This window comes from Gadus macrocephalus, chromosome 6 (assembly GCF_031168955.1).
Source record: "Gadus macrocephalus chromosome 6, ASM3116895v1".
NCBI classification, from domain to species: domain Eukaryota; kingdom Metazoa; phylum Chordata; class Actinopteri; order Gadiformes; family Gadidae; genus Gadus; species Gadus macrocephalus.
The window spans coordinates 200,730-272,324 of NC_082387.1; the positions used below are offsets into that span (position 1 = coordinate 200,730).

The following is a 71,595-nucleotide window of genomic DNA, read 5'->3' on the forward strand; positions in this document are numbered from 1 at the left end:
CGTGGAGGGGTTCGCTAAGCTGGCAGGCCCCCTGCATAAGTTGGTGGCAGAGCATGCAGGTACCCGGTCCAAGCGAGGCTCTGGGCGGGATTTGGGCTCTGCATGGACACCCCAGTGTGAGCAAAGCTTCGAAGCTTTGAAGGCGAAGTTGGTCTCGGCCCCAGTGCTGGCCTATGCAGATTTTGCACGCCCGTTTATCTTGGAAATCGATGCAAGTCACAGTGGCCTGGGAGCTGTCCTTTCACAGGAGACTGACGATGGTGTTCGGCCAGTGGCGTACGCAAGCAGAGGGCTTCGACCCACGGAGCGCAACATGGAAAATTACAGTTCAATGAAACTGGAGTTCCTTGCACTCAAGTGGGCGATGGGAGAGAAGTTCCGGGAGTATTTGTTGGGGCATAAATGTGTGGTCTTCACGGACAACAACCCGTTGAGTTACCTGAATTCTGCCAAGTTGGGGGCCGTAGAACAGCGGTGGGCCTCCCAATTGGCTGTCTTTGATTTCGAGATCAGGTATCGTTCGGGACGCGTCAATAGGAATGCTGATGCCCTCTCCCGGCAGTATCTGTCAGGGTCCAGTCTGGCTGAACGGGTGCTACCTGGCACTTCGATCCCACTGCTCCCCCAGTCAGCTTCAGTCTCGGCTCCAGTGGTACCTGCAGCCCAGGCCGCGGTGTCTGTCTTCCGGGGCCATTCTCCATCTGACCTTCGTTCCTTACAGGAGGCAGATTCTCTCTTGGGTGACAACTTTCTGCGCTTTTGGCGGAGGCGGGTTAAACCGACTCAAGAGGAGAGGCAACAACTCCCTGCCTTAGCTTTGACGCTCCTGAGAGAATGGGACCGCTTGGTCGAACAAGGTGGTGTACTGTACCGCCAGACTTTCCGTTCAGATGGGGGGGAAGGGTGTTTCCAGCTTGTTCTGCCTGCTGTCCATAAGAAGGAGACCCTGACCCAGTTGCATCAAGACCATGGTCACCAAGGTATCGAGCGCACCACAGAACTGGTACGACAGCGCTGTTACTGGCCGAGAATGTCTGCTGACATCAAGGAGTGGGTCCAGACCTGCGAACGCTGCCAAGTTGCCAAAGATTCAGGGTCAGTGCCCCACAGCTTTATGGGTCACGTGCTAGCGTCCCGGCCGAACGAGATTGTCGCCATCGACTTTACATTGCTAGAACCATCACAGAACGGGTTGGAGAACGTTTTAGTGATGACCGATGTGTTTAGTAAATACACTGTGGCAGTCCCAACCCGGGACCAGCGTGCTGTGACGGTTGCCCAGGTCTTGCTGACCGAATGGTTTTTCCAGGTCGGCGTTCCAAGCCGCATTCACTCCGACCAGGGTCGGAGCTTTGAGAGTTCCCTGATCCACCAGCTCTGTCGCTTGTACGAGGTTGACAAATCGCGAACCACTCCTTACCATCCAGCCGGCAACGGACAGGTCGAACGCTTTAATCGGACGCTCCATGACTTATTGCGAACCTTGCCAGTCTCCCGGAAGCGGGATTGGGTTTCTTGTCTTCCTCATGTGTTGTTTTGTTATAACACTACGCCACATCAAAGTACAGGGGAGTCACCTTTCTTCCTGATGTTTGGTCGAGAGCCCAGGCTCCCTGTGGACTTTCTTTTGGGCCGGGTCCAGGACCCTGAGCCAGGGGACGTACAGAACTGGATGACCGAGCATCAGGCAAGGCTCAGAGTGGCATTTGAGAATGCTCGTGGTAGGTTGTTGTTGGCCGCTGCAGGTCAACGGAAGGAACGACATGATCGGCATGTTCGAGAGGCCCCTTTGCAGGTGGGCTGGCTGGTCTATCTCCGAGACCTTGGTGTCAGGGGTCGACACAAGCTTCACGACAAGTGGAGCCCAGTGCTCTACCAGGTGCTGAAAGCCCCATCCGGCAGTGGAGCAGTTTACACCATTGCCCCTGCTGAGGAGCTCCACAAGGCTCGGCAGGTGCATCGGAATATGCTGAAGGCTCAGGTTGTGTCCAGTGCATGCCCTCCCAGGGTGCTTCCTCCACCCGCTCCGACGGCGCCCATAGGTTTCCCTGACTCACCTGAAGATGGGGAACTATGGCTGCTGGCCCGTGACAGTTCTGCACCTTCCGCCATTGAGGCACTAGCTCGATCTTGCCCTACGGGACCTGTTACTATGACTCCAGCAGGCGCTGGGCCTGACCCAGGTCCAGGCCCAAGTGCGGAGCCAGAGCGTGTTCATTCTGTGGCTCCGCCCTCTAGTGGTCAGCCTAGCTCTTCTCAGCCAACTCGGCGTCGTACTGGCCGTTCCACCGCCGGTCAACATTCCAACCTTCATCGTCTTCCCCAACCGGTGGGCATCAGGGGTAATGGGGTACTTGAATTTGCAGGTCCTGTGGTAAATGCTGTTCTGTTTAGGCCTTGGTCCTAGGTGGTTTGGTTAACAAATAGTCTGCCGTCGGGGCGACGACGCAGAGAGTGGGGGTGGAATGTGGCAGGTTGAGTGTTGCTCCTCCTCCACGTCTGTTAGTTGTTGGTTTGTTGTCGGTTCGTGTGGCGTGCTTCAGTCACTTGAGGGTGAGTAGGCATGACGCTACTTTCCTGCAACTTTATGATGACAAGCAGGTGCCCAGTGATCGCGAGTGTTTTTGTAACTTTCCAGCGTTGTGGCCGTGTTGTTCGGGGGCGGCATTGTGAAGAGTGAGGGGAGTGTGGCATCCGCTCTGTACTGTTGCCGCAGCCGGTGATCAGTTTCGGGGGCGTAAAGCTCTCTTCGTTCGGGTAAGCGTGCTCTTTTGTTAACCTGCTGGTTGTGTTAGCTTTGTGCTTAGCCGTCTGCTCTCTGTCCTGCTGTAGCTGTTGGAGCCGCAGCGGTGCTTTTGCTTTTCTTCCTCCTCCTGTGCTCTGGTGAAGCTGCCCTGCACGGCTCTGTGACGTAGCCTACACCTGGCGATCCCAAACGTAAACCATCCACGGCCTCCGGTCCTGGGGCGGCCGCTCTGTCTTCGCCAGCCGCTCCGTCTTCGCCAGCCGCTCCGTCTTCTCCATCCACTCCGTCGTCTTCATCATCTTCGGCTGCTCCGACACGTTGCCTTTTTCCACACAGTCCGATGTGGCGGTTGCATTCCCACGCAGCGCTAAGTTTTCAGTCCCACCACAACTCTTATCGATTTGGTTAATTGTCTGCTTTTCCTTTCATCTTTTTGTGTTTGTGTTCTTTAGTTTATTTGTTTGGGTTAAATCCTATACGTACATATATTTTTGTGTTGCGTTTTGTTGACCCATTTGGGGTTAAGCATATCAATATTTTCTTATTATTTCTGATCTATTGCTTTGGGGTTCAACTGATTATTTTCTGTTTAGTTTAACATAGCTGTTGGGTTTGTGTATGTGTGTGTTTTATTATAGTCCTCTGTTTTAAATGATTGTCGTAACAACCTGAGTGTCTCGCCACAACAGTAGTGTAATTTTGTGTTTCTTTCTTGTGTTTCCAGGACAGGAGCTGGTGTAGCGGGCGGCAGGCTTTGATTTGGTTTGTAGTGGTTCTTTTGTGGTTTTGAGTTGATTTAGTCTGACCGCCTCGCTACAGCCTAGTTCTGTGCCTGTTGTATTTATTTCTACTTTGGGGTTTTGACTTGACACTTCAGTGGTTGTTGAGATCCCTGAGCTCTTTTAATTCTGCTTACCGTAGATAAATAAAATTATATATTTTGTAAGTCCGTCTCTCGTCCTTTATACAAAACGTGCAACGAATCTGTGTGACCTCTGGTTGGCCAAAGTACAGGGCCAAGGTTGTATTTCCTGGGGTGCAATTCCCCAGGTGGCGTTGTCGAGCAACTTTCCCCCCCCTTCTCTCCATTCCGCCACATTTGCAAGTATGGTGAAGAAAAACCTTGTTTTCAAAAAATTTCCTAATTCTCCTCAATACCTCCCCCCTTGCGCAATGGTCAAAACCATGCGCATTAAATGATAAGCAAATCTAAGAACGCCGTTGGTGCAACCAACGTTGAAACGTCTAACCTTAAGCATCAGCAAACTGAAACCAATCTTTTGGGAAGGGAAATCGAAACCAGTATGTCCAAATCCAAAGCCCAATATGGGTGGGTTTACCATCAGCCGCCTGAAACCACGCTGTTCCAAAGTCATGCACTAAACCGAAAAAACATACATGCGTTAGTGGCCTTCTATACCACAAAGGTAAAATAAAATAAAACGCGACATGCCCCGTTCCAAGACCACCTCTGCTGCCAGAGCTGACATATCTGACTCCTGTTCCTCCTCCACCCTACACCCCACCCGGCACTCCCCATGATTGTTGCAGCTCGTCACTTCATGTTCAAGTGAGCCAGTGCCCACAGCGACTCTGCCAAGTAATCGTGACTGTGCCTGCCTTAGGTCGTCCCGGGCTTCAAGGTGGGATCTTACCCGTCGTTGGCTAACCAGCCTTCCATACTGGCTTATTGCAGGATGCCGTACCTGGGATACGATCAATCCCCACCTATGTGGTGGTATAGATCGCAAGGTGGAGGGATGGAGACAGAGTCTTCAGCCGCATCTGCCTTATGCAGCCATATGTGTGCGTAATGAATACACATCAGGGCAACTATAAAACAAAAGATAATTTATCAGAGTTAACATTTTTAAAGTGTTGCAGCAGCATTAGTGGCATTTGAAGGTAAACCCACTACTTCCGAATCCAATTTGACAACATAGCATGTATGACTCCTTCCCAGCAGATGTGGCGTCAATCCACCTATTGTCCTGAACTAGGGAGATGTGAAAGAAAACAAAAATCACAATATTAAAACTTGCATTTTCAATATTGGGCAACTTACTTCTGTCTTAACCGTTACTTAAAATCAAAATTCTCTTCATAATCCTACCCAATTGCCCTTCACTATCTATTTAAATTGGACGACCTAATTAAACCTTTTAGTCTACCTATTGCTTGCATTTAGTGTTTTCCATATTTTGATTCACTACTATACCAAACCCAAACCCTCTATGTTGATCTTAACTAGTTTATTCAACACTGAATTGATACATTGTTGCTATTTACTAATTAACCATATTGTTTTATCTGAAGTATGCTTGTGTATCCCCTTGTGTACTCCATCACTCTGAGTAGGAGAGGATTCTCCCCTACCTCGGCAGCCCTGACACACACACGAGAACAGGCTCACACACACATCCTTTCTTATTTTATTTTGCTTATTTATTTTAAATGACATTTGTCATTGTGGATAACCTAAATTAGAAATTTGGATAACTTTTGATCATACTTATTTGGTCTAATTTTTAAATATTGCGATTGTTTTTTCTAAATTATAAGATCACTTTTAATAAATTGTCTATTACTTATCATAATCTCTAAGGAAATATTTTATTTGTGTTGTTATCCTGGCACCTAGACCTCGTCAGGTCCAAGCACCAAAATAACATCCACCTATCCACGCAGAGTCCATGGGTTGGGTCCGCTCCTCTTTTGATGAGTCACTTTACCCTGGCGCCATTGAACCCATTGACTCCTGTGGAGTGGTGTGCAGACAATTTTTAACGCTAATTGCTCATGTTTTGATTTCTAGATAATTATTCCTGAATCCTGTGATCACCATGTAACTTGCTCAGGGACATATCAACACTCGGCTAGGAGGAGCTGGTCCAGCAGGGGGCGGTGTAGTTGGGGAAGGGTAGGGTTGGAGTTGTCCAGCAGGGGGCGGTGTAGTTGGGGAAGGGTAGGGTTGGAGTGGTCCAGTAGGGGGCGGTGTAGTTGGGGAAGGGTAGGGTTGGAGTGGTCCAGCAGGGGGCGGTGTAGTTGGGGAAGGGAGTGGTTGGAGTGGTCCAGTAGGGGGCGGTGTAGTTGGGGAAGGGTAGGGTTCAAGGAAAGCCCAAATTTGGCGGAGGGGGAGGTGTGGCTTGGGACTGAGTGAGAGAACTCAAAAAATGGCGGCCGTGATGCTATAACTCTGTGTGGCCTGTCTAACACATGAGAGCGGATGAGAGACTAGGGGGTAGCTCTTGTCACTCTTGGAGGAGGAGAACGAGAAAAAAGGAGGAAAAAAAAACAGGGGGGGGGGGGGGGGGGGGGGGGGGGCAAAAAACAACAACAGGGCCTAGAGACGTTATTCAATACATCCAGATATTCCTCATAGCTGTTGGGAAAAATAACCTGATGAGCACATCACATGGCAGGCACATTAATATATAGTCGACTCTTGCTCTAAACCCAACGAACACATGACACAAACATGATAATATATAGTCAGGTCAAGGCCGGAGCTGAAGGCCCCATCTCCCAGGCAGGCAGATGGTGGACACTCAGACAATGCACCAGTCATCCTCAAGAACGGGAAAGCCACATTAATTTATCACACAGGAGACACCTCGAAGCTCTCCCCCACTAGAAGGAACACATGCAGATACTAGGGGCCTGAGAGCCACATTAAATTATCACACACGAGACACTTCGGGGGGGGCACTCCCCCGTTTTAATTTATCACACCAGAGACACGAGGAACTCTCCCCATTACGAAGCTCTCTCAGGGCCTGGGAGCCAAAACACACAGAACCGCACACACCTCAAACGCACACACCTCATCGAGAGGAGGATACAGCATAAGACTGCATCACACAGGGACTCTTCACCTTCTTCTGAAGCAGACCTTCCACGGAGGCGAAGCTCCAGACGAACCATCAGCGCTGATTAGGGACTTAGACATATTCGATTTCTCACGCTTTATGACTCTGTATAACCGTTGCCACTTTACTTAATAAATCCAAGGTCCTCGTGCCGATAGACTTTATTACCTCTCCGTCTCATTTTATCTGGTCCAGTAGCTAGACAGACCGTTTTTCCCAACATAGCCAATAGTCGTTATCCATTCTTATTGATTAATCTGCTTCAACAGACTAAACCGTCAACCAACGCGGCAAAGAGATATTGTTTAGTATCGTTAGTTTATCTATCGCGACAGGTCCAGCAGTAATTCAAAGAAACACAGTAAAAGAGATATCATTTATCATTGTCAATTTATCTATTTCCGCAGGTCAAGCCATAGACCAAAGCAATACGGCAGAGAGACATTATTCATTATTATCGATTTATCTATTCCTACCTTTACCCGTTTCAACGGGCAAAGATAGAGCGGACCACGCACACACACCCACTGATTCACTCACGCAAACGTACACACCCAAACGCACGTTGACGCATACTCGCTGACACGCACGTACACACTGATGTACACACACATGCACACACTCACACAAACGCACGTATACGGTCTCACTCACTTTCTCTGTACGGTGTTAGTGTGTCTCTCTGTACTGCCTTAATGGTGTGGGTCAACAGATGGGGGTGAAATGTGTTCTCTCTCTCTCATTCTTCCTCCCCCTCTTGGGGTCAGGCTGCACTTAGGACCGTTAACAGATAAGCCTGGAATGCAACATCCTGAACTATCCATCATGGAACAAGGCCTAATAACTATCTCTCACACACAAAAAGATCCTTCTGTCCCTTCATTCACAAATAACTTTTCACTTTATGATATATAACTTAATACTGCTCCACCTTTCCAAATTTCTATATACACAAAACTACGAAGCTGACCACCAAAATTGGTACAGGCCTCGTCAGGCCGAACCAAAACACCCTCACAGGTTCTAACTTCCATACAATTCTAGGGAGGGGAACTACAACATGAGGTGGAGTAGAGGACTTCAAATATGGTGGACGGGGACCTCAAATGGGAGGACTACACATATGGGAAAGGGGATTACACTCTGGGCCTGAAAACCATACAGAGTCCCTTCTCGTGGTCCTGAAACAACCGTTCATTGTTAGAAAAACACGCACTCTATCGCTACCTCCAACTGTCTAGAGGGAAAATGGTCCCTCTCGATCGTCCTCCGACTTTAGCTCTCCTTGCTATCTCTCCTTGCTATCTCTCTCGCTCCCTCTCACACAAACGCACATTCACACTGACTTCACACACGGCTCCTCTCATTCTGTCTCCCGCAGACGCACACACAGAATCGCTCACAGCCTTTCTCTCTCTCTTTCTGACACACATGCACAGGGAGTCTGGACAGAGATATATGCCCAGCCGCTCACACCTTACTAGTGAGGGGCAACAGGTGTCTACTATTCCCGTCCGCTGTGGTCAATGCAATTATCCGTCTGCGACCGCACTCACAATCATCAGACACGGCAAAATAGTGTTGAGCATAACAAAGCAAGCAAGCGTTGCACACATAGCCGGGTTATCATTGATTTATTTATTTCTATATTTAGCCGGTTCACACATACGCTCGCTCTCTTTCTTTCTCTCTCTCTGGGCCTCTTACACACACACACAGCCACTCTGTCTCTCTCTCTCACGTGCATACACACACTGTCTCTCTGGTCGTGAAGGTGGGGGTGAGAGGTCTCTGCTATCCCTAGTCTGCGTCAGTTCAGGTGTCTGTCCGTCAGTCCCCGCATATGCAATGAATATATGGCCAAGAAATCGTTGTGCTTCTTCGGGCACCTCAGATTCACTTATCAAGGGCGGCGAGCCTTAGGCCTCGAGGGTGTTCTTTCACCACGCAACGAGCCTAGTTTATCTTATTCTCTCTGTGTGTCACTCATGCCCCAGGCATACCGTTTCCTCTGCAAAGGGACTCTAACCCTGATAAAGGACTCTAACCTTCTTACCACATAGAATTATTTAATACACAAACAAAGAAGGGGACTCTAACCTTCTTAAGACACCGGTGGGGACCCTAACCCTCTTTAAGACGCCGGTGGGGACCCTAACCCTCTTTAAGACGCCGGTGGGGACCCTAACCCTCTTTAAGACGCCGGTGGGGACCCTAACCCTCTTTAAGACGCCGGTGGGGACCCTAACCCTCTTTAAAACGCCGGTGGGGACCCCAACCCTCTTTAAAACGCCGGTGGGGACCCTAACCCTCTTTAAAACGCTGGTGGATTTATTACACATCCATTACTTGGCCATCGGTAGTCTTGTATCACTATGCCCGATTCTTATAGGCCCTATGGTCTCGTGGGTATTCCTTCACCATGCAACGAGCCGATATTCGATGTGTCACGCGTTCAGGGTCAATCGGGTTTATGGGGAAATGCTGGGGTGCAGTCCTATTCGTCCCCACGAGATATCCCGTAGCGAACCGCTCTCACAGTCTCACCTCCTAATGTGGTTCCTATATAACTATGCAGAGTTTGGATTTTATCAACAGGTTCTGCCTACCTTTTGTTGGGCCCGAGGTGAGACTGCAGGAATCGGTCCGGTGCTCCGGGGTCCCGAGGTCGTGCCGCTCTCCGTCTCTCGTTTCCCAGTTGCGGTTCAATTCAGAAAAAATCACGTCGGGGTCACCAATTTGAGGGGAAAAACGGTCTGTCTAGTTACTGGACCAGATGAAATGAGACGGAGAGGTAATAAAGTCTGTCGGCACGAGGACCTTGGATTTATTAAGTAAAGTGGCAACGGTTATACAGAGTCATAAAGCGTGAGAGATCGAATATGTCTAAGTCCCTAATCAGCGCTGATGGTTCGTCCAGAGCTTCGCCTCCGTGGAAGGTCTGCTTCAGAAGAAGATCAAGAGTCCCTGTGTGATACAGTTTTATGCTGTATCCTCCTCTCGATGAGGTGTGTGCGTTTGAGGTGTGTGTGGTTCTGTGTGTTTTTGCTTGACCTTGGCTCCCAGGCCCTGATATATGCATGTGTATCCCTTGTGTTCCTCCTAACGGGGGAGAGCTTCGAAGTGTCTCCTGTGTGATAAATTAATGTGGCTCTCCCGTTCTTGAGGATGACTGGTGTATTGTCTGAGTGTCTACCATTTGCCTGGGAAATGGGGCCTTCGGCTCTGGCCTTGACCTGACTATATTATCATGTTTGTGTTATGTGTTAAGACTTGACTATATTGTAATGTGACTGCCATGTGATGTGCTCATCAGGCTAGGGTAAGAGTTAGCTATATTTGTAATGTACATGTGATGTACTCAGCAGGTTATTTTGCCCAACAGGAGTAAGCGCTACAAAGCAGTGCTGGGGGACTTGCCGGACCCAGATGTCCTGAAAGTTGCTGAGGCTTACCAAGACTTCACAGCAGACATTGCTCCACTGATAACCACCATGGCAATAACCAAGGATGTCCCCCTTGTTCAGTCAGCATTTGGACCTTGTTGGGCAAAATAACCTGCTGAGCACATCACATGTACATTATAAATATAGCTAACTCCCACCCTAGCTTGAGGAGCACAACACATGGCAGTCACGTTACAATATAGTCCATTTTTAACACATAACACACACATGAGAACATGGTCAGGTGAAGGCCAGAACCAAGGCCCCATCTCTCCTCCCGGCAAATGGTAAACACTCAGACAATGCACCGTTTCATCCTCAGAACGGGAGGGCCACAAGCAGGAGACTCTGTGAGACTCTCCCCCGTCAGGAAGAACACAAGAAGATATACATGCATACACTAGAGCCTGGGAGGCAAGGTCAACCAAAGACACACAGAACCATACACATCTCAAACGCACACACCTCATCGAGAGGAAGATACAGCATAAGAGTGTATCACACAGGAACTCAGCCCTTCTTCTGCAGCAGACCTTCCACGGAGGTGAAGCTCTGGACGAACCATCAGCGCTGATTAGGGACTTAGACATATTCGATCTCTCACGCTTTATGACTCTGTATAACCGTTGCCACTTTACTTAATAAATCCAAGGTCCTCGTGCCGATAGACTTTATTACCTCTCCGTCTCATTTCATCTGGTCCAGTAACTAGACAGACCGTTTTTCCCAACAACCTGTCCAGGAAGGTAGCCCCATCTCTTACCAGCATCCAGTACCAATTAGTCGGGTAATAGTCTGCCACCAAGACAGCCCCCCTCCACCACCTCTGCCATTAGAAGGCTATAGGCTGGATCCCTCCACCTGTAATTTTGTGTGCACTCATGAACAGCATCTCCAGTTAATGTCACTTGCCATTACCTTGGATATGGCAAGGAAGATAGAGATGGCTACAAGGGACCAGAGCAACAGTGTGGAGTGGCACCAAGTCAGGAAGCCGAGGCTCACTTCCTCTCGATTTAGGGAGGTGTGCCATGTGAGAGGGGACAGTTCTTCTCAGAACCTAGCAGAGAGAATGGAAAGGTGGGGTTCAGACAGCGCTAATGAAAAGGGGGCTGGCATTGGAGCCTGTGGCCATCCAAGAATACACCAGGACGAAAAATGTCAACTACTGGCCATGTGGCTTTGTCATACACCCAGATGCTCCTTGGCTAGAATCCTCTCCAGATGGTCTTGTATTTGATCCAACTGAGAGCCCACCATTTGGACTGATATAAATCAAGTGCCCTAATTCCAGAAGCTATGTGGACTGCAAGTACCTAAAGATGCAGAGTGGCACATTAAAATTAAAGCCCAGCCACAGCTACTACTGGCAAGTCCAGGGGCAGTTATTACCAGTGACGTGCGGTGAAGTCAGTAAGTGGGTAGGCACTGAGATTTTTGTGTCCCACTCCGCCCCTGCATAAATAAAAAAAAATCAAATCAGGATGACATATCGTCTATTACTCTCACTCTCCCACACGCACGCACACACACATCATCAGAATACAACCACTGTATCCTTAATTATTGCACAGCGGCCAATTATGTTTGTCAGTCAGCAACAATGAGAACATGAAGGCAAATGGCTTGCAGTCGACATTAATTCAACCACACTTATCAATTCAAAATTAAGCCCAAAATAGTTTCTGACTCACCTATCGGTAGATAAAATCCATCCGCCGCTCTTTCCTCGTGAAGGCGTCGATCACAGCGTTGTAAAAGACCTCTTTACGGGCCTTCAGTTGGCACAGTCTCTGGCTCTCGATGGACAGAATGGCCAGGGCTGAAAGACGTGCTTGTCCGGTCCGGTTCCGACTGTACGTCTTGATGCGTTTCAGTGTGGAAAATACTTTTGCCAGTAGCTCATTTTTGCTAGTAAAGTTGAGTTTAGAGAAATTTCTTAGCTCTAAAATATCGGTAGATGTCGCTGCTGTCATTTTAACTTTTTGAGTTTCGCGGGGATTACGTGTAGCCGGTGTAATGACGTCAGCTGCGCAAATGTCCAGTAATATCACGATTTCGATTGGTCCATGTTTGATACGTAGCGTAGATGATTACTGGCATAACATATTTACGTACAAAGGCACAGCAGAGTTGTGCCTTTCGGCGTAGATGTTAAAGAATACAGGATCGAAGTGCGCATGCGCCACATTAGTTTTTCGTTGCCGTTCATAATGAATGGACAGTAAAGGCACTGCTTATTCTACCGTTTTTTTGTATTTGATGTTGCGTAACTGATACAATTGTCATCGTAACGTCTCGGTACAAATACAAATACAAGTTTATTAAATAAAATTATTTAATAAACATTTTTACGTTTGAATTTTGTCAGGGTAGGCAGTGCCTACCTTGCCTACCCTGACTGCACGTCACTGGTTATTACTCACCGGGATGCAATGGTGTGATTTTATTGTTCTGGCTGAGGAGGACATTCTTGTTCAGCGCATCTACAGGGATGCTGCGGTGGCAGGGGTTATAAGGGAGAAGGGGGATTATTTCTTTTTTCACTTTTACCTCGGTAAAAACAGTGGTTGACTCTTTCCCCTTTTTCCATCCACTTTGCTTTTCGATTTATAGTATAAAATGTTAGTTCTCTCATATATTAGTTAATACTCTTGGTTTTTGTTTGTTCGTCTAGTATATTCTGGGCATCGTCTTGTTTCCCCAGAATGTTGTAAATATTTCAATATTATATTTGCTTGATTAAATTTTGCCTTCTCCATGTATATCTTTGTAGCTTGGAATTTTTTATCCGCCATATAATCGACTAAACCTTTCTCATCCATTACTGTTCTAATCTTTATGTGCTCGTGGGTGATACGAGATGTCAATGATTGTGTGTGTTTGTTTATTTCTCACCTGCATTATTTCCTTATTAAATTATACATTTTCTTATGTCATTTCCAGTGTGTTTTAATTTATGTTTTAAGTCAGTAAAACCCAAAATGTAGTGTAAAGACCACAATGACAATTTGTTAAGGGTCAAGACACATCTTTAATTTACTGTTGACTTGCCCACGCCTTTACTAGCGGCCCATTCTGGTAATTGACCAGGAAGCAGGCCACACTGAACAACTCCTCAATGTTCCCACATACAGAGAGAGGTATTTCCTTATCAAAGAGTTTGTTTTCTTTAATCCTCCTTATGCACCTCTCCACATGAACTCTTAGACGTGCAATTGACTGTGTCTGCCTGACATCCTCTCTACTCATTTGCTTTTTGCGAGAGAGAAAAGCAGGTCGGTACACCTTACACCCAGCAAGGTTGTCAACCAAGAAGCCTTTGTCCACCATGATTGCCATGTCTGGCTGCAGCAGCTTCGCAATTCCAGAACGTTTGAAGATCTCCCAATCACTCATGGATCCCGCATACAGCCCTGACACAAACGTAATGGCACCATGGGGAGCCATGCCAATCATTGCCTTGAATGTTGTGTGTGACTTGTAGCTGGAAAACACTTCACTCTGCAGGAGAAGAGAGGAGGGCGTTTGGCAGAAGATCTCTGTGCAATCAAGCACCACCTGTGTGTCAGCAAACGCAGAAAACTCAGGTGGTAGGTGAGCTCTGACAACATCAGATGGGATACACAGACGCTGGCTTCCCAGCAGGAAGTACAGGAAGTGTGTCCAAGTGGACACAATCCGACTGGCAGTGCTGCGGTGGATACTGAACCTCTCTGCAAGGTCCCTGAGATGTAAACCGGCTGACAGATGCATCAGGAAGAGCAGCAGCTCGTCAATAGGTGGAAGTTTCTGTTGAAAAAAATAAAAGTGTTTGTAACCTTGCAGACTAACATTTTAAATACTTATTGTTATTATTAAAGAGTTTAATCAGAAGACTATTATAGAATTACAATTTTAGTGTTACATAGGCTACAACTCTTCTAGCCTACATACCGTTGTTTGGTGAGAGACTGTGTTGCTGCTGCTGGCAGATGCCGTCGTTTTGGCGCTGGTAATCCTCACCATCTTGCTGTTCACGGCAGGCTCCACCAATCTCCAAAATGCCATGAAATGCGAGTGGGAAGCAAACCTGGTGTAGAAACGAATGTCCGCGTCCGATCCTACCAGACGCTCTATCCCAAAGCGCTGCCGTAGCTGTAGCACCTCGACCTGGTGTTGCAACTCTCTTATTTGAAGACGCATGGCTTCGTTCTCCTCAGTCAACACACTTGCCCTCTCCCCTGTTTCTGGAATCACACAGTAATCGTGATCAGGTGCCACTGTCACAACTTCAATCTCGGAGTCAGATCCTGAATCCGGGATATCCATATCTGGCCGCGGACGCCGATCCCAAACACTGGGTCTGGGTACAGGTCGTTCATACCCATTCCATTCAAAGAGAACAGGAAATGTTCCCTTTTGTAACCTTCTCAATCCACTTGAAGTCACAATGATATCTGTTGCATTAAAATGCCTACTACAGACCCGGGTGTTTTTGGTAGGTTTGAAGTCATCTCTCCGGATCGTTCTCATCCACTCAGCCCTCAGCGCGGAGTCAACAGGGAATGAATGGAAGCTAATTTCCTTATTGAATTTGGATGAGTTTGAACACTCAACAAAATAGCGCTGAATTTCTAACCTTTTGATAGGCAAGTCGCCGTTCTTTAACTCGAAACACACTCATACTGCTCTTCAAAACCAACTTGCCGGGGTTTTGACGCTCTGTCAAACGCTGGACCGGAAGCTTACCAACCCACACCGGAATACGGAAGTAAAAACCGTTGGACACTCCTGCACCTAGCCTATTGACATTGCCAAGTGTAAATATTAGTTTTTTGGTAGAATGCCATTATCCAAATACAGAATGAGAAATTCTAAATGTTCCTGTGTGAATGCTTTCTATAATAGGTTGATCTGGTTGGACAAATATTGAATAATCACAGACACACGTATTCATTTTTTACATCATTTTACTTCATAAGAGACACTTGACAGACAAAATCAAATTGCCTGTGTCATTAATCCAGAAAATCAGGCGAGCATAGCAGTGCAAATAAGTTGCATCTGTAGTGCAAATTGGCAAATAAATAAATAATTCAAGTAAATTTAGGAATTCACAAAAGTAGTGCAAATAAGTTGCATCTGTAGTGCAAATTGGCAAATAAATAAATAATTCAAGTAAACTTAAGAGGAATTCACAAAAGTAGTGCAAATAAGCTGCATCTGTAGTGCAAATTGGCAAATAAATAAATAATTCAAGTAAATTTAAGAGGAATTCACAAAAGTAGTGCAAATAAGCTGCATCTGTAGTGCAAATTGGCAAATAAATAAATAATTCAAGTAAATTTAAGAGGAATTCACAAAAGTAGTGGAAATAAGCTGCATCTGTAGTGCAAATTGGCAAATAAATAATTCAAGTAAACTTAAGAGGAATTCACAAAAGTAGTGCAAATAAGCTGCATCGGTAGTGCAAATTGGCAAATAAATAAATAATTCAAGTAAATTTAAGAGGAATTCACAAAAGTAGTGCAAATAAGTTGCATCTGTCGTGCAAATTGGCAAATAATTCAAGTAAACTTAAGAGGAATTCACAAAAGTAGTGCAAATAAGCTGCATCTGTAGTGCAAATTGGCAAATAAATAAATAATTCAAGTAAACTTAAGAGGAATTCACAAAAGTAGTGCAAATAAGCTGCCTGTGCGGGGAGAAGTCACTTTCAAGTAAAAAAAACACTTCAAGAGCCCTTAACTCAAGTCTACCTATATATATATTACCCATTTTAAAACTCTTGGTACTCGCTCAGGGTAACATTTCAAACTAAAAATCCAAGTCCCCAAAATACAATAACGATTGGCAAAAAAAAGCACAATTTAAACTTTTTATATTAGTATCCCTAATCTTCGTTAAGGGCTTGGGTATATGAAAACTGACCATGCATGCCCTCAACAGGTGTGTGGGTTAAATCAGTAAGGTTGACGGTGCTGAGTGGCACTGCATTGGGTGGTCTGTTGTCAGCCGACGAGTTGGATGGGAATGAGTGCTGAATTTGGGAAATAGGAGTGCGTGTGTAGTGGGTCTGTGTACTTTGCGGCCAATGGATTTTCGTTTTGAAATGAGAACCAAAATCGGGAAACAAGCTGTTTCCCGATTACCATATAGAGATAGGAAAACAAAAATCCGAAAATGACCCATTTTCCGAATTTTGTTTTGATAATAGAAAACGGTAAAACGACCAGTTATCTGATTTTCTTTGATGTGCTTAAACATGGACATCGGGAATTAAAATACTGCGTGGAAATCTTCTTCCTCAATTTTGCGAAGATTTTTGTGTTGTGACCCAGAAGCTATCAGTAGTTGGCGGTGTATTTAATTTGGAGCCAAGCTATCAGTAGTTGGCGGTGTATTTAATTTGGAGCCAAGCTATCAGTAGTTGGCGGTGTATTTAATTTGGAGCCAGACAACCTTGAGACGCACCTCAAAATGGCATTGCACGAATATGCAGGTTTTATTTCAGAACACCGAAATAATGGAATGTCCTGTGGGGATATCGCCACTGCGTTATGCACCCAGTTTGGAACTACACGGGGGTTTTCCGAGAGGAATGTGCGGAGGTGGTGTGCTGAGCAGGGGCTTGTCAGGGACTTCTGCCCTGATAGTCAACTTGGAGTTGAAGTCGCTGAAGGTATTCTCGAGGTAGGTTTTTTTTTATCATCCACCTTTCACGATTACCGCTTTTGTTAAACATACAAAGGAATGCTACTCTTACATAAAAAGCTGACCACAGTTATATGCAAAGTCGGGCATCTGACTGGGGCTAATGCAATTTTTGGATTTAATTCATAAACACGTTGGTTGTTAATCAACAGAAAATATTTCTGTATTTTTAAAAAATGCACGTCTTAATAACATTATTATCAAATGTAACATTTAGTATAAAATTTACATTTAAACTAAGATGATTTATTATTTATAATTAAATATATATATTTAAGCAATATAGTAGGCTGCGAGTGGGGTAGGTAAGGGATATTCCCACGGGTGGTGTTCGGCCGTAGGTAACAGCAGGTAACAATATCCCTTACCCACTCGCACGAGTACTATATTGCTTTCATAAAACAATTTTATATTCAACCAATTAACATTTCAACACGAAGTTATTGATTTAAAAAATGTTAATTTCACCATTGTTTCTCCGCAACAAAAAATAGTTCCAGTCAACGTCTTGGTTTGGAATTACAAGAACTAACAGTTATCATCAACGCGCTTTAGAATGTTTCATCGCAGAGTGATTTATTATTAGCTGTGAAAGTCCGAGTTGGGATGTCCTGGGATATTCCAACTCATGGAACGTCTCTCGTCCAATCAGAAACAGCTTAATAACTCGATAGAACCCAATTGTTTTATAATATGTATATATATTATGTATGCTAAACATCATACCTACAAATGATGACTGGATATCTATCCGCAAAAGGGATAAAGCTTCTGAAGGCAGAGTGGGCAATGTGTTGAGAAGTATTCATCAACCCTACCACATTGCAAGACAGCAGGTAAGGTCAAATAGCATTGTGTTTTCTACATTTCAATAGAACATACGTGTTGAGATTCTAATCATACGAATGAAAGATTATTGAGTTTTTATTATAATGTAATTCTTATATTTTAGGGTGCCCGGAATCTGAACCCCATACCCTACAAGGCAGAATACATGGGTCACAAGCTGCATGTAGATCAGAATGAGAAGCTTGTTATGTTTGGAGTGACTCATGTTATGGCTATCGATGGTTTCAGCAAGAAGGTGGTCGGTCACTCCACCATGCCAATAAAGAACAACATCGTGATTTATGAGGAAGTGTACCGGTAAATTAACTTCACAGACTTTGTAAGGTGGAACCTAAAGTTGTCTCCTTAGGAGGACCCAGACTTGAACAAGTACATTAAAAAAGGTTAAAACCTAGATTTGTAATATGGAAATAATTAATTTGGAAAAAACAAAAAACTTTTTCCCTCTTCCAGTTTCTTAGTTCATTTTCCAGTTTTACTATTATTGATATCATTCCAATTTTGACCAAAAAAATTTAATTGTCACTTTAGCTGGCCATGGCTAAGAGACTGATGCTGTTTATGTATATTTTATGTTTGTCGGTGATTTATCTTCAGGCCTGCTGTTCTTTCCTATGGACTATGGGACCAGGTCAGAGTTGACTGTGGGAAAGAATTCTATCTGGCTTTATTCATCCAGGAAAAACTGGCAGAACATCGACACAATACTCAAAGGCAGCCCTACCTTCAGACACCTTCGACAAGGGTAAAAAAAATGTGTTGTTAAAAATGAATCCTGGTTTCTTGCCATTGAGGCGTATTTCTAATGACTTGAGGGCAGGCAGACTGACACTATCCTTATAACCTGCACAGAACCATGTGATAGAGAGAATGTGGTCGGAGGTGAATGCTCGAGTCAACTACCCTTTGAAGACAGCTCTGGTACAGCTGGTGGACCAGGAGGAACTGGACATGGAGGACAACACATCCAGGTATTGTGTGTCAAACCTGACATGCCAGCTGTCTAGGATTGGCATCACAAATGTCGTACAGGCATGGAATGGACACAGGATCCCAGGTATGATTAATTTCCTTTTATTGGCTGTATTACAGGCATAACTTGCTAATAAAGCAGTGTAAATTAATTTTGATGTTCTATTGTAGAGTTCAATCTGAAATGGATTCACAAATGTGTAGCTCAAATTGCAACACTGCAAATCCAGTACTTACTGTAGAGGGGCAGATTAAATTAGTAAAACATGTTACCTCTCCTGGAACCGTCACCTTATCGTGGTGGAGAGGTTTGCGTGTCCCTGTGAACCTGAGAGCTGTGTTGTCTGGAGCCTTGTGCTCCTGGTAGGGTCTCTCATGGCAGAGTGGTCTCAGGTGAGGGGCCAGACTAAGAATGGTTCAAAAAACTCCAATGAATAACGGAAAAAGAGGAGATGTGACCCGGCCCGGAGGAAGCCCGGGGCCCCCGTCTGGAGCCAGGCCCAGACGGAGGGCTCGATGGCGAGCGCCTGGTGGCCGGGTTTGCCACGGAGCCCGGTCGGGCACAGCCCGAACAAACTACGTGGCACCCCCCCTCTCTTCATCCCATGGGCCCACCACCTGTGGGAAGACCCGTTGGGGTCGGGTGCGCAGCCACATGGGTGGCAGCGAAGGTCAGGGGTCTCGACGGACCAGACCCGGGCGGCAGAAGCTGGCTCTGGGGACGTGGAACGTCACCTCGCTGTGGGGAAAGGAACCGGAGCTTGTGAGGGAGGTGGAGCGCTATCAGTTAGATCTGGTGGGGCTTACCTCCACGCACAGTCTCAGCTCTGGTACCGTACTCCTGGATAAGGGTTGGACTCTATTCTTCTCCGGAGTTGCCGAGGGCGTGAGGCGCCGGGCAGGTGTGGGGATACTCATAAATCCCCGGCTGAGCGCCGCGGTGTTGGAGTTTACCCCGGTAGACGAGAGGGTCGCCTCCCTGCGCCTAAGGGTTGTAGGGGGGAAAACTCTGACTGTTGTTTGTGCGTATGCACCAAACAGCAGCTCAGAGTACTCAGCCTTCTTGGAGACCCTGAATGGAGTCCTGTATGGGGCTCCAGTAGGGGACTCCGTAGTTCTGCTGGGAGACTTTAACGCCCACGTGGGCAACGATGGAGACACCTGGAGAGGCGTGGTGGGGAGGAACGGCCTCCCTGATCTAAACCCGAGCGGTCGTTTGTTATTGGACTTCTGTGCTAGTCATGGATTATCCATAACAAACACCATGTTCGAACATAAGGGTGCTCATAAGTGTACCTGGTACCAGAGTACCCTAGGCCGAAGATCGATAATCGATTTCGTGATCGTGTCATCTGATCTGAGGCCGCATGTTTTGGACACTCGGGTAAAGAGAGGGGCGGAACTGTCAACCGACCACCATCGGTTGTGAGTTGGATCAGGGAATGGGGGAAATTTCCGGATAGACCTGGTAAGCCCAAACGAGTAGTGCGGGTGAACTGGGAACGTCTGGAGGAGGCCCCCGTCCTAGGTATCTTCAACTCACACCTCCGGCGGAGCTTTTCTGGCATTCCTGTGGAGGTTGGGGGCATTGAGCCGGAGTGGGCGGTGTTCAAAGCCTCCATTGCTGAAGCTGCGGTGGCTAGCTGTGGCCTCAGGGTCTTAGGCTCCTCAAGGGGCGGTAACCCTCGGACACCGTGGTGGACACCGGTGGTCAGGGAAGCCGTCCGACTGAAGAAGGAGGCCTTCCGGGATATGATATCCTGGAGGACTCCTGACTCGGTTGCAGGGTACCGACAGGCTCGAAGGGCTGCAGCGGCTGCCGTGTCGGAGGCTAAGCAGCGGGTGTGGGAGAAGTTCGGAGAGGCCATGGAGAAGGACTTTCGGTCGGCACCAAAGTGTTTCTGGAAGACTATCCGGCACCTCAGGAGGGGGAAACGGGGAACCGTCCAAGCTGTGTACAGTAAGGATGGGACTCTGTTGACCTCAACTGAGGAGGTCGTCGGACGTTGGAAGGAACACTTTGAGGAACTCCTGAATCCGAATAACACGCCCTCTATGTTGGAGGCAGAGCTCGAGGTTGATGGTGTTTCGTCGTGAATTTCCCTGGTGGAGGTCACTGAGGTAGTCAAACATCTCCGCAGTGGCAAAGCCCCAGGGATTGATGAGATCCAGCCAGAAATGCTAAAGGCTCTGGGTGTTGAGGGGCTGTCATGGTTGACACGCCTATTCAACATCGCGTGGGAGTCGGGTACAGTGCCAAAGGAGTGGCAAACCGGGGTGGTGGTTCCCCTGTTCAAAAAGGGGGACCAGAGAGTGTGTGCCAATTACCGGGGTATCACACTTCTCAGCCTCCCTGGTAAAGTCTACTCCAAGGTGCTGGAAAGGAGGGTTCGGCCGATCGTCGAACCTCAGATTGAAGAGGAACAATGCGGTTTTCGCCCCGGACGTGGAACTACGGACCAGCTCTTCACTCTCGCAAGGATCCTGGAGGGGGCCTGGGAGTATGCCCATCCGGTCTACATGTGTTTTGTGGATCTGGAGAAGGCGTATGACCGGGTCCCCCGGGAGAAACTGTGGGAGGTGCTGCGGGAGTATGGGGTAAGGGGGTCTATCCTCAGGGCCATCCAATCTTTGTACTCCCAAAGCGAGAGCTGTGTTCGTGTTCTCGGCAGCCAGTCAGTTTCGTTCTCAGTGGGTGCTGGTCTCCGCCAGGGCTGCGCCTTGTCACCAATCCTGTTTGTGATATACATGGACAGGATATCGAGGCGTTGTCGTGGTGGGGAGGGGTTGCAGTTCGGTGGTCTGAGGATCTCGTCACTGCTTTTTGCAGATGATGTGGTCCTCATTGGATCATCGGCCTGTGACCTTCAGCACTCACTGGATCGGCTGGCGGCCGAGTGTGAAGCGGCTGGGATGAGGATCAGCACCGCTAAATCTGAGCGGTGCCGATGGATTGCTTACTCCGGGTAGGAAATGAGTTCAAGTACCTCGGGGTCTTGTTCGCGAGTGAGGGTACTATGGAGCGTGAGATTGGCCGGAGAATCGGAGCAGCGGGGGCGGTATTGCGTTCGCTTTACCGCACCGTTGTAACGAAAAGAGAGCTGAGCCGCAAGGCAAAGCTCTCGATCTACCGGTCGATCTTCGTTCCTATCTGTAGTAACCTGAACAAGGACACGGACAACGGAGAACGATGTATCCACAGGTCTTTTACTCGTGCATTCACAGAACAGAGGAAATGCATAATGCCAGTGTCACTTTATAGCAGAGCCCCGCCTGGTGGTACAACAGAGAACTACTATCTAACATTACAACACTCCTCCCCCACTAAATTCCAACATTCTCCGAACACAAATCAACTTGTTAATTCAAGCTAAGCTAGTGTCATTGTCTTTTACCCCTTAACTTTAACAACAACTATTTTAGGCGTATACACTTAAGACTAGCACAGGCAAATCCATTCAGCACATAGTCATTAACTATAAATCAGTCTGTCCGGTGGTTTCCGAGCACGCTGTGACCTGCGCACTATCTCCGGGTCTGTAGCTGGCAATGCTGGAGTAGGCGGTCGGGGAGGATTTGGGGGTGGCGAGGTCACAGGAGGTGTCGGTGAGTCCATAGTCAACTGGCCTTCCTCTCCAAAGGGTGCAGACTCTTCCCCGAGTTCCCTTCCCCCTGGTGACACTCCCACAGCAGCTTGGCTCACCATGGGAAACTCTGAGGTGCTGATGAACTCTGGGCTGACGTCATGACGTAGGCGGACGTGATCTTGATGTCTGCGGAACACTCGTCCATCCGTTAGCTCAACCACAAATGAGAGAGGACCTCTTTGCGCCAGGATAGCCCCAGGTAGCCATTTCTCATTAGAGTTACTGAAGTTTCGGTAACACTTTACAATAAGGTACGCAAAAACGTGGGTAGTTACTGAGGAACGAATGAGTAACGAATGATGAACGACCAGGGGGCCCTGACAGGGCCCTAACAGGCCCCTAAGTGAGTTACTCAGTAACTACTGAGGAGTTACTGGTAAACAAACTAGGGGATACTGTATTCGTTACTGAGTTACGAATGATGAACAACCAGGGCCCTAACAGGGCCCTAAGTGAGTTACTCAGTAACTACTGAGGAGTTACTGGTAAACAGACTAGGGGATACTGTATTAATTCATCATTCTGTGAATTAGCAAACTGACCAATTGATTATGAAAGCAACTGAATTTTCCTGGGATTTCACAATTAGAAATTAAATTAACAGGACACAGACGGGATGATTGTCATATTTTAATAAAGATATTCACAATACATACACACAGTACATACATTAATATTTACATTAAATGTTTATTATGTGGCATTAGTAATGCTGAAGGCTTAAAAGCAATCGTCCACCGCTGCAGGGCACGCTTTAAACCTGCCGCCCTTGATTTCAAGCGCTGTCGAGGGATGGCTTGGGTCCCACACTGGATCGACTGGTGGAGCTGGATCTGACTGATGATGAGTTGTTACTCATTCGCGAACCATTGGTTCACCAGTAGTTAAGCTTTTTGAACCATTCGTTCACCAGTAGTTAAGCTTTTTCAACCATTCGTTTACCAGTAGTGAAGCTTTTTGTGTACCTTCATGTAAAGTAATGCATCATACTGAGTTGTTACTCTTTCGCGAACCATTCGTTCACCAGTAGTTAAGCTTTTTCAACCATTCGTTTACCAGTAGAGAAGCTTTTTGAATCATTCGTTTACCAGTAGTGAAGCTTTTGCAACCATTCGTTTACCAGTAGCGAAGCTTTTTGAATCATTCGTTTACCAGTAGTGAAGCTTTTTGTGTACCTTCATGTAAAGTAGTGCATCATACTGAGTTGTTACTCTTTCGCGAACCATTCGTTCACCAGTAGTTAAGCTTTTGCAACCATTCGTTTACCAGTAGCGAAGCTTTTTGAATCATTCGTTTACCAGTAGTGAAGCTTTTTGTGTACCTTCATGTAAAGTAATGCATCATACTGAGTTGTTACTCTTTCGCAAACCATTCGTTCACCAGTAGTTAAACTTTTTCAACCATTCGTTTACCAGTAGCGAAGCTTTTTGAATCATTCATTTACCAGTAGTGAAGCTTTTTGTGTAACTTCATGTAAAGTAATGCATCATACTGACTTGTTACTCTTTCGCGAACCATTCGTTCACCAGTAGTTAAGCTTTTGGAATCATTCATTTACCAGTAGTGAAGCTTTTGGAATCATTCGTTTACCAGTAGTGAAGCTTTTTCAACCATTCCTTTACCAGTAGTGAAGCTTTTTGTGTACCTTCATGTAAAGTAATGCATCATACTGAGTTGTTACTCTTTCGCAAACCATTCGTTCACCAGTGGTTAAGCTTTTTCAACCATTCGTTTACCAGTAGCGAAGCTTTTTGAATCATTTGTTTACCAGTAGTGAAGCTTTTTGTGTACCTTCATGTAAAGTAATGCATCATACTGAGTTGTTACTCTTTCGCGAACCATTCGTTCACCAGTAGTTAAGCTTTTGGAATCATTCATTTACCAGTAGTGAAGCTTTTGGAATCATTCGTTTACCAGTAGCGAAGCTTTTTGAATCATTAGTTTACCAGTAGTGAAGCTTTTTGTGTACCTTCATGTAAAGTAATGCATCATACTGAGTTGTTACTCTTTCGCAAACCATTCGTTCACCAGTAGTTAAGCTTTTGGAATCATTCATTTACCAGTAGTGAAGCTTTTGGAATCATTCGTTTACCAGTAGTGAAGCTTTTTGAATCATTCGTTTACCAGTAGTGAAGCTTTTTGTGTACCTTCATGTAAAGTAATGCATCATACTGAGTTGTTACTCTTTCGCGAACCATTCGTTCACCAGTAGTTAAGCTTTTGGAATCATTCGTTTACCAGTAGCGAAGCTTTTTCAACCATTCGTTTACCAGTAGTGAAGCTTTTTGTGTACCTTCATGTAAAGTAATGCATCATACTGAGTTGTTACTCTTTCGCGAACCATTCGTTCACCAGTAGTTAAGCTTTTTCAACCATTCGTTTACCAGTAGAGAAGCTTTTTTAATCATTCGTTTACCAGTAGTGAAGCACTTTAGGGTTAGTTATAAAACGCCAAACCACTGTTGATGACAATGAGGGATCTACAGCCACTTAAGTTAAACATTTATAACATAATAATAACATCATAACGGGGTAATACAGAAAATATTAACAATTTAAAACACAAACAGAAACAAAAAAAGTAATTTTAAAATGGAACAAAAACAAAGGCTGCACTTTTAAAGGCATTTCTCGATGTCACTGAACAAATCAACCCAAAAAAAGGGCATTTTAAAATGGACAAAAAAAAAGGCACCCTAAAAACAAAACAAAAACCTGCTCTCTTCTTTACTATGCCCGGTGTCCAATTTGCAAAAGTTCCCCGTTGCATTTTTTTTCATTTACCTTATCCTGAAGGTTCCTGCCAAGAATTTCTAGGTTACATTTTGCCGAAAAAAGATAAAGCGTCTCTCCCTTGGGCATTGATGCCCTCAGCTGGTCATACAGGTCCTTGTCAACAGCGTGTAGCTCCGAAATGGCGGCCGTTGCTGCTACCGTTTTTCGGTCAACCCCGACTTTGACGTATGCCTCAGTTTTTGTCATGCCCTTTTTCACTGCTACAAAGACGCGCCTGTAGCGATCCATGGACTCTTCTGGGGTGAGGACTGAAACAAAGAAAATTATAAACATGTGTTAACTGTAATTAACAGTAGTATTTTGTCAGGATGATGGTGCAGTTGGTTAGGGGTTTACTAGTATTAATACTATTCTTGTATTAGTGTTATATAGTGTACAGAGGTATAATAATAATTATCATTACATTTCCAGTAGTATCAAGAGTACTGTGAGTGTACTGTTTATTCGAGTAGCATTATCTGTTCTCTTAACAGTAGGTTATTATAAATCAAATTAGCACAACTAGAGAGTAAAGTGGAAGCACTGTATAGTTTAGATAAGTGGTAGAATAAGTCAATTATATCGTTAAGTGTTATTTGAAAGCCATGTTCAGACGTGGCTTTGATATTATAAGCAGACTTGGGACCAGCTGATCAACCAGCTGATTGATCCATACCATAGCATTTGTATGGCAGGCTTTTCCTTTTTATACAGTGGTCAGTAATATTTGTTGGAAGTTGGAACAAAGACTGGGTTAGGCATTTGAAAGGTGATAACTGTAGTACACCACAGATGCCCCGCCTTATCCCCTGGTTGCCAACGTACCTCTCTTTCCTATCTTGGTGTTCTTTTTGTTTCCTTTCTTCCCTTTTTTTTTCTTGCTGTCTTTTTTGTTGTTGCTGTTGTTACTCTTGTTCTTCTTCTTGTTCTTGTTCTTCTTCTTCTTCCCTCTTTCTGAAGATGATGAGGAAGAGGAGGAACTGTCGGAGGAGGATGAGGAGGAGGTGGAGGAGGAAGAAATACTCTTTTCGTGCAAGGAGGGCGCTGCCGTGACTTGGTCCTCTTTATTTGCAAGCGCCAAAGCTGAAACAAGCAAGACGATAAGCACGTTACTAGTGTTACCAATAGGGGTGTGAAATTATCACTCACTCCCAATCATTCTAGCGTTATACTTATACTTAAATGTACACCTGGGCTCCCCCACTTTAGGGTAGAGTGATTTAGATTTTTGGGATGGCATAGAAAAGACAAACAATCAGATGCTTCCACCTTAATGAAAATAGAGGCTGCAAGACAAAAACTATCTATTTTTTCTAAACCATGGTTCTTGCACCATTTTTAAAGTCAAATTTAAGACTTTTTAAGACTTTTTAAGACCAACACATACATAAATTAAGACCCAAAAAATGTCTGAAAAATTATTTGATAGAAAAGGTGTGTATAATTGAGTCACTTATACACATCAACCGTAGCCGTAGTACTAGCAGTAGTAGTACTCTTGCAAAGTTATCTCGGAAGCGCGCGGACACGACGATACGCGAACACATTAACCCACCCGTGTCACCCATAGTCACCCATGACCCGTCGCTTAGCAACCGGACACGCTGGGGTTGATATGTTACCGGACTACTGTAACTACTACGGAGTGATAACAAAGACATGAATCAGGCAATAAATCCACCGTCCTTGACAGCGGTCAAGTTTGGAGTGCGGAGTGGACCAAATGCGAACTACTGCAGCTTTCCTAAGTTAAACCCCAAACTAATCGGAATAAGTGTATGCATGTCGATTATAGCAGACTACACCACCTCTTCTGTAGCCGAATAGAATTATATTACGAACAGATAATTGTATTCCGATTGAGGCGTATTATATGATCCTTTTCTATTCCGATTGAGCTGTTCTTCCACATCTATGCGGATCAGATGTGTCCATGTAAACACGGCTGACAGTGATCACACACACACACACACACAGCCCTTAATATTCAAACCTGTTATGGCAGGCCAAGAGGGAGAGCGTCGGAGAACCCGACGCAGTCTACTCATAATATTGTAATTACCACGGAAGAGGCATTGAATGAAGTATTGATTAGACAGCGATTTATTAGATACCTAATAAACCGTCGGAACACGCAGGACCGGTAACCATAGCAACGCCGGTAAACAAACCCCGCGAAGCCCAATCCAGGTCTTACTGAAGGAATTTAATGGTCATAATATTATTAATAAATATTCGAATATTAATATTAATAAACAAACAAACTTCGAATATGATTTTTGGGAAAAAGTCCGTCACACAATTCAATTAATTTACTGTTTGGAATACTTACATTAAAATGATCCAGCATGAACTGTGATCCATAGTACCGCGATAAGACATGGCTGTCGGTGTCGTCCGTGGGCCAGTACCTCACATGGATATCCATCTGTTTGCTTTTAGTGGTTTTGTTCACTCATCGAACATGAGGACGTACTGTTTATCGTTTACGCTGCGTGACAGCTCTCTTTTTATGAAAGATGCAATCCCGTATTTGGCTAGATAGGCCGTTTTGTTTTCACCGCAGGTGAACGACTTCGCAAACTCAGAATCTGGGAACATAGCAGCCAAGACGTTACTAATGTCCTCGTTCGATTTGAAGGAATTATGTCTGCTCACCGTGTGGAGAACCCACAATACCTCTGCCTTCTGGGTTTCTGGTGGCGACACAAAGCCGGTTAACGCCGTCTGATGTGAAGTACTAGCCACGGATGCTGAACTTTTCAGTCCACTTCTTTCAAATAATACGGGCATCGCTGTAGTCCCGCTAGCTGCCACGGAGTATCGGATATATTTCTGAGACCTCATGTGGGACTGAAGAGCTTTTGCTCCCATGGTCCCTAGTATGAATGCCTTTCGGGATAAACAACACCTTGCCTCGTAGTCACCTGCCTTCTCCAACCACCCCCGAAACGTATCTTCCTCAAACCATTTCTCATTGAACCGTCACTAGCTAAAAGTAGCGCCAGCAAGTTAGCCTACAGACGCAGCTGCAGGCTGCAAATGCAACCGGCCCCCCGATGACTGATGTCAACGTTAACGTAACGTAAAACTCCTGAAAATGCCGTAATTAAAAGACGCACTAGGTGATTTGTTGTGCGCGACAATTTCCCAGTCTTAAAAAACCCTCTGCAAAATGTAATACCTAGAGCAAATTTACAGTAAATTTAAGACAATTTATGGCCTTAATTTTACACAAAAAAAATTAAGACTTTATAAGACTTTTTAAGGACCCGCGGGAACCATGTAAACTGCCATGCAGCCCTTAGCTGTGACCATCACTTGTTAGCTGCCATCACAAGTCAAAAGTGAAACTTAAAAGTATTTTACATTATGCCCAAATGTATCAAGTGTAAAATTAATAATAATGGATGAAAAGATATGCGAGTTCCTGGCTGTTAAGGCCATACAATGTACAGTAAACAATGAGGTCTCTGCAGCACACCTTTGGCATCATATACTGCCTCTTCTGTTAGCTAAAGTGCTGCCTTTTGGCCAATCAACATGAAATTCACGCCATGGCCTCCTTGCACAACCGTCTACCAGTGTACCAAATTTCATTACTTTTCAACATACAGTTCTATGGGCTCCCATGGACTTCAATGGTTGAATAAAAAAAGAGGGTTAGGGTTAAATAAGAAGGGATACAAATTCAATGCTTGGCCCCCAATAAACAACCTGAACACATTTAACGTTTTTCCTCCTCAATCCCACCCCTCCACTGTCTCTTCTTGTTCAGTGAGAGAAGTAGGCAGTAGCCTGTCCTCTCAGGGTTTTTGATCGGGACTGAAGGATGGTGTGGTGTCTGGGTCCGGCCCAGGCCCGCCATTTGGTGGTGCCTGTCTTATATGGTATGGTTATTGAAATGTTTTGATGCCAAATGACTGTTACTCGTGATGCAATTGTTTACTTCAGCAAAGACATGTGGACTCTGCAAGCAATTGTAGATGAGAAAATCTGTAGGGGTTGTTGTGTGTTTTTTTGCCTTAAAACCATCAGATGCCAATAAATCCTAATACTGTTTATTCAAATAATTTTTCATTATCGATTACCCTCAGACAGTTGGTTCCTTAAGAAGTCCCTTTCATTCTCCAAGGACTTAATTTTTTCTTTTGCATTCTCCAGCTTTAGCTTCCAGACAACGTTTTCTTGTTTGCTGCGCTTCAAAGATGAAATAGCTGTTGGAGCTACTGAAGAACCTGTAATGACATGTAAAGACATCAACTAATAACATTCTGGTTTCTCTCGTCATTAATAGCACATAATCAAAAACAGTGACAGCAGGACATAAAATGGAAATGTAATGCAATGTGACTACACAACCTTACCTTGAGCTGCTACTCTTTTAGTAGGCTGGTGTACTGTGTCTGACTCCAAGTCAGACCCATCACTGCAGCACACTACAGCTTCAAGAGGAGAAAGAAAAGGCAATTAGTAATAGTGTTGGCAAAAGTATACTCAATATATGTAATGGTTTTAGGTCAAATATGTCAAATTGAGCTCCAGTTGTGGTCACACTTTAGCAGCAGCATGTTAGACCAAAAAAAAACCTGCCTGTCTGCTACACCACTGTTTGGCTAACCTGACCTCTACCAGCAATGCAGGTGAGGTAAAGCACAGAGGAAAAATCCCCCAACATAGGAGATAACTGGGGGCTTCTCTTTCTGCTCTGGAACTCTTTAATCCACTATATGTTTACACATCACAAACGTAGGCAATGTCCCAACAAAGTGTTAAATGAAAGTTAGTATTGTCACATAACTTATCAAAATGAGATCACAAGGCACCATGGTGTGATTTATTTTGTCCATAGTTGGAGGAACCATGTCAAGTGCATGATGTGTTAATGATTATTAACACATCATAATCCCATAATAAGTATAATCTCAACTACATGTCCATTAAGCAATTATATTTCATACTTTTATACATTTCACAGTCAATTGAATCCGAGTATATATTTTAAGTATGCTTAACATTTAAAATAAAATAAAAACAATTACCTGCTTCCTCTGCCGCAGTTTGGCTACTGTGCTGTTCAGATCTTTCCAGCTGACTCGAATCTGATGGCACTGTAACATTTTGGAGTACAGAAAGCATGGTTGGTGTAAGGGCCTCAAAACTGTATGAAAGATCTTGATGAATGCATACAGAGTGACGTTTTGGTTAATTTGAAAATTGTATGGATACCTTAAAATATATACAGTTAATACTATAGTTAAGAAATAAGAGTTTTATTCACTTTGGGCAATGACATTATCCATTGTCTTTAATGTTATAATATGTAATAATAATATGTATGATCATATGTCATTTTGATTAGAGAAAAATCTTCATCAACTCATTTGTCATCGTTCCACAAACCCATTGTGTATAAGACATGTTTCAGAGATTCAGTTGTTAACATTACACATACTGTAAGTAACTATGGAAAAGAAAAAAACCCGGAGAAAAGTATTACCGTAATAGCACTATAACAGTGCCATTAGCAGCCTTCGAGTTTTCTAGTAGTTAAAAACAACTCCAAAAACGATTCAAAGACATGTGGTAACATGTCTAACAGAATAATGTGGCTAAGAGAATGACTTTACAAGTCCAATTTCAAAGCTTGGACCACATTTTCGTGGCATATCGCCTAATTTAACATTAGATAAATGGTTGAACCGTCGGTCTTTTGACCAGTTAAGAGTTAATTTTTCGTGTTTGACAGATAATTTATCTGCTTGCAACGTCGGCTATCTAGCCAGCTAGCAATCCATTGGTTAGTGACAAGGTTAGCTAGCAAGGCCAAAAAATACGTGATAGAACAGACGTGGTACGATGTCAAATTAGCTCATTTTAGGAAGCTAAGCAATGTGACCGAATTATTAAACTCTCAATTAATAATGAAATAACTTTAAAGCATGTACTTACATTCTGCCATGGCTTTCTCCACGCGTCCAAGATCTCTTGTAGGCTGCCTTTTACGCTTGCTCTTCCTCTGAGCCTCCATTGCCAAGTTCTTCTTAGTGAGACACGTGTAAGAACTGCGCATGTGCAAGACAGGAAGACGGTTTGATGCAAAGTTATCATGACCCTGCACGCCAAAGTACTCAGTCTTATTGAGGGAAGACAGACTTTAAAAAAGAAATTAAAATTGATAAAATGGCTCCAAAAGAAGAAGTTACTTCAAGCCAAAAGAAAATGCAAACTCTGCAAAAAGAGGATGAAACTGAAGGAAAACGCAAACGTTGACGGACTGCAGTGGTAAGTATTCTTCTTTTGGTACGGTTTTAATCGATGACTTCCTTTGTTAACTGATAAGTCATGTTATAAATTCAAGTTCAGTAACATTAATAAAGATATATATTTATCATGAAGAAATGTGTTGTCTTCTGTAGGCAGTGCCGACGTAATAAACACAGAGGGAAAACGACGAGGAAGTCAGTCAGGTGCGGATCACTGTTTGAGAGGAGCAAATTGTCCCTATTCAGCTGGATGAAATACATTTATAGGTAAGGTGTGCAGTATGGCTGTATGGTATGGACTACAATTTATATCATAATTGAATTGAATGATTGTTGAATGACGTTGATGGTTTTTAGGCACTGTGTTGACTTTTTATCACTTAAAGTCGCCGAGGGATGTGTAGATAGACCTCTCACTTATGATGCTACAATGCTAACAATGCTAGACACAACGAGAATATTTCTGCATCCGGCACGTCATGCACTAGCAGGAAATAGTCATGAAATAGCATATTAGCTGTTGGTGCTGGATGAATTTGTATTCAGATGTTTCTATTTCTATTTAATATTTAACATTGTTCTTTAACAGATTTTCCCAGGGGCTGCAGTTAAGGCAAATTGATATGCTTCAGGATGGTGTGGCAGGAAGCAGTCGGACGCTGTCAAAGATGAGCTACAAATTGAGAAAAGTATGCCAGAGGGCAATCAAGAGGAGAGAAAGAAGGGGAAAGCAGAGAATTGGAAGAGGGAATGAATTTGTGATGCTGGACGAAAGCAACTTCTACCACAAAAGGAAGGTGTGTGTAAACTGCGATGCCTCAGCTTCACTAAAACTTGGACCTTTGTTTTGCAATAGAATGTTGTAGTCAGAGCTTTGGATAAAATGGCAGGGGAAAGAAGAACATATCATTTGAGATCAGAGGTTAATGAATGAATCAGCGAAGAAATTGAATGTTATTATTGTGTCATGCACACAGTTATGACTTGCTTTAAAAAAACTTTGAAACTCATCAAATTCACATCGGTTGCGCATCTTTTCTTTTTAATATGACCAAACACAATGGCCAGCGTAATTTCTTAACCGTGCAAACAAAATAATCTTTGACTTTTACATGTTCTAGAATTTTTCATTAATTGTCGGTCCCAATGTTTATTTTCCTGTCTGCTACTACTTTATCAAAGTATGGAAGGGGGAGATTTGGAGCTACCTGGAGGAGGAGAAAATGGGTCTTCGGAATGCTGGGAATCAAAGGAAGAAGGAGAAGACCCATCCTCAGGCTGGTGACGAAAAGGTCAAGGCGCTACTTAATTCCGCTGGTCACAAAATACGTCCGTCAAGGGACCACAGTTCTCACGGACAGGTGGCGGGTCTACATGACTGCACTGGCACAGAGTGGCTATGTACATTTTTCTGTAAACCACAGCCAGTCATTTGTCAACCCAGTCACAGGAGCCCATACCCAAAACATTGAGCGGGCTTGGTCAGCCTACAAATCCAAGGTGTGGAGACTGCGGGGAAACCGCACAGAGAGGACACTAAAGAGCCATCTCTCATTTATCGAGTGGACTCATTGGTTGGCGAATGACCACATAGACGGTCCCCTTGGCAGATTGCTGCATGACATTCGCCACGAGCTCCATCAATAACATTTCATTGAGTTTTGTTGATGTAGACAGCTCTTTTTCTTGTTTGGTTTTTTCAGTGTTCATTGTTCTTGAGAAATGCCTTGTTAAAAGTGCAGCCTTTATTTTTGTTCCATTTTAAAATTTGTTTCTGTTTTAAATTGTTAATATTTTCTGTATAACCTTGTTATTATTATGTTATAAATGTTTAACTAAAGTGGCTATAGATCCCTCATTGTCATCAACAGTGGTTCGGCGTTTTATATACCTAACCCTAACGTGCTTCACTACTGGTAAACAAATGATTCAAAAAGCTTTGCTACTGGTAAACGAATGGTTGAAAAAGCTTAACTACTGGTGAATGAATGGTTCGCTAAAGAGTAACAACTCAGTATGATGCATTACTTTACATGAAGGTACACAAAAAGCTTCACTACTGGTAAACGAATGATTCAAAAAGCTTCACTACTGGTAAACGAATGATTCCAAAAGCTTCACTACTGGTAAACGAATGATTCCAAAAGCTTAACTACTGGTGAACGAATGGTTCGCGAAAGAGTAACAACTCAGTATGATGCATTACTTTACATGAAGGTACACAAAAAGCTTCACTACTGGTAAACGAAAGATTCAAAAAGCTTCACTACTGGTAAACGAATGATTCCAAAAGCTTCACTACTGGTAAATGAATGATTCCAAAAGCTTAACTACTGGTGAACGAATGGTTCGCGAAAGAGTAACAAGTCAGTATGATGCATTACTTTACATGAAGTTACACAAAAAGCTTCACTACTGGTAAATGAATGATTCAAAAAGCTTCGCTACTGGTAAACGAATGGTTGAAAAAGTTTAACTACTGGTGAACGAATGGTTCGCGAAAGAGTAACAACTCAGTATGATGCATTACTTTACATGAAGGTACACAAAAAGCTTCACTACTGGTAAACGAATGATTAAAAAAGCTTCGCTACTGGTTAACGAATGGTTGAAAAAGCTTAACTACTGGTGAACGAATGGTTCGCGAAAGAGTAACAACTCAGTATAATGCATTACTTTACATGAAGGTACACAAAAAGCTTCACTACTGGTAAACGAATGATTAAAAAAGCTTCGCTACTGGTAAACGAATGGTTGAAAAAGCTTAACTACTGGTGAACGAATGGTTCGCGAAAGAGTAACAACTCAGTATGATACATTACTTTACATGAAGGTACACAAAAAGCTTCACTGCTGGTAAACGAATGATTCAAAAAGCTTCGCTAATGGTAAACGACTGGTTGAAAAAGCTTAACTACTGGTGAACGAATGGTTCGCGAAAGAGTAACAACTCAGTATGATGCATTACTTTACATGAAGGTACACAAAAAGCTTCACTACTGGTAAACGAATGGTTGAAAAAGCTTAACTACTGGTGAACGAATGGTTCAAAAAGCTTAACTACTGGTGAACCAATGGTTCGCGAATGAGTAACAACTCATCATCAGTCAGATCCAGCTCCACCAGTCGATCCAGTGTGGGACCCAAGCCATCCCTCGACAGCGCTTGAAATCAAGGGCGGCAGGTTTAAAGCGTGCCCTGCAGCGGTGGACGATTGCTTTTAAGCCTTCAGCATTACTAATGCCACATAATAAACCTTTAATGTAAATATTAATGTATGTACTGTGTGTATGTATTGTGAATATCTTTATTAAAATATGACAATCATCCCGTCTGTGTCCTGTTAATTTAATTACTAATTGTGAAATCCCAGGAAAATTCAGTTGCTTTCATAATCAATTGGTCAGTTTGCTAATTCACAGAATGATGAATTAATACAGTATCCCCTAGTCTGTTTACCAGTAACTCCTCAGTAGTTACTGAGTAACTCACTTAGGGCCCTGTTAGGGCCCTGGTTGTTCATCATTCGTAACTCAGTAACGAATACAGTATCCCCTAGTTTGTTTACCAGTAACTCCTCAGTAGTTACTGAGTAACTCACTTAGGGGCCTGTTAGGGCCCTGTCAGGGCCCCCTGGTCGTTCATCATTCGTTACTCATTCGTTCCTCAGTAACTACCCACGTTTTTGCGTACCTTATTGTAAAGTGTTACCGAAGTTTCTCACATACACATCGTCACCTGGTTTCAGCTGTCTCTCATGTGCATGTCCCTCCTTCTGCTTTTCCTGCTTCCTCATCACCGTGGCCTTCATGTCTGGACGCAACAGGTCCAACTTTGACTTGGGCCTACGCCCCATCAACATCTCTGCGGGAGCACGTCCCGTAGTGGTCTGTGGGGTAAGACGGTATTTAAACAGGAAACGTGAAAGTCTGGTGCTTAGAGACTCACCCTCCATTCTCTTCAAACCCTCCCTTCACCGTCTGGACAGCTCGCTCCGCCAATCCATTCGAGGCTGGGTGGAAAGGGGCTGTGCGAACATGGCGAATTCCATTCTGTTCCATGAACTCACCAAACAGCTCACTGGTGAACGTTGGACCATTATCTGTGACCACCGCATCAGGCAGCCCATGAACTGCGAATATTTGTCTGAGCTTGTCTATGGTTTTGGGGGCTGTTATGTTGCTCATGATGTGCGCTTCTATCCACTTGGAGTGGGCATCCACCATGATGAGAAACATCTCCCCCATGAACGGCCCAGCAAAATCCAGATGTAGTCTAGACCAGGGGTGGTCTGGCCACTCCCAGGGATGCAAAGGGGCTGGTGGTGACAGGTGCTGATTTAACTGACATTGTGTGCAGGACTTCACCTTGTTCTCTAGGTCTAAATCCATCTTTGGCCACCAGACATAGGACCTTGCCAGGCTCTTCATTTGTGATACCCCCGGATGGGCCTCATGTATCTCCTCCACAATCTGTGAGCGACCTGGGGGAGGGACGACTACCCTTGCACCCCAAAAAATGCACCCATCCTGTAGGCTGAGTTCAGTCTTGCATCTGGAATAAGGTTGCAGGTCCTCACTGTCAACCACACTGGGCCAACCCTGTAGCAGGTAACTCTTTACTTTGGCCAGCACTGGGTCTCTCTCTGTCCACTGCTTGACCTGGGCTGCCTTTACAGGTGTCTGTGACAACTTCTCTAACGAAAAAACAGTCTCTGGAGGCACATACGTTGAGACTGGCGTCTCAGGCAATGGCAGGCGACTCAACGCATCAGCATTGGCATTGTCCTTCCCTGCTCTGTACACAATGCTGTATTGGTAGGCTGACAAGATAAGTGCCCAGCGTTGGATTCTTGCTGACGCTAGCGGCGGAATGCCGCGTGTTTCACTGAACAGGCTCATCAATGGCTTATGGTCGGTATAGATCTTGAAAACCCGGCCATACAAATACTGATGGAACCTCTTTACGGCAAAAACAATGGCTAGACCCTCTTTGTCCAACTGTGAGTAACCCTTCTCTGCAGCCGTTAATGTTCTTGATGCAAAACCAACAGGTTTCTCTGATCCATTTTTCATGACATGGGAGAGGACTGCCCCCACTCCATAGGGCGAGGCATCACACGAAAGCACAATGTCTTTTTCTGGATCATAATGCACTAGCAGCTTTGCTGAATGAAGGAGTTCTTTTACCTCTTTAAACGCTTGCCCCTGCTCTACACACCACTGCCACTTGGTGTCATTGTGCAGCAGCTTATACAGTGGGGCTAACACCTTCGATAAATCCTGCAGGAATTTCCCATAGTAATTCACCATACCCAGGAATGAGCGGAGTTCTGTGACGTTCTGAGGGCTTGGAGCTTCCTTGATAGCCCTCACTTTGTCTTCCACTGGACGGAGCCCCTCTGCGGTGATGGTATGTCCCAGGTAAGTCACCCGTTCTGCCATAAACACACATTTTTCCCTTCTCAGGCGCAGCCCCGCGTCTGAGAGTCTCTTGAGCACCTGCTCTAAGTTTTCCAAGTGCTTAGCCTCAGTAGCCCCTGTGATTAATATGTCATCTAGGTACACGGCTACATGTGGAATCCCTTGCAATAGTGTGTCCATCGTCCTTTGGAAAATGGCCGGGCTGGATGCCACTCCGAACACCAGGCGGTTGTACTTGAATAATCCTTTGTGGGTATTTATGGTGACATACTGTTTTGAATCCTCATCTAGAAGTAGCTGCTGGTAAGCATGGCTCATATCCAGCTTGGTGAACAGCTTACCTCCAGCCAGAGTTGCAAACAGGTCATCCACCCGTGGCAACGGATACTCTAACAGCTTTGAGACTTGATTTACGGTCAGCTTGTAGTCTCCACAAATCCTTGCGGTTCCATCTGCTTTCAAAACAGGAACAATGGGCGCTGCCCACCTTGAAAACTGGACAGGCTCCACAATGCACATCCCCTGCAAACGTTCCAGCTCTTGTTGGGAAAAACGGTCTGTCTAGCTACTGGACCAGATAAAATGAGACGGAGAGGTAATAAAGTCTATCGGCACGAGGACCTTGGATTTATTAAGTAAAGTGGCAACGGTTATACAGAGTCATAAAGCGTGAGAGATCGAATATGTCTAAGTCCCTAATCAGCGCTGATGGTTCGTCTGGAGCTTCGCCTCCGTGGAAGGTCTGCTTCAGAAGAAGGTGAAGAGTCCCTGTGTGATACAGTCTTATGCTGTATCCTCCTCTCGATGAGGTGTGTGCGTTTGAGGTGTGTGCGGTTCTGTGTGTTTTGGCTCCCAGGCCTTGAGAGAGCTTCGTAACGGGGAGAGTTCCTCGTGTCTCTGGTGTGATAAATTAAAACGGGGGAGTGCCCCCCCGAAGTGTCTCGTGTGTGATAATTTAATGTGGCTCTCAGGCCCCTAGTATCTGCATGTGTTCCTTCTAGTGAGGGAGAGCTTCGAGGTGTCTCCTGTGTGATAAATTAAATGTGGCTCTCAGGCCCCTAGTATCTGCATGTGTTCCTTCTAGTGAGGGAGAGCTTCGAGGTGTCTCCTGTGTGATAAATTAATGTGGCTCTCCCGTTCTGGAGATGATACTGGTGCATTGTCTGAGTGTCCACCATCTGCCTGCCTGGGAGATGGGGCCTTCAGCTCCGGCCTTGACCTGACTATATATTATCATGTTTGTGTTATGTGTTCGTTGGGTTTAGAGCAAGAGTTGACTATATATTAATGTGTCCATGTGATGTGCTCATCAGGTTATTTTTCACAACATATCCCCCTCAAGTCGTCGCAAGACGACTTTTACTCATTTGGGGTACGAGGGATAGGACTCCAGCGCGGGACTACCATTATAACACCATTAGAAATAACAGAAAGAAGGCAAAATGACCATAAAAACAAACAACCATGAGCATGGGACTAAAACAACTCGCTGGACCGGGCGTATGGGGAACCACGTGGGAGAAACGCTACCCATGCTTCAGACATGGGTATGCCATACACACCCCCCCTAGGGGTGGCATCCACCCCGGCCTTACATCGCGAGCAGACAATACCAACAATACTGGCAGCAGATGATACACAACAAAACCAACACCAAACCATAACAACAACAACAAAATGCAACAACAAAACTAACAGTAAACAATACCGATATAAACAAAAATGCAACAATCACACAAACACTACACAATAACAATCACAGGAAAGAAATGCAACCCTGAAACGTGTCCCTAAATAATAATAATAATATCAGAAAGATATGAGGTACACAACGAATGGCAATCCCCCTCAACCCATCCCTAGATGACCACACACTAAGGATGTGAGGAGGAGTTAGCTGGTCGTGTAACAATTAGCAATCACACGCATGGGGTATTCGGGGTAGGCCCGGGGCACGGGAACAACTGAAACCACGGAATAGTCCTGAGCGTCATCACGGGCAGGTGGTCGCAAGGCGCCACCTGAGCATTAGACCCTTTTATTCAACTGCGCTCAGGACCTCATCTGATAAACGGGCAATCAAGGCCCCTGGAATCTCGCCCGTGTGTATCCCCGAGCTCCATCTTGTTCTCCAGCCGGATCAGGTCGGGCCCCTCTGGCGGTCCCTCGTCCAAACTCTCCGGTGTATACTCGATCCCCAGGTAAGCTTGGATGGCACCTGCTGCACCTGTAGCGCCCATCGCTCATTGGGCTCTCCATCCATCCTGTGAAGGGGTCATTAATGCCGGAGCTCTCTGCCAAATCTAATCTGAGGGACTGTAACCCTGCCAGCACCCTGGCCACCGACCCATCCGGTGCTGTGTTATTGGGGATAAAAGTACAACATGTCGTCTTCATCATCCCACACACCCCTCCGTGCTCTGCCAATAGCATATCTATATCTATATAGTCCCTTGACCTTATCCGTGGAAAAATTGACAAAACGTTGCTGATTATAGTATATATTATTTATCCAATCAACATTTTTGTTAATAGTGGACCACCAAAACAGGACTGATTCAAACCCTGCCAAAATTTGATTGCATCATTCTTGGGTAGTTCGTCGGCTCCGGGCGTGTCTGCATCTGGCTCCTCCTCTGGCCCTGGAACTTTGTGTTTCTCTTGCTGGAATTACAAACTTATGTACAACAGTTAGATGTTCAAACATATTTTCCTTAATTCTATTTCTAATTACTCTAATGGAAGTCCCTTTTGGGACCCTCAAATGTTAAGTGAAGGCATGGGTCGACCCTTAAGCATTTCATGCGGGGTTAGATGCGTCGTTCTGTTAGTTTTCATGCGATAACTCATTAGTGTCAGTCGTAGTGAATTTAACTTTGTTAATCTTTGTCTCAAGCGTCCCATTCCTCTCTCCACCATACCTTGTGGTCTGAGGATTGTAGACACAGACTAGTCTTTATTCGACATGCAAATGTTAAATCACTTGTTTGAGTGTTTTCTGAATAAACGCTGCCCTATTGCCTGAGCTAATTTGTGACGGAATTCCAAACCTTGGCATGACTTCTCTAGTCAGAACCTTGATTACCGTAACCGCATTTTGGTCTTCTGATGGGACTGCTTCTACCCATCTGTTGAACACTGTTTTTTCAAATATTTCACACTCATTTAGCTGGATGTCAATCATTGTTTGCAAGTATGGTGAAGAAAAACCTTGTTTTCTAATTATTATTATTATTATTATTATTATTATTATTATTATTATTATAATTATATTATTTTTTTATATATATATTATTTTTTTTTAATTCTCCTCAATACCTCCCCCCTTGGGCAATGGTCAAAACCATGCACATTAAATGATAAGCAAATCTAAGAACGCCGTTGGTGCAACCAACGTCGAAACGTCTAACCTTAACCATCAGCAAACTAAAACCAATCTTTTGGGAAGGGAAATCGAAACCAGTATGTCCAAAACCAAAGCCCAATATGGGTGGGTTTACCATCAGCCGCCGGAGACCACGCTGTTCCAAAGTCATGCACTAAACCGAAAAACGTACATGCGTTAGTGGCCTTCTATACCACAAAGGTAAAATAAAATAAAACGCGACATGCCCCGTTCCAAGACCACCTCTGCTGCCAGAGCTGACATATCTGACTCCTGTTCCTCCTCCACCCTACACCCCAGACGGGACTTCCCATGATTGTTGCAGCTCGTCACTTCATGATCAAGTGAGCCAGTGCCCACAGCGACTCTGCCAAGTAATCGTGACTGTGCCTGCCTTAGGTCGTCCCGGGTGTCAAGGTGGGATCTTACCCGTCGTTGGCTAACCAGCCTTCCATACTGGCTCGCTGCAGGATGCCATACTTGGGATACAATCAATCCCCACCTATATGGTGGTATAGATCGCAAAGTGGAGGGATGGAGACAGAGTCTTCAGCCCCATCTGCCCTATGCAGCCAAGTGTGTGTGCGTAATGAATACACCTCAGGGAAACTATAAAACAAAGTCATTTATCAGAGTTACAATTATTAAAGTGTTGCAGCAGCAGTAGTGGCATTTGAAAGGTAAACCCACTACTTCCGAATCCAAATTGACAACATAGCATGTAGGACCCCTTCCCAGCAGATGTGGCTTCAATCCACCTGTCATCCTTGACCAAAGAGATACACCCCATATTTTAATAGGTGTAGTCCTACTTGTACAGTTTATCAAGATTACTTTATTTTATTTTATTATTATACTCCTTCTTTATCATATCCATATTTATTCAATTATTCTTTCCTGTGTGAAAATAATATGAATCACTTAGTTAATAGCAACACCTTCTTTAGTCCAATTGCATTAGATTATCATCACTGTTGTCCTATTAAAGTATCAACGTTATTGTCCTTATAACCTCCTCATGAACTTTGATGTTCTTCATCCTGAATGGTAACTGTGTCAGGATGTTCATCATCCTTAATAAAAAACAAAACTAAAACTAAACTTAAAGAAAAACAAATTAGCCATAATGTGAATATCCGCTGCGTGTCTCCCTGTGACTCTCTCCCTCCTTCGGGAGAACACGCTCTCTCTCCCTCCTCAGTACGGGGTGCTGTTTGGTGCAAGACAACAGATAAGGGTGGAATGTGGCTTCTCTCTCTCTCTGCGTGTCTCCCTCCCACGTTGGGTGCGGCCATAACGCCTTGAAAGCGAGTGTGCTCTGGGGGCTGGGTGTGAGAGAAACCATGGGTAGTTCCTTTTCTCGGCCAGCAGAGGGGTTGTTCAGGTGAAACCTATGGACAGAGACTACAAGGAACTTCAAACATGGCAGACAGGGAACTACAAATTTATCAAAGCCTGAAAACTCAACAGAGCTCTACCTGCATTCCTTTGATATGTGGTATTTTATGGCGTATGGCCACCACACGCTTTCAGTTGAACACACTCTATTTACTTTCTCTGTACTGTGTGTTAGTGTGTCTCTCTGTACTGCCTGAATGGTGTAGCTCAACAAATGGGGGGGGAAATGTGTTCTCTCTCTCTCACCCTTCCTCGCTCCCCTTAGGGTCAAGCAGCAGCTAGGACCGTTAACAGATAAGCCTGGAATGCAACATCCTCAACTCTCCATCATGGAACAAGGCCTAATAACTATCTCTCACACACAAAAAGATCCTTCTGTCCCTTCATTCACTAATAACTTTTCACTTTATTATATATAACTTAATACTGCTCCCCCTGTCCAAATTTCTATACACCGACCACCGAAATTGGTACAGGCCTCGTCAGGCCGAACCAAAAACACTCTCACAGGTTCTAACTTCCATACAATTCTAGGGAGGGGAACTACAACATGATGTGGAGTAGAGGACTTCAAATATGGTGGACGGGGACCTCAAATGGGAGGACTACACATATGGAAAAGGGGATTACACTCTGGGCCTGAAAACCATACAGAGTCCCTTCTCGTGGTCCTGAAACAACCGTTCATTGTTAGAAAAACACGCACTCTATCGCTACCTCCAACTGTCTAGAGGGAAAATGGTCCCTCTCGATCGTCCTCCGACTTTAGCTCTCCTAGTCTATCTCTCTCGCTATCTCTCTTGCTCCCTCTCACACAAACACACACACACACACACACACACCTAAACAGACCTTTCTCATTCTGTCTCCTCCAAACGCACACGCAGAAACATCACCTCTTGCGTACACGCGCACAGAGACGCACACAGCCTTTCTCACTCTGTCTCCTCTAAACGCACACACAGAAACATCACCTCTTGCGTACACGCGCACAGAGACGCACACAGCCTTTCTCACTCTGTCTCCTCTAAACGCACACACAGAAACATATCAACAGATTTCTCGTTCTGTCTCCCGCAGACGCACACAGAAACATATCAACAGACCTTTCGTTCTGTCTCTCACAGATGTACACAGAAACATATCAACGGACCTCTCATTCTGTCTCTCGCAGATGCACACAGAAACATAACAACAGACTTTTCATTCTGTCTCTCACAGCCTCTTACACACACAGAAACATCACCTCTTGCGTACACGCGCACACACGGAGTCGCTCACAGCCTTTCTCTCACTCTCACGCGCATACACACTGTCTCTCTGTCTCTCTCTTTCACCCATGCTCTCCTATTCTTCCACCCACGCCGACTCTCGTTCTCGACTCCGTACACACGCACTTGCTCTCTGGTCGTGAAGGTGGGGGTGAGAGGTCTCTGCTATCCCTAGTCTGCGTCAGTTCAGGTGTCTGCCCATCAGTCCCCACATATGCAATGAATATATAGCTTACCACATAGAATTATTTAATACACATTTATTATTTGGCCATAGTTTTTCTTCTCATTCCCTCTGGATTCCACCCGCGGTCCAGGCATCCCTCCGAGTCCACTCTTGGCCCGGGCATTTATCACTAGGCCATCGGTAGTCTTGTATCACTATGACCGATTATTATAGGCCCTAGTGTTTCTCTTCTCATTCCCTCTGGATTCCACCCGCGGTCCAGGCATCCCTCCGAGTCCACTCTTGGCCCGGGCATTTATCACTAGGCCATCGGTAGTCTTGTATCACTATGACCGATTATTATAGGCCCTAGTGTTTCTCTTCTCATTCCCTCTGGATTCCACCCGCGGTCCAGGCATCCCTCCGAGTCCACTCTTGGCCCGGGCATTTATCACTAGGCCATCGGTAGTCTTGTATCACTATGACCGATTATTATAGGCCCTAGTGTTTCTCTTCTCATTCCCTCTGGATTCCACCCGCGGTCCAGGCATCCCTCCGGGTCCACTCTTGGCCCGGGCATTTATCACTTGGCCATCGGTAGTCTTGTATCACTATGACCGATTATTATAGGCCCTATGGTCTCGAGGGTATTCTTTCACCATGCAACGAGCCGATATTCGATGTGTCACGCGTTCAGGGTCAATCGGGTTTATGGGGAAATACTGGGATGCAGTCCTATTCGTCCCCACGAGATATCCCGTAGCGAACCGTTCTCACAGTCTCACCTCCTAATGTGATTCCTATATAACTATGCAGAGTTTGGATTTTATCAACAGGTTCTGCCTACCTTTTGTTGGGCGCGCGCGAGGTGAGACTGCAGGAATCGGTCCGGTGCTCCGGGGTCCCGAGGTCGTGCCGCTCTCCGTCTCTCGTTTCCCAGTTGCGTGTTCAATTCAGAAAAAATCACGTCAAGGGTCACCAAATTGTTGGGAAAAACGGTCTGTCTAGCTACTGGACCAGATAAAATGAGACGGAGAGGTAATAAAGTCTATCGGCACGAGGACCTTGGATTTATTAAGTAAAGTGGCAACGGTTATACAGAGTCATAAAGCGTGAGAGATCGAATATGTCTAAGTCCCTAATCAGCGCTGATGGTTCGTCTGGAGCTTCGCCTCCGTGGAAGGTCTGCTTCAGAAGAAGGTGAAGAGTCCCTGTGTGATACAGTCTTATGCTGTATCCTCCTCTCGATGAGGTGTGTGCGTTTGAGGTGTGTGCGGTTCTGTGTGTTTTGGCTCCCAGGCCTTGAGAGAGCTTCGTAACGGGGAGAGTTCCTCGTGTCTCTGGTGTGATAAATTAAAACGGGGGAGTGCCCCCCCGAAGTGTCTCGTGTGTGATAATTTAATGTGGCTCTCAGGCCCCTAGTATCTGCATGTGTTCCTTCTAGTGAGGGAGAGCTTCGAGGTGTCTCCTGTGTGATAAATTAAATGTGGCTCTCAGGCCCCTAGTATCTGCATGTGTTCCTTCTAGTGAGGGAGAGCTTCGAGGTGTCTCCTGTGTGATAAATTAATGTGGCTCTCCCGTTCTGGAGATAATACTGGTGCATTGTCTGAGTGTCCACCATCTGCCTGCCTGGGAGATGGGGCCTTCAGCTCCGGCCTTGACCTGACTATATATTATCATGTTTGTGTTATGTGTTCGTTGGGTTTAGAGCAAGAGTTGACTATATATTAATGTGTCCATGTGATGTGCTCATCAGGTTATTTTTCCCAACACTCTTCCTCTACTTTGCTTTTCATTGCATAGGGGACCACTCTGGGCTTAAAGAAACGCGGCGCTGCATCTGGGTCAACATGAAGCTTCACAGTCACGCCCTTAAGGGTGCCCAGTTCCTCTCTGAACACATCACCGTAGCGCTGCAGAATGTCCTCTGTAGTGTGAGCATACTTAATCTCATGCCAATCCAGCTTGATTTTGCGAAGCCAGTCACGACCCAATAAACTAGGTCCCCCACCCTTGGCTATTACAAATCTGCCTTGAGCCCTCTGACCTCCAACTGAAATGCTCACCTCTAACACCCCCAAATGAGGTATAGCCTGACCTGTATATGTCCTCAGTCTGAGCGTTGATGGCTTAATAGGAGGTGGCTTGTTTCCCCATGTCCTCTTGTAGGTCTCTTCGCTTATGACCGATGCCGTAGCCCCAGAATCAATTTCAAACATTATGTCCTTTCCTTCAACAGTCACCGTTGCATAATAGGGCACAGACGGTTCCTCATTGGTATCCACAGCGAACATGTTGAAGGCACAAGCTGCCTCTCCTTCATCTCCCTCAAGATAATGTGTGGGCGTTTGATTCTGCAGGGCTTTCCATTTTTCATTCTTTCCCCTATTTTCCACACTCCTGCATTTTTTAGCTAAGTGCCCCTTTTTATTACAGGTATGACACACTGCCTCAAGAAATTTACAATCATTTGCATAGTGTGCCCCTCCACACCTAAAACATTCCACTCTCCTTGCTGGTTTTACCGCCTCTCTCTTTACATGGTGTACAGCCTGTGATGGCGCTCCTATCTGACAACTTTGGATGTCTTTGACATTACTTGCCGCCATTTCCATTCCTTGCGACATCTCTAGTGCCTTTTTAAAAGTCAATGGTGGCGTTTCCGCCAGCAAACGGCGCTGAATGGAGTCATTATTTATTCCACACACTAATCTGTCACGGAGCATGTCATCTAAATATGCCCCAAACTCACAATGTTCTGAAAGCTGACGCAATTCTGCCACAAAGTTAGCTACAGACTGACCCGACTTCCTGAACTGGTTGTGAAATTTGAAGCGCTGGACAATTTCCGATGGCCTTGGATTGTGGTGGTTCCCAACGAGCCTGACTAGATCCGCATATGGAACTTTCCCCGGTTTCCTCGGTGTGGTTAAGTTCCTTATCAGTCTGTAAGTCCTTGCTCCACACACACTCAGGAGAATGGAGCGCTGTTTAGGCTCCTCTGTTACTCCATTAGCAGCGAAAAAGTGTCCCAGCCTTTCCTCATACTCCGTCCAGTCTTCGTTCCCCTCGACGAATTCCCCGATCGTTCCAAACGTAGCCATCTGAACGCTTCACTCATGAAGATAACGCAGGCTGGCTTGCACACTTTTCCCCCTTTCTTTTCCTTTTTCAAACAAAAACGGAATGTAAAAAAAAAACTCTTCCAATTTATCCTCGTCGCCAAAAATGTAGTAACCTGAACAAGGACACGGACAACGGAGAACGATGTATCCACAGGTCTTTTACTCGTGCATTCACAGAACAGAGGAAATGCATAATGCCAGTGTCACTTTATAGCAGAGCCCCGCCTGGTGGTACAACAGAGAACTACTATCTAACATTACAACACTATCCTCACCTATGGTCATGAGGGCTGGGTGATGACCGAAAGGACGAGAACGCGGGTACAAGCGGCCGAGATGAGTTTTCTCAGAAGGGTGGCTGGCGTCTCCCTTAGGGATAGGGTGAGAAGCTCAGCCATCCGTGAGGAACTCGGATTAGAGCCGCTGCTCCTTTACTTAGAAAGGAGTCAGCTGAGGTGGTTCGGGCATCTGGTAAGGATGCCCACTGGGCGCCTTCCTTGGGAGGTGTTTCAGGCACGTCCAGTGGGGAGGAGACCTCGGGGAAGACCCAGGACTAGGTGGAGAGATTATATCTCAACACTGGCCTGGGAACGCCTCGGGATCCCCCCGTCAGAGCTGGTCAATGTGGCCCGGGAAAGGGAAGTCTGGGGCCCCCTGCTTGAGCTGCTCCCCCCGCGACCCGACCCCGGATAAGCGGATGACGATGAGGATGAGGATGTTATTAGTTATGTAGCCCTGTACAAAAACCACAAGTTACAGAGCATAAAAAATAATTAACAGTATAATAAAATGCTGTGTTTAATGTTCATAAATAAATAGAGTTCATAATAATAAAATGGGTTAAAATGTGTGCGTGTTAAAGGGACACTGTGTAAAAATTACTCCCATCTAGTGGTACAATTGTATATTGCATTCAAACTAATAGTGCTCGCTTGTCCAAAAACTACGGTGGGCAGTATGTGCCAAGAAGCTGTGACATGACACCTACTAGGCTACCTCATCGAGTCATTCGAGTGATGATGAGGTTCGTGGACAACTGGACAAATTAGATGGACAAATCAGATCAGGTTTATTGACCAAGCATTCTTACAGACAACGAACTTGACTCCAGCAGTTGTGGACTTTCCAACATGACAAATAACTATACAGATGATAAATAACAGTAGGTCATTTAATGTCAGATTACATAAAATGTCAGATAACATAAAAGTTGACATAGCCTTTGGTACCAACAATTTACATTGTAACTAACGGAATCAAATCAAAATCAAATCAAATTTATTGTCATTTTGTTGATTGAACAACAAAACGAGAAGGCGTTTCTCACGGATCAAGATCAACATACATTTCAAACAAACAAACAAACAAACGTCCCAATGATGAATAAATAAATAGTGAGAAGATCTGGGACGCTGGTGCATTGAGCATCCTGACAGCTTGAGGTAGGAAGCTGTTCCGCAGCCTGGTGGTGGAGCATCTTAAGCTGCGATAGCGTTTCTTGGAGGGTAGGAGCTGAAAGAAGCTGTTCAGTTTGTTTACGTCCATCCCGTCTCTGCTGCTTCCTCCTCCGGGCAGTTGCGGGCACGGTGTCACAGTGTCCGTTAGTATCCTGTGTTTGCGTAGTATGTCCAGATGCCAGCGAATGCCAGTGATGTTACTCGCTCTCAATGTCCTAATGTTTAATATTGTTTCCCTGTCATAAACTACGTTCGTAGGACGTCTCACACTCAAACATTCAATCTCAATCTCACAGATCTCAAGAGGGGCCGCTGCGACTGTGCGCGCCGCCAGTTAGTCGCCCTGGCAACGAGTTTACTTCCTCGTCTCCTATCCTGTTCCTAATTCCTCCTCTCGATCTTCTTTTCCTCCGTATTGTCTTCTTTATCAGAGTTGTTGGTATGAAATCCAGTTGTTCGGGTGATAAATCAACTGTCTCGCAAGCGAGTTGAAGCTCCAGAAGGTCCGCTCTAGCGTAAGTGCGTCTCGGTGGATTTGGATACGTGGTGACCACAGCAGAGAATAAACCTCCATAACTTTATGAAGAATGGCTTTTGAATTCCTCCAACGCATTTGACAGTATCCATAAGTCATAAGAATATTGTCACGATTTAAACTCGACAAAAATGTGAAAAAGTAAATTAAATATGTAATAAAGTAGCCTTTCAATGACGAGTCGCTCATAGGAGCGCCCCGCCATGGAAAACCATGTTATACATGCTTACACATCATCGTTTTTTTGGCGACGATGATTCCTTCTCCTGTGGCGTGGCATAACTATGGTCTTTCAAAAAAATGCGGTGCATGTTCAAATTTCCCGGTAAAATCGTCTCGCTAAACTAAGCTCTGTTCCACCGTCACGCTGGCTCAGAGTGAAAACGCGTTTGCAATTCCTGTACGACCTAGTGCTTTTTGACCCTCTCGGCAGCTCATAGACCGGAAGAAAATGGAAGCCTCCATGAAGCTTACCCGTCCTATGTAACCATATTGATATTAATATTAATTATTCTTCGCTCAGGAGGATAAGTCAGATTTTTGGCAGAGATAATTTTACACCAATGAGGACTTATTTATGAATGAATATGTTGATTTGAGGTAATAAATTACTCAAAATATTACATAGTGTCCCTTTAAAAGCATAAATATAATACGTTTAATAAAACTATTTACAGTTAAAAGATAAATTAATATAAAGGTCTTTAAGTTTATCAAGTCTAAAATATTTGTGAATTCAGGATATAAAAGAGAAAGAAGCCGTGTTTATGTTTAACTTAACCTTTTACCTGTCACACGTAAATCATTTAATTTGTTTTGTCTTTGGTTGTATTAAAACTTCACAAGCCAATCCGAATAAAGTCTCAACGTGTAAAGGGCGGGATTAGTGCAGCAGGTTAGCGTGGGGAGTAGTGAGCACATGTAGAGAAAGAAACCTGACCGGACTGAGAGCTAAGAGGAGGCATCGTAGTGTGGGAAGCAGTTAAGTTTTATCGTGAGGTCGACTACTCGTGGTCCTGATTTAAACTTCTTTGTGACCTGCAAAAAGGTGAATACGATGTGTATGCCTCCATTGTGCTATATCTAACTGTTATAGTAACAAAGAGTACTGGATGTGTAACGCGGTTAGCGACGTGCTAGTTAGCGGTAGCATTCTGTGTTAATGTGCCCGCATATCGTAGTTTTGTATTGTGACTTAAGTTAACGCAAAGCTAATGCTAGTTCGATATGAAATAGTGTTTGATATTATGGCTCATTGGATAATATGCTTAAAGGAGCTGGACGTTGGAGAGAGAGGGGTTTCCAGCAGATGGCCCTGCTGTTTCTGTGTTTTCTTCCTTGTGACTTCGCCACCGCCATTGCCCACGTGTGTGTTTGGATTGCCACCGCCATTGCCATTATCTTCGTGAGAATATCATCCCCCAATCCCTTTCTGCCCCTAGTAATTACACCCTGGATTTCGTGAGTACTGATTTACACATTGCACGTGCTTTTATTTTGAGCTCAACGCTGAGTGAAGCGGCCAGTACAGTTTTTAGGCCCCACCGCACACAAGCTTCAACTAACAGGCCTGCAACGGGTTAACCTCATTTAAAGTGTCTTGTTAATTTGATTGTGTGTGGTACATTGAGTTTGCATTGTTGTAAATTAGAGAATCCCGTGCATCTGATTTTATTTATTTTATTTGTTTATTTGTTTTCTTTTCCTAAAATACATTCGAATAGTATTTCATTTTCTTGAATAAATATGTGATTGAATACTTTTACATTTAAAATACAGTTGTGGTGGTCATTTATTAAAATTATCCAACAGTAACATATGGATCAAAGTTGTAGTTTCCTACAACGAGCCCAGGCCCAGTCTTATTGTATTAACCACTCTAGATTTATTATTTAACTACATGGGACAAGGGTTACAGTTAGAATGAAGTTTTTTGGACGTTGACCATGTTCTTGCTATTTTAGATGACTTCTGCAGGTTTGGAGTTGAATGTAAATGAATACATGCTCAAAGCACAGACATTCATCTTTAATTTGAGGGCATTTACATTGGGTGAATTTTGTAGGAATGACCCCCATCTGAATGAAGCTTAGTCATTATTGTCAACTCCAATATGCTGTGAAAGACAACTAAAATAACAAGTCAAAACATCATTGGCAAAATGATTACCTCCCCACAAGTGTAACCCCTTTAATCTCACTACTCACTTTACTGTTTTGCAGGAAGGGGAATACCAAACGAACTGGCTAAAGAAGGGTGTCCTGCAAAACTTTCTGAGGACCTTGGTGCAGTTGCAGCTGACCTGTATCAGCAGGAAATGGGATCAGCCTTGAAAAGATAATCTATTTTTGGGAGTGATCCTTTCCCCTCTGAAGAAGCCCAACAATGGACTGAAACTGAGTTTGGTTCTCTCTTTAATTTGCTATCCCTCTACCAAAATGTGGTTAACCATAACTATGGCCCTTTTAAAAATGCAGTGAGGTCTCTGATTGATATCACCTCAAGACATGTGCGACCTGTTACACAGTGACCTGCAATGGTCAATGAAGAAGCAGTAAATAACATTTTATTACAACAATGATAAAGTGGAAGTTGTGTTGTTGTTTTTTTTTTTTTTAAACGGTCACACACAATATAAACATTATAACAAACAACATATTTCTGGTCATGTACCCATAATAACATCCAACAAACAAACTGAGGTAGTTCCAGTAATGTAAACATAACAAACAATAACTAACAATTATCTATCAAATCAAATCTATTCAATTATTCTCTCCTTGAAAAGTGACAAGGCAGCAGAGAGACCCCTCACTTCATGTATTTTATTTTCAAAGTCTCCTGCCCTGCATTTCAAGCAGTGGTCTGATGTGACTAACCACAGCTCCACACAGGTACGACATCCAATTATCGATTCACAGCATGTGGCGAACATGGGATCTGCCATTACAGCTGCAAGGTTAAAAAAATATATATTATAAATTGATGCAGAAAATAACATTTAATTGTTAGTTGCAATATAGAAGGAAATTAACAGTAAGCAATCAGAAGTGTGTTTTATCGCCGAGTGAATGTTGAAGATGGCGATGAACACCCGTGACAGCTGGTCAGCGCAGTGCTTGAGGGTGGCAGGCGGCTATGTTTTGTACTGTAGAATGACCTACTGTTACATATCTTACACGTACCTTTACACACAAGACATGCAAAGGCTTCCTTTAAGGGCTGCAAACCGACATTTGCCATGATCTCCTCCTTTTGAGACTTGGCCAGCTAAGACAGCTGGTTGATTGAATTAGTGACCTCTTGGAGACTCCCGGCGGCTTGCTTCAGCTGGTCAACACGTCCAAGGACCTCCTGCAGGCTTGAATCTCCATCCCTTCGACTTAAATGTATGAACAGAAAAGAAAGGATTAAAGATTTTTTTCAAATGGTGCATATGAACAAATGTTTGAATATCTTTCTGAATATTTTATAAATCTTTATTTTACTCTGTAAAAGCGTCAACCTATGAGACATTGTTGTCATATAATTGAATCATAATGACTTCATTCATGATCATCACTCAAAAAAGCAGACCAAATTAAGTTCAAATAATAATTATTCTTCCACTCTACTTTCTTTTCTTTTTCCTTTCTTAACTTTTGCATTACACTGGTATTTCCTTCAGGAAGTTTTAGTTCATATATGAATTTGCCTACAGATCAAATGTTGTATTAGTTTTAGTGCTTCTCCCATTCTGAAACTCCACAAGGTCACTTTCAGGCACAGCATATATTTTTCTTGAGTTCTGTTTCGTAAACTGGGAACCTAAGAAGTCAGAAAACATTAACTTCACTTCTGTTTTTAAAAGGGGTCATTGACTTTTTGGGGGTATTTCACACGGTTCCTTACGGTCTCCGAATAGCGTATGTAACATTGGTTGGGCTGTAAACAAACACGTGTTATTTATTTGAATGAAACACAGTCAGGGACATGAAATAACGTTAGCCACATTGCCAATAAACTAAACCATCACATCTACCGATAATAGAAACAGGGAGGATACGTTAGCAACAACATAATACTACAGCTTGCGGTTGTAATGAACAAAGGGTCAGAACAGCACCTTTTCAGCTACATCTTCTTAGCAAATCCTGCTTTACATACCTACCGGTTTTTAATTGTGAGATTTGCATATGAAAGAAGTGTCAATGGACTTTAAAGGTCCCATGACATGCTATTTTATGTATTCTTTAATATAGGTATTAGTGGGCAACTAACACAGTATTCAAAGACGTTCCCTAAATTCAGCCGTGGTGCAGAGTTACAGCCACTCCGAGCCAGTCGCACATTGAGCTTCCCCCAAATGCGCTGTTTCGGTGGGCGTGTCAAGGAGGAGGGTGGGGGTGTGGCCCTGAGCAGCTTGCAGCCACCATGCGCTCTGTTTACAGTGGATGTATCGCAATGGCGAGGCGCACACAGCCTTTAGCCGTGTTCTGTAAATATTCTAGAACACACGGGAGTCCTGGAGCTCTATATCTAAATATTATCATATAGCCTACACAGATATCTATATCATATAATATATATATTATCACGGCCAAAAGCTGTGTGAGCCAATATTATGAATCTCAAACGACCGCGTTGGGTTCTCCGACGTTCCTGGTTCTTCAACGTCCAATGTGAATACACCCACTGTAACGCAAGTGTTTCTTGTCGGTTCTTTGACGTGTCTTGTATTTCCACAACGAGACTGTCGTGGGGGTTATCTGAGCCATGGTTGAGAAGGAATTGGGGGAAAGGAACTTTGGTTTGACTCGCTGAAGTACATGAACTGCGACATGCCGCCGGTTGCCGCGAGGCACCATCGCCCGGCAGCGGGCAGCCGGCAGCAGGCGGTTCAGTCGACTTCAGGTTGATGTGAAAGTGGAAGAACCAGAGACGTCGCAGAACCCGACAAAGTCGTTTGTGATTCATAATATCGTCTGGAGGCGCACACAATATGTTATATGATATAGATATCTATGTATTATATGATATTATTTAGATATAGAGCTCCAGGACTGTAACGCAAGTGTTGTACACTTCCTTGTTATTTGGATAACCGTTCTGCTGTTGGTGTGATGGCGCATAACACGTCGGACTCTCATATCTGGTATTTCTACAACGAGACTCGTATTGGGGGTTATCTCAGCCAAGGTTGAGAATGAATTGGGGGGAAGGAATTTTGGCTTTGACTCCCTCAAGAACATGAACCACGACATGGAGGAGAAAGGGATTGTTGGCGGCAAATGTCTCCCGCTTGAGCCCCGCTGAGGGACCACCGCCGGAGGCGGAGGTGCATAAGCGCTGCCCGGCAAAGATCCCTTTCTCCTCCTTGTCGTGGCTCCCCCGGCTCCTCCCACTACTTCCGGGCTTGTGGATCCATACCATAACAGACGGTTGGAGCCAGAGCAAGGCAGAACTCTCCAGGCAGCGATAGGACATACGTGGGTTTATGTTTTGGATCAGCTAGGAGAATACTCTCGCACGTGCTTAGAATACATCTTCAACCTCTCTTTGCTTCAGAGTATCAGTTTACCATACCGAAAATACTTTATACAAATAAAGTCTCTTTAAAGCTATTCCTTTGGATTCGAATACTTTCCCTGAAGAAATACGTAATAATATACATAATAATAGCTGCTTTCATACACGTTAGTACTGGCTGCTCTTCTGAATATATGCTGCATCGTTGCAGCAACATTGAAGACGATCGCGTTGACTTCTGCGGTCTGTTCTGCCTCCATGCTGTCTGCGTCAAACCAAAACAAACCTGAGTGACAGCAGCCGCACTTATCCCGCCTCCTGCGAATTTACATAATATCCCTCCCCTTGCAATGCCGGCGCTGGCACTGGCCGCGGGAGCAAGATGTTATTCAAACAAAAATGCATCAATCATTGTTTTATTCTTTCATTACACAATTTCTTTCATTCTTATAAATAAAAAAATAATAAAAATACATATATAAATCTAGCCAACTTGGTGTCGCTAAACAAATTCTGGTGTTGCTATGGCAACACCCTGGCGCCCGCCACTTCTCAGAGGTCTTCTCAGGTCAAGTACAGTTATAAAATATCGTTGATAAGAGATGGATATAAGAAAATTCTTAGGAAGAAAAGGGCAGAGCAAGAACAAGCGGTGGAGAGTGTGGCATCATCTCCACCAACCCCTGATGAGAACACTTCGATCAGCTCTGGTTTGTGAAAAGCAGCCAGTCGATAGCTTAATTTTGATTGATTAATGCTGGTCTGGTGTTACTACCTAGTAGCTAGCATAGTAGCGGCGCCTGTCTTGTCTCTCTAGTGGTCGTTCGTTCTAAAACACTACAATCTTTTGAGAAGCAAATGGTTGCAGCCTCTATAGGCTTACTGTGGCGCTGATGTGAGTACTGTATGCATGCAATAGGGGAGAGCCGGGTCGATTGAAACACTTTTCAGTTAAACGTCTTTTTCAAAGATGACGTTACGTATACAAATAATTTTAACATGTGATCAACAACTCACAGGTGTGTTCTCTTAGTTGCAAGTGAAATTAAATACATATGTTGGATGATCGAGCTGTTTTTTAACTTTGAACGTATGTTGACATTTGTTTCAAACGCCCCGCCTAGTCGGGACGTTTGAAACACGCATGCGGGACGAATGAAACAGCATATTTTAAAAATAATCTATTGCCCTTACTCTTGTTTTTATGCAACATACCAGACAACATACTAGTGTACTCTTCATTGCTAAAATTTCACATAATTCCGCATAATATAAATAGGTCAAAATATATTTTTGGCCCGTGCGTAATTGTCAAGATGCACATTTCGATTAAAACTCACCTTTCTTCTTTTGGACGACTAAATTTGCATTCAATTTACTTATTTCCCTGTCCTTAGTCATGTTTAAGGATACACAGTTGAACATCCTTTTATTTATTTTAAACAAAAACGACCAGGTCAACAGGATATCACGAGACCTGTTACAGCGGAAATTTATCCAAGCGCCGCACGGGGTTAATTTATTTTCAACACGCACAGCCCGGCGCACAGAAGCATCCGGAGTCTCTGTGGACAGGTAAGTGGCTAAACTTATTTTATCTGATAAATATTGTGTAATAGTCTGCACATTGACATGAACATTATGTTGAAATCATATAATAAGCAGAACTTTGATGAAGATTGCACTCTAGCTGATTGATGGTAATGGCTGGAGAAAAAAATAAATCGGCATGCCATGTGTCATGACCAAGAGCAAGGGTGTAGTAGGCTAGCCTATAGCTTATACCCAGCAGTTTTTAAGTGTGCATGTCCACTAAATTAAATTATTATTGTCATAATTTAATGTAGCCGTTGTTATTTTGGATGCGTTACAATCATGGACAAAAAGTAGGCCTACCCAGCAAAATATGTAATAGCCCAGCTCCCACTCATAGCCTAACCCAGGCCTAATAGTTAGTTAGTTGATCAGTCTATAATGTTAAGTGAATTGTGCTGTAGGCCTACATTTACAGTATTTCCACTGCAAACTAGTGAAGACACATGGACAGTATAGTAGGCTAAATATTTGTATTCTTTGTCACACAGGTGACACAGGTAGTGTGTACTCCCGTCGGTGCAAGCCTCATGCGATCACACTGGACCCAAGGTGGGGGTGACTCCATCAGCGGGCCAGGTGATGGTGGGAGGAGCAGCTGAGGTGGCACCAGGGGTGACTCCAGCAAGGGGGGCGGCATCAGGAGCGGGCGAGAAGAGCCTCTTCTTGGGAGCCCGAGAGGAGGGAGGCTGCTTGGCGGGATGACGCTGCTTCAGAGTTCGGGTCGTAAGTATAGCAGTTGTCCTGAAAACATAAAATGTGCATTTTAATGCTAATTGAATTACTTTAAATGTGGTAGGTCTACATGACTGTAGACAAAGGAAGGCCAGACAAGATATGAGATGCAAGAGTAACTCCAAATGCCTCTTTCTCCCTTTTCTCTTTGTAATCTTTCAAGGCCCGGCCTTAGGGTAAGACCGGACGATGTCCAGGCAGAATTCGAGGGCATCTTCCTCAGGCCAGACAGCTTCGTCAGGCCCGGCAACTCGTCCAGGTACATCCATGCCTGCCAAAGGACACATTTAAAAAATACACTTTTAAATAAATAAATGTTTATATTCCCACCCTCCTGATCCTTGTTAAATTCCCTGATGGGAGAGTTGTAGCCTGGTGGTCTAGCAGCTTCTCTGCCATCCACTAACCTATAGACTTTTTTTATGAACTTTGACTTATGGGACTATTTACTTATGTATTATGAACTCTGTTGCTTCTGATGAACTGTTCCTACCTGAAGTGGCACCTGGAGAAGCGCTGACCTCGTCACCTGAAGCCTTGGGAGGAGGACGGTCTGTGGAATGGGATCCGGTGAAGTCATTTCCCTCAAACGCGGAGGGTTTAAAAGGCCAGATCCCTGAACTTGAGAACCCGGAGGTGATGTTCTTCACTGTTGCAGCCTCTGGTAAGGCTTCAGCAATGATGGAGGGCACATCATATATCGAGATGTTGATCCCTTGGTGGCTCCTCATCCACCTGTCCGCCGCACTGTTTACGTACCCCTTTAGGGGGCCGAAGACACTAATGTCCATTGTCTGCAACCTGCGGGTGCAGTGGGGAGGGAATGACAGCAGCACTATGCCGTTGGCTCTGCAGTAATCGATTGCTGCAATTGACAGGTGGGACGGGTGATTGTCCAGCAGGCGGAGCAGCTTCGACTCCTCGGACACGGGTGTGACTCCGCTGAGGTCACTGACCTGACCTGCTTCTGCCCCATCTGGGCGCACCTGGACAGTGGTGACCCCTGTAAATAGTTGTGTGAGCATAGTTGTGTATATATATAGTGATGTGTATATAGTTGTTTTGATATGTATATAGTTGTTAGCATCGTTTCTACTAGTTAAGTGTATATCGTTTTTTTTCATATTTATATGGTTGTGAGCATAGTTTATTTTTATAAATGTAGTTATGTGTTTATAGTTGTGTTTTATATTAATAAAGTTCATATTAAATACCGGTTTCATTAATGTTCCAAATATCCTTGGCCTGGAACTGGTGCCTGTCCAGCACCGTCTTTCAATTTTGGTAGAACAAGTTGACATTGTTTTGATTGAAGCTGGACAACCGTTGTTGGCTAGTGGCCTCTGGACGCCGAAGGGGGAAGCTGCTACTGCGCTCCATGAAGGAGGTGATCCAGTCCTTCCTCGACCAGGATGCAGGGAATGGGCAGCTGAAATGCACGGGGTCGTAAACAGTTGATGTACATTTGTGTGTTTATGTTTATGTTATTTGTTCATATTTATTAATTAAACTATGTGCATAGCATACATGTGTGCCTGTCCAAAAATGTATGTAGCCCTTTTCACAACACTGACCTCATTAGGGGTGAGCCCAATATGAATGGCGTCACTGCCCTCTGCCCTCCCCTTCTCTCAGTAAACTGTTGATGCATGTGATAAACACGTTTTGTTCATTAAAAATATGTTATTAATTCAAAGCAGTAGTTAATCATTGCAAAACATTTATTAATTCTGTAATTTATACAGGTATTGATCGTGCAATGTGCGCGCAATTACGCATGGTGATGTGCGGGACGTTTGAAACAGGTGTTTCAATCGTCCCGACAGCGGCTACTGACACTTAAACCTTTTTTACCTCTAAACTTCAAAACTGTGACATTGCACACTTTATCACAGGTTTAAGTACTAATTCATCTGTTGTATAGTCATATTATTATGGCATGAAACAAAAAATACAACTATTTATCACAAAAAAACTACCGCAGGGAGGATTTTACTTACAGCTCTCGAAAACAAGTTTGCGAGATAACATCTGAACGGCTTGACGTCATTACACGAAATTTCCCGGGGTTGGTCAGTCGTGCTTGCTGAACGTGGTGACGAATTTTGACGTGAAAGCCTTGCGTGGTTTTCGAGTAAATCGCTGTGTTTCAATCGTCCCGTGTTTCAATCGACCCGGCTCTCCCCTACTACTACTCATAGTAATAATCGGAGAGGGTTGAGAAACAGTAGGTTGACAATCCATTCTAGCTTGGTACCTCATTTTGAAAATCCCCAAAAAAGAAACTACGCATAGGACTTCAAGGATTTCAATTTTTTATACATTGCTATGGAGGTTTTCAATCTAACATCCCACTGGTTTGATTTTACCTAAGAGAAAAATGTTTATTTTTTTAAGCATCCACAGCAGCCTTAATAATGAGATTATGAGACAATGAGAATGAAGCGGCAACAGTGTGACTGTACAGAGTGAGAGAGATGGCTTCAATGGATGACCAGGGATTGGTGGTGGCGTTACCCAGGAAGGGCGGCTGTAGTTAACTGCAAGCAACAGAACATGAATAGTGAAGTGGAGGAAGGAGTCGAAATGAGACTTCATTAACAGATTCATGTACAGCTCAGATTTATATGGAGATAAGCTTCTTACACAACTTGCATACAGCATAAGCAAGTAACAGAAACAGTCTGGGAAGATAATTTTTTAATTATTTAAATCTACGTCCTGGTTACAGGTCGCGCGATAGCGCATATGATGAGGGTCCTGCCAGGGTCCTGATGAGGGTGCGCAAGCATGACCACATCACCCCCATCCTGAAATCACTGCACTGGCTCCCTGTCTCACTCAGAATTGAGTACAAGGTCTCCCTCCTCACCCACCAGTGCCTTCACGGACTTGCCCCCCTCTACCTTCAGGAACTCCTCACCCCCCCGACAAACTCACGTACACTCCGTTCAGGATCCACTCACACCCTCCAAACCCGACATACGAAGCTGTGCACCATGGGTGATCGGGCCTTTTCTGCTGCTGCCCCTAGACTATGGAACGCCCTCCCTGACCACCTGAGGGCTCCACAGACTACAGCTCTTTTTAAACGGAACCTCAAAACCCATCTCTTTAAAAGAGCATTCAGCTAAACTTTCTTTGAGGTTCCCCCTTTTTTTAATAGTTTTTTTCTCTGAAGCACTTTGAGATTCTTGAATATAAAGTGCAGTATAAATAAAATTTATTATTATTATTATATCATTTCATGCAAGCGAGTGTTTACTTCCTGGTTACAGGTCACGCGATAGCACATATCATCTCATGCGATCTTAAAAAGAACATGACGTGAACAGTTTAGGAATGCATATTCCGGGAAAACATTCGAACTCTGCAATGCTGACTAAATATAAAGCATGTTTTTGTCCGTAACATTAAACCTACACTGACAACAAGTAATAACTTAAAAATGAAACATAAAAGCAGACCACTACTTACTTGCCGTTGCCTGGCTGGGGGAGAAAGGTCCGTCGGAGCAGCGATGGCTTCCTGACATCGGGTAGGTGCACGCAGGCTATATAGGCTATTCTAATGTCAAATGTTTGCCGCTGGCACTCGGCATAGGCGACCTATGTGTTGGGGGCGCCCTTAATTAATTAATTAATTAAGATACCGTAGCACGCAGGAGTCAGGACGGTGCTCCCCCCCGGGCTAAAGCCCCGGATGTTTTCAATTGCTAACGACGCGCCTGCTGTTGAACATCCTCATAACCACTCCCATGACAACTGCTGAAGCTGAGAGGTGTTTCTCGACCTTAAAGAGAATCAAGACATTCCTGCGAAACTCAATGGGACAGGATCGTCTCAATGCTGTGGCCATGCTTTCCATGGAGAGGGAACTAGTCAGGAACATGCCTGATTTTAATGAGAGGGTCATTGATCACTTTGCTGCTTTGAAAGAGAGACGAGTAAAATTTCAATACAAGTGAGAAATGTTGTTTTAATGTTGTTGTGTTGTTGCACTACTCAAATGTTGAATTGGAAATAGCTGTATTAATTGCATATCATTAGCCATTTTTTTTGTTTGCTTTGTAATGTACATGTGTCTCATGGGTAAATTCTTGTTAAATAGCACCCAATGTTTTGATTATCACCTTGGATCATTCTTGTTTTAGGAATACTGTAAATATTGCAATGAGTAGGCTATGCCACTAGTTTTTATATATGCTGTCATCAATTTGTAAACATGTGATGAGAACTGTAAATATTATAATTACTAGGCTATGCTAACATCCATTTTTTTGTTTAATCAGAACACAACTGCTGCACTTAAAATAAATGTTATCAGATGGAGAAAGAGTATTGTGATTTATTGTAAAGCAGTTATTCAGGCGACAGATAAATCTGTACATAAGGTTCCTCAATAAAGCTTGTAAGGTGTTAACTGCATTCACAAATAGCTCACTTGCACTACTCCACCTAGGTCTTTTAAGTAAGATCCTAAAACAATCGTAAGCAACTTGTAGTCTGTGCATACTTGATTTTTTGAACTTACCCCATAAGGGGGCAGTATACAGGGGAGTGCAATATGCTCTAAACCAGGGGTCTTCAACGTTTTTCAGGCCACGGACCCCCAAACTGATGGAGAGATGGAGCGGGGACCCCCTACTTATATATTATATAAAATTGTGTTTTATATTAAACTGGTCCTATGGTGCCATGTACAAAATTAACCTTGTTATTGTGCATTCAATACTAAGATATTCAAATAATACGTAGGTTCATATGTTCATGTTTTTATTTTAAACATGTGCAAGGTACAGTAAGTAAACTGTAAACATAACAGACATTTTTAAAACATAAATGTGGAAAGGAAAATTAGTGATGCTTGTTAGTGCCACTGGCATGCATAAACATACCTGCTATCTTGCATTAAATACTGAGACAATTAGAAGTGGAAGAACAGCTCATCGGAATAGAAAAGGATCATATATACGCCTCAATCGGAACACAATTCTCTCTCGGTTTGGGGTGGGTGCGGCTATTTTTTAACCTAGAGATGGCATAAGCAGCTTCAGTAGTTCGCAATTGGTCGGCGTCGGCCTATAGGCTACTTTTATGCACATCGACCGCTTTCAAGGAAAGTCGATTTTTTGCCTCATTCACGTCTTTCTTATCACTCTGCAGTCCGGTAATTTATCAACCCTGGCGAGTGACGTCAAGGTCTTTGGCGGAATATTTCTCTGCTTTCACTACGAATGGTAAAAATAAAAAAATAAAAAAAGGCACACCGTGTGAAGATATATTTTCGTTTTTGCAAATAGCCGTGTAATAAGCGGGATAATAGAACGTCCCCGGTCATTATCGAAAGTAATACCCTTCAGGGCGAAGCAAGACACCTCCGCTTCGCGTCAGGGTCCGGTTCGCCCTGTCGGGGCTTATTTTTCAGATAATGACCGGCGTTCTGTACATTATCCGCTTACATAACAGCACTCTCTCTCTACCAACAGTCTTGGCTGCGCACTCTCATCCAAATACGTATTGTTTGCGGCGGAGAAAGGGGTAGGCCTAGATATAAAGACCAGACGAGAAACTGACGTTGCTTTGCTGTCCTCCTTCTTCTTAATTGAAGGAGCAGGCAGAGAAAAGCTCTCTCCTGCTGGGCTTTCATTAAAATCAAATACATAAAAATGTCACCAAAACTTGAAAGCCGACGGCAAGAATTAAATGACCAAAATCGTGAGGACTAGGCTTGCGACCCACACACACATGTGGCGCTCGCGCGGTCGTAGCTCATTGGCGCCACCTATTGATCATTATGTGCCAATGCACAGCCTCTCATTCAAATGACTTAGGGGTCATTTGACCCCTCTGTGGCGCTAGTAGTAAGTAAAAATGGCCCGGCGTTCCTAGTGTTAAATACACAATACACAGTGTGTTGGAATCATGTTAATGTGTATTTAAAGGCATTTCAATTTGTGGAAGAAATTGCGGGGGGGGGGAATATAAAACAAATGTCTATCTACCAAAACTTTCGCAACCCCCCTGCAGTACCTCCGGACCCCCTAGGGGTCGCGGACCCCCTGTTGAAGACCTCTGCTCTAAACTAAAGAGACATATTTTAACATGATCAGAACACATATGAAATTTTCTTGCCAACATATTGGCTTGGGCATATAATGTACGACACTGTCTTAAAATGTCGTCATCGTCAGACATTTGATCTGTTATAAAGTGCCCGAGGTACTTAACTTTATAACAAACACAAAGCTTTTCCCCAGAAAGATAAAATTGTGGAAAGTGGAGGTCCTTATCTCCCTTCGCCCTACATATTATCACACTGCTCTTATTTGAATTGTATTGCACATCATGTTTGACACCATATTCTGTACACACATTTAACAACTGCTGAAACCCAGCACTACTGGGAAAAACGTAACACGTACATTGACAATCACAGTTAGGATGAATTATGGATAACATTTTATCTTACATATTTAATTTAATTGTAAGTATTGCCAATTATTAACCATAGATTACGTGATGACTTTTATTGAAAAGTCGTTATTATCATAATTTGTAAGGAAATATATTTTATTCTTTTTTTATTTTGGTAGTCGGACCTCGTCAGGTCTGTTGAACTATGCATTTCTACCGCTTGTCCTCAGGGTCCTCTATTGGGGGGGATTCTTCTGCTCTCCTACGAGGCAGGTTCTCTTTCAAGCAATCGTGAGGTATCTCACATATCTCACACATGGGTATGCCTCCCCGCGTATCCCTCAGAAGCACTTTATCACTACGCCAGCCGTGATTGGCTGGCCACGTCTGACGCACCCCGGCTCAGCCCCCTATATAAGTATCTGACCGTGCGTACAGCGTCATTCAATTACCTCTTCTCGCTCAGAAGTAATTGTTGACGATACTGCTAATTGCAGAGGTTCTATGCTACTGTCCACAGAGTGAGCTTACCACTCGCTCGCCGGGCGCTAGTGCCTACTAAGCGGTTGTCGACGGATAGGCTTGTCACCAAACATCTATCTTTAACCAGCCTGTTTCCAAACAGTGGTTACTCGCTTCTACAGTGACTAGCTTGTATCCAAACATTAGTCACCGGGAACGTCTAGCTGCAAAGCTAACTCCGTCTAGCTGGAAAGCTAAACCGAATCAGCTGCAAAGCTGCAATAAATACAACTGGCCAGTCTCCAAACTGCAGTTAAGCCATGGCTTCTCCCCCTCCTGACACGGTGGATGGAAAGCCTGGACGGGTGTACGTTTGTGGGAACCATATCTCGGAGAGAGATACACACCTCATCTGCAATGAGTGCCTCGGGCTGAGACATACCCGAGAAGCACTGGCTCCCATGGGTACCTGCGACCACTGCGCACGGCTCCCTATGAAAAAGTCTCAGACGTCGGCTAGCTCGCCATGTTAGCCTGACAGACGATGACCCGTTGCTGTCGGGGGCCCCCCTTCCTAGCGACCATATCCAAGTAGCCACAGCGGGCGCGAGCACCGACTGGGGTGAAAGGATGGAGCAAGAAGACCTAAGGGTGATGACCGAGTCCGAATGCCTGGGGGGCTGCGAGGCCCACGATGAACTGGACTCGGTCGATGGCTCGGACGAAGCGATCCTATTTGAAGAGGACAGCGCTGACCCGTTTCAACCGGTCGTAGAGGCTGGATTGCGAGGAACCCTGCTTGACCTGCACCCAGAGGGTGCGAGAGGCGATGACAGCGGTTCCCCGACTATCGGCGAGTACAGCTCCTCGATGTCGCGGTGGATCCAAAGGGCTTGTTCGGCCCCGCTATGACCACCAACGCCGCTGTGAGGAAAAGAAACGGGAGGGGGAGGCTCTGCAGACCTGCATGCCCAGGAAGACGCAGCCTCCTCCCGCTCCGACTTCTCGGCCATCCTTTGCACAGGCGGCGGCGAGGCCACCGCCGACATACAGGATTGCGAGACGCCTTGGTTCGCACCCCAGACCTCCACCTCAACCCAAGACTGAGGCTGGGGCTGCGTGGGCCAACAAACCAGCTGCACCAGTGGATCAGCGTGGAGGCAAGCCAGCGCCACTTCGCCCACGCCCGGGCAAGAGGCCTAAGCAGTCCGCCTAGCTCGCTGCCGGGAGAGGGAAAACGTGTCTGCCAGACGCACGCTCCTCTCCCACAGCAAAGGGGTATGTCCGAAGGGTCTGCCGTTGCGACTCAGGACAGTTTACAGTTCCAGAACCCCTCCACTGTCGAAAACACACATGTTTTCAGCAATAAAATTGTACCCCCTAGTGCATCCAGGCCGAGGGCCGAGGGCACTGCTTTTGGAAAAAAGACAAAAAATAAGCCATATGAGCTCTTTGTCGGAGCAGGCTATAAACAGGGGGACGCAACGCTCCCTGCCACAAGCGGGCGGCGCTGCTCCACCTGTGGCGCCGGCGCCGGCAGTGGGCTCACTCGCACAGCGAATGCAGCACTGGCGGCCAATTGTGAAATCAGAATGGATTCTGAAAACCATAGAAAAAGGGTACAGAATCCAGTTTATGCATTCCCCTCTGAGTTTCTCGAGAATAATACACTCGCAGGCAGTGGGGGAAGCGGCTCACTTTCTTGCAGCAGAGATAAAGTCTCTACTGGAGAAACGCGCCATTCAAGTGGTTCCACCAGCTCAAGCAATGAGCGGGTTCTACTCAAGATATTTCATAATAAAGAAAAAGGGAGGGGGCATGAGACCTATATTGGATCTGAGGGCGTTGAATACGCATCTCAGACGATACAGATTTCGGATGTTGACACATTCAGCACTGCTGAGGTTCGTACGTCCAGGCGATTGGTTCACCACCCTGGACCTGGCCGCATATTACCATATCCGAATCTACCCCCCCGCACAGAAAGTATCTCAGATTTGCCTTTCAAGGGGTGATTTACGAGTTTTCGGTTCTTCCTTTCGGCCTGTCACTAAGCCCGCAAGTCTTTGTGAAATGCACAGAGGCCGCGTTAGGTCCACTCAGAACGAAAGGGATTCGTCTGGCAACCTTTATAGACGACTTCCTCCTGGCTGCGAGGTCAGCACAGGAGGCAATTGCTCATACGGAACACACGATGGCACACTTGTCATCACTGGGGTTCAGGTTCAACTTGAAGAAAAGTGTACTGACCCCTTCCCAGTCAATAACTTTCATCGGGCTGTCTCTGGACTCAGTCACAATGAGTGCTCAACTAACTCCGGACAGAGTGAAGGCGATACATGCATGTTTCGCTTTGTTTCGCAGGGGAAATTATGTCACACTGAGGGATTGCCACAGATTATTGGGTCTGATGGCATCAGCTCTGATGGCGGTTCCCCTTGGCAGGCTGTATATGAGGGGTTTTCAACGCTGGGTGTCGAGTCTCGGTCTGGACCCACGAGTTCATGCACACCGCCGCATATGTGTTCCAGTAGACTGCACGCTGGCGCTTCGTCAGTGGAAACATCCGTATTTCCTTACACAAGGCGTGCAACTTGGCACGATATGTGCGAGGAAGGTGGTTACCACCGACGCGTCTCTATGGGGGTGGGGTGCCACCCACGAAGGGCGATCGGTGAACGGCCGATGGAGATCGAAACTGCGCTCTGTTCACATCAATGTTCTCAAACTTATGGCAGTGTTCCTGGCGCTGAGACATTTTCTGCCGTATGTAACAGGCGCTCATGTTCTGGTAAGGACAGACAATACGACGGTAGTGGCCTACATCAACAAGCAGGGAGGCTTGCGCTCCCCTCAACTACACAGACTGGCACACAAACTGATCCTCTGGAGCAGCGCCAATCTACTCTCACTCAGGGCAATGCATGTGCCTGGAGTGATGAACCACGTCATGGATTTACTCTCACGAGGGCACCCTCGTTATGGAGAGTGGAGACTTCACCGGGAGGTGATTGAACTGATTCGGAACCGCTACGGGTGCCCGTCAGTAGACCTGTTTGCCTCCAGGGAGAACACACAATGTCCCCTGTTCTTCTCACTGAACGATCCAGAGGCTCCGCTCGGGGTGGACGCATTGGCGCATGCGTGGCCGCGCACACTCCTTTACGCATTTCCCCCGTTGGCTCTGATAACCTCCACATTAGACAGAGTAAGGACCGAGGGTCTAATTGCTATTCTGGTTGCGCCGAATTGGCCTCAGAAACAGTGGTTGGCGGAGATAACGCAAATGCTTTATTCACAACCGCTGCAACTCCCGCTGCGCAGGGATCTGTTGTCCCAGGCTCGGGGGGGAATTTTTCATCCCCACCCTGAACATCTGGCTCTCTGGGCTTGGCCCGTGAAAGGATGAATCTTATGTCATGTGGCCTGCCACAGAATGTTATAATGACCATCCAAAGCGCGAGGGCGCCTTCGACGCGTACTGTGTATGAGGCTAAATGGCGTGTCTTTGAGGATTGGTGTACTTCTACTGATGAAGTCCCCTTCCAGTGTTCTGTTGATACTGTGTTGATATTTCTACAGTCTCTCTTTGACAAGGGGAGGGCGTTTTCTACGCTGAAGGTGTATCTCGCTGCCATATCAGCATGTCACGTGGGTATTAACGGCAAGACGGTGGGACAGCATCCCTTGGTCTGTCGTTTCCTACGGGGAGCACGTCGTTTGCGCCCTGTGTCAAAGCCTCTATCACCTGGGTGGGATTTACCACGGGTGTTGGGGGCTTTATCGGGGCCTCCTTTTGAACCATTGTCGGAAGTGGACGCGAAAACGCTTTCCCTTAAGACGCCGTTGCTCATGCCGTTAGTTTCAGCAAAACGAGTTGGTGATCTACACGCTTTATCGGTGCATTCGTTGTGTATGCAGTTTGGCTCTGGGGACTCTAAGGTGTCGCTGCGGCCGAATCCGGCGTATGTTCCTAAAGTCATGGACACGTCTTACTCGTGCCTTTCCATGGAGTTTAGTGCTTTCTACCCTCCACCGTTCACCTCTGAGGAGCAACGGCGGATGCACACGTTGTGTCCTGTGCGCGCTCTGAGAGCTTATGTGTCAAGGACTCGTTTAGGAAGGCGGATCAATTGTTCGTTTCATGGTCTGGCCCTCACAAGGGTAAACCTATCACAAAGCAGCGTTTATCACGCTGGGTTGTTGAGGCTATAGCTTTGGCTTATTCAGCAAAAGGGCTGGAGGCGCCTGTTGGTTTGCATGCGCATTCAACAAGGGGCGTTGCCACGTCGTGGGCCTTGTTTAAAGGGGTTTCGTTGCAGGAGGTGTGCGAATCCGCTTCTTGGGCTTCACCCACTACGTTCATGAGGTTTTACCGACTTGACGTTACTGCGCCTCGCTTGGCTCACGCTGTTTTGAGTGTGACCTCAGGGGGAGCGCAGGACGCTCTGTCATGATTGGAATGGTCACGTATCATTGAGGTTGGCCTGTCCGGCAACGGGAGTAAACATATCCCATATGTGAGATACCTCACGATTGCTTGAAAGAGAACTTAAGGTTACGACCGTAACCCCGGTTCTCTGATAGCATGAGTGAGGTATCTCACCGGATTGCCCTTCTTGCGGTGAGCGAGAAGAGGTTGCTACCTTGAATGACGCTGTACGCATGGTCAGATACTTATATAGGGGGCTGACCCGGGGTGCGTCAGACGTGGCCAGCCAATCACGGCTGGCGTAGTGATAAAGTGCTTCTGAGGGATACGCGGGGAGGCGTACCCATATACCTCACTCATGCTATCAGAGAACCGGGGTTACGGTCGTAACCTTAAGTTATCCCAGAACTCTTCTAATAAGAATCCCCAGGCCTGGATATTCCCCTGCACAACATTTGTGTTGGTGTGGGCGATGAGCTCCCAGTGGAGGATGGGGCCATGGAGGGAGATGACCCTCCTCTTGAAGAAGAATGTGGCACGGAGCCACAGAGTGGAGCTCCTTGGCGTGCGGCCCTGGCCAATGCCATTACCCCCCTTGAAGTGGCTCCACAGGACCACGACTACTTTGTTCTGGTAAATATGATAAATATGACAACCAACATAGGGATGTCATCTGACCGTGTCACAGATTCAGTACTAACCTAATGATCTCCCTTCTTTCCACAGCCTGTGACCGGACCAAGACATACATTTCGACATACATTCTTTTGGTCTTTTTTAATCACTTTTGTCCGTTATGAATGTGTTTTTTGTTGTGGTTGATCAAATCGTCTTTATTTAAAATAAATCCATTCCTTTTTTGTACAAATAAGTGAAATTGTCTGAGAACTTAATTTATGCATCACATTTACAGTATGGTTGATTATTAATTATGCAGGGGAAAAAAGACAAATAAAGTGTTGATAAACATGTATTTATTTTTATAGATAACTGATCGGATCTCATTCATTCATTCATACATACATATACAAATGCCATCCTTCATTCATTCACGCCTCTCAACCAAACGCTCAATGAGAGAGAAAAAACGTTCAAACCGCACCCTCGACTCCACCTCTCTCCTCTCATCCGCCTGCCGCTGATAAAGAATATCCTCCCTCACCAGAATCAGTAAGGGATCCTCCCTCCCTCTTCTCCCTGCTCCTGCCCCTGCTGCACCCGCTGCTCCTTCCCCTCCCTCTGCTTCAACTGCCCCTGCGGCTGTCGCTGTGCTGGCTGCCCCTGCGGCTGTCGCTGTGCTGGTTCCTGCTCTCACCACCTCATCCTCCTCCTCCACTCTGACCCTAACCCGGCCTGGCCTGGCTCGGAGAGAGCCCACTACCACAGGCGGTGACACGGCTGCTGACCTGCCAATGAGTTCGTCAATTAAGGCAAACCAGCGCCATGTCCCTGCTGTGGGCCTGCCATCCTCCGTGCCTTGACCTGAGGCAGGGCACTTGCAATCCTGACAATAAAAATATGATAAACAACTAGGCAATTAGCAATCTAATATTTCACTGTTATACATACAACTAGGACACAGCAAGTAGGCACTTAATGTCAAAACAATATTGTTGTCATCTTACTCCTCACCTTATATTTAGTTTTCAGGTTATCCCACTTTTTTTTGGCCTGCAGTGGGGTCACCCGGCCTGTCAGCTCTAGCTGTTCAATCAAAGTGCTATGAACACACAAGTCAATTATATAAATTACAATTATATATGTTCATAAAAAATTAAAAACATTGCAAATGATCGGTGGTGCATTTATTTAACAACATTGGATCCCACAAGAGCTTCTCACTGATAGCCATTAATGGCAATATCCCGTCCACCGGTAAATAGATGTTGGTGCACCACCCTCATGCGCACAAAAGTCTCAGTTTGCTGGGCTGACCCTAAAAATAAAGGGTAAACAAACAAAAGAGTAATACATAAATAATGTAATCTTGTGAGCGAGTAAAATGAAATCGTTATTGCCGACAGTGGTGTTTAACACCAGCTACGTCCATGCAAAATATAGCAACGTACGGTATCATGTCATATAGCCTACATGTCTATATCATATAATATCATATAAAACTAGTGGAGATTACGATAGTGGAGTCGGCGGAGTCAGTCTCTTGTTGACTCAAAGTGACTTTTGGTCATTCGATTTGCTTGAATTATGGAATAATTGTGCGTGTGTTGTGGCAACCCGCTCCTTGAATGAGCCGGGTTCCAGGTATAAACGACACTTTGGTGTGCGGGATAAGCCATTGCAGGCATTCATTATATACAACTTAAATCACACACGAAGGAGACGCGGTCTCTAGGGCCTCTGTGGGCCTCTAGCTGCTCGTGGACCCGAGCGCTACCTCCTTCCTAGCTCTCCCGTGCGGTGCTGTGCTGTCCAAATGTCAGTCCTTTTATACTGCCTCCTCGGCTTTCGGCCAGGTGTCCCCCAATCAAGCTGATTGGGGAGGCGAAAGGGCTGCTCTCGGTCGCCTCGGAACACGCCGTCCAGGACCAACCCTCGGGCTGGTCCGGGCCGAGGCGTACGGGGCGGGATGCCACACTCCTCCACCCTTTGTCCAAGCCCCGGGTAGACAGGGCCCCCGCCCAGGCAGGAACCCCTTCGGGACAAGGCCTCGGCAGCGTCGTCTCTGGCAGGGTCGTTTCCCCGCCGCTGCATCTCCTGCCGCGGCGGCGGCCGCATCACTCCTGCCCCGGGACTCTAGTGCCGGGTCCCAAAGCCGACGGAAAATCGGGCAGTCCGTCCCGATGAGGAGCGGTACCGGGAGGTGGGGAACAACCCCTACCCGAGCCGTGAACACCCCGCGTGGTGTCCGGATAACCACATGGCGGGACTCGTAGGTCCGTATGTCCCCGTGCACGCAGGCCACCTCCATGGGTTTCCCCTCCCTCCCTCCCGCCAAGTCGGGGGGGGGGAGGGTGACCACGCTGCCAGTGTCCAGTATGGCCTGTGTGTCCTGGTTCATAACCCTTGCTGGTATGGTCGGGCTCCGGGACGTCGTCTGTGCCCAGCAGATCGCCAGTATACAGGGCCGACCCGTCCCCACGTCCGTGTTGGCCGGCGGCGCCGTCCCGTTCCGGTCTCGCGCTGCGGCCTTGTCTCGCGCTGTGGCCTTGTCTCGCGCTGCGGCACCGGCGGCAGCGGCGTCCCTTGCGGCGGCGGCAGCGTCTCTTGCGGCAGCGGCGACGTCTCTTGCGGCGGCGGCGACGTCTCTGGCGGCGGCGGCGACGTCTCTGGCGGCGGCGGCGACGTCTCTGGCGGCGGCGTCCCTTGCGGCGGTGGCGGCGTCCCTTGCGGCGGCGGCGTCTCTTGCAGCGGCAGCGTCTGTACCGGGGGGTCGTAGTGGGACCTTCATGCTGCCTGCATTCTCCACCATATGTGGTAACCCGCTCCTTGAATGAGCCGGGTTCCAGGTATAAATGACACTTTGGTGTGCGGGATAAGCCATTCCAGGCATTTATTATATACAACTTAAATCACGCACGAAGGAGACGCAGTCTCTAGGGCCTCCGTGGGCCTCTAGCTGCTCGTGGACCCGAGTGCTACCTCCTTCCTAGCTCTCCCGTGCGGTGCTGTGCTGTCCAAATGTCAGTCCTTTTATACTGCCTCCTCGGCTTTCGGCCAGGTGTCCCCCAATCACGCTGATTGGGGAGGCGAAAGGGCTGCTCTCGGTCGCCGTCTGGTGGGGGACGGCGGTACACGCCTTCCAGGACCAACCCTCGGGCTGGTCTTGTCGTGGATTAATCGAGATTTAAAACACTTAGACTAATTCAAGAGAGAGAGAGAGAAATGAAAACGAGGGGTCCGGAGCAAGAATTGACAAAAGACTTTATCGTGCAGAAAAACAACAACGATAACAGCCGAGTAGGATCTATAGAGTCACTGCGGTTCACAAACTGCGGCGTCTTTTTATACACACAAACAGAGCAGCTTCTCCTTGAAGTGTCTGCCTCCATTCAGTCATAAATCCATCTTAACCTGAACAGTCAGCAATTGGTCAGCAAATGGTCAACAAAGATAGCCCAAAACACTAGGCTAAGGTCAGCATGCCTTATCCCCGTAGCGTCCTGCTCCTTTTAGGGGCCCAACCATCTGTTCTGAACCCAGACACCCAGGCCCCGTGTGTTTCTCCACTATTAGACACACAGACCTCATAATAATCATGGTTTACCATAGAATATACTCCTTAATTTCTACCACACATCCCCCCTTTTTTGTAAGATAAGATCACAACAAAAACATAACAGTCGTTTAGGCCATATTTTGCACTACATTTGATCATCATTAAAAACCTTTAAGCATGTTCAGGAATCTCAACCTGTATAATTCTCAGGATTTTAAACCTGTTTAAGGCAAAAAGATCTATCAA

At 45.3% G+C, this 71,595-nt stretch overlaps 3 protein-coding genes and 2 long non-coding RNA genes across 5 annotated transcripts; 3 read left to right on the plus strand and 2 right to left on the minus strand.

Moving 5' to 3' along the window:
• Window positions 1-12,862: 12,862 nt before the first annotated feature.
• On the minus strand, window positions 12,863-14,650 carry LOC132459197 (uncharacterized). The gene is made up of 2 exons (XM_060053601.1): window positions 13,998-14,650; window positions 12,863-13,853 (listed from the first exon to the last, which is right to left on the minus strand). The coding sequence occupies exons 1-2, from the start codon at window positions 14,574-14,576 to the stop codon at window positions 13,101-13,103; spliced, it is 1,332 nt and encodes a 443-aa protein (XP_059909584.1). The 5' UTR covers window positions 14,577-14,650; the 3' UTR covers window positions 12,863-13,100.
• Window positions 14,651-17,527: 2,877 nt separating this feature from the next.
• On the plus strand, window positions 17,528-22,327 carry LOC132459052 (uncharacterized). The gene is made up of 5 exons (XM_060053436.1): window positions 17,528-17,903; window positions 18,204-18,351; window positions 18,459-18,663; window positions 22,122-22,184; window positions 22,269-22,327. Exons 1-5 carry the CDS (start codon window positions 17,752-17,754, stop codon window positions 22,325-22,327), a joined length of 627 nt encoding a protein of 208 aa, XP_059909419.1. The 5' UTR covers window positions 17,528-17,751.
• A 2,017-nt stretch (window positions 22,328-24,344) lies between these two features.
• LOC132459148 (ADP-ribosylation factor-like protein 6-interacting protein 4) lies at window positions 24,345-31,073 on the minus strand. The gene is made up of 6 exons (XM_060053533.1): window positions 30,953-31,073; window positions 30,043-30,111; window positions 29,368-29,445; window positions 29,092-29,238; window positions 25,826-26,083; window positions 24,345-25,269 (listed from the first exon to the last, which is right to left on the minus strand). Exons 1-6 carry the CDS (start codon window positions 31,071-31,073, stop codon window positions 24,956-24,958), a joined length of 987 nt encoding a protein of 328 aa, XP_059909516.1. The 3' UTR covers window positions 24,345-24,955.
• A 355-nt stretch (window positions 31,074-31,428) lies between these two features.
• On the plus strand, window positions 31,429-32,672 carry LOC132459149 (uncharacterized). Its single transcript, XR_009526116.1, has 3 exons — window positions 31,429-31,533; window positions 31,856-32,063; window positions 32,449-32,672. It is a non-coding gene; the product is annotated as an uncharacterized LOC132459149 (long non-coding RNA).
• Window positions 32,673-54,452: 21,780 nt separating this feature from the next.
• On the plus strand, window positions 54,453-57,430 carry LOC132459150 (uncharacterized). The gene is made up of 5 exons (XR_009526117.1): window positions 54,453-55,109; window positions 55,619-55,853; window positions 56,026-56,121; window positions 56,362-56,526; window positions 56,741-57,430. It is a non-coding gene; the product is annotated as an uncharacterized LOC132459150 (long non-coding RNA).
• Window positions 57,431-71,595: the final 14,165 nt, after the last annotated feature.

Excerpts from the sequence above, each read along its gene's own strand:
- LOC132459197 (XM_060053601.1), bottom strand. The coding sequence starts at position 14,576 with ATGAGAACGATCCGGAGAGATGACTTCAAACCTACCAAAAACACCCGG. Across the intron at positions 13,854-13,997 it reads CAGTCTCTCACCAAACAACG|AAACTTCCACCTATTGACGA; the intron begins GTATGTAGGCTA and ends TTTTTTCAACAG.
- LOC132459052 (XM_060053436.1), top strand. The coding sequence starts at position 17,752 with ATGGGTCACAAGCTGCATGTAGATCAGAATGAGAAGCTTGTTATGTTT. Across the intron at positions 17,904-18,203 it reads ATTTATGAGGAAGTGTACCG|GCCTGCTGTTCTTTCCTATG; the intron begins GTAAATTAACTT and ends ATTTATCTTCAG. Across the intron at positions 18,352-18,458 it reads TTCAGACACCTTCGACAAGG|AACCATGTGATAGAGAGAAT; the intron begins GTAAAAAAAATG and ends TAACCTGCACAG.
- LOC132459148 (XM_060053533.1), bottom strand. The coding sequence starts at position 31,073 with ATGCGCAGTTCTTACACGTGTCTCACTAAGAAGAACTTGGCAATGGAG. Across the intron at positions 29,239-29,367 it reads TAAAAGAGTAGCAGCTCAAG|GTTCTTCAGTAGCTCCAACA; the intron begins GTAAGGTTGTGT and ends ATGTCATTACAG. Across the intron at positions 25,270-25,825 it reads CACCAAGATAGGAAAGAGAG|TCCTCACCCCAGAAGAGTCC; the intron begins GTACGTTGGCAA and ends TCTTTGTTTCAG.